Source organism: Callospermophilus lateralis, chromosome X (assembly GCF_048772815.1).
Source record: "Callospermophilus lateralis isolate mCalLat2 chromosome X, mCalLat2.hap1, whole genome shotgun sequence".
In the NCBI taxonomy this organism is placed as follows: Eukaryota; Metazoa; Chordata; class Mammalia; order Rodentia; family Sciuridae; genus Callospermophilus; species Callospermophilus lateralis.
In genome coordinates, this window is record NC_135325.1 from 40,321,538 (window position 1) to 40,393,626 (window position 72,089).

General features: G+C 36.7%; 1 pseudogene; it reads right to left on the reverse strand.

Annotated features, from left to right (window-relative positions):
• Positions 1 to 24,903: 24,903 nt before the first annotated feature.
• On the reverse strand, positions 24,904 to 25,299 carry LOC143638515 (E3 ubiquitin-protein ligase PPP1R11 pseudogene; annotated as a pseudogene).
• Positions 25,300 to 72,089: the final 46,790 nt, after the last annotated feature.

A 72,089-nucleotide genomic window follows, 5' to 3' on the forward strand; every position in this document is an offset into this window, starting at 1 on the left:
ATGACAATAAATATTGCTGTAGTTAATAGCTTTTAGATCACTGTATAGTCAGATTTCTTTTTAAATTTTCAGAACCAGGGAGTTAAAATGTCTGAGCTAGAAGCTTGATTTCTTTTAGTTAGATTGCTGAAGTACTTCCTGAAACTTTGAGCAAGATGAAGGCATTGTATAGCTGTGGGCTTTGATGATATCATCAGTTACTTCATGCTTTGTGATATATTCTGTGGCAGGAAACATTGTCTTATAGAAGCAGTTCTCTCATTGGTAAAGAAAAGGATGACCAAGGTTATGCATGCTTCAGTTTTCCACTCCATACACTCTATCTACCTCCAGTTATGCTTTCTTTAGCAGAGCTCTCAGGCACTTGAATTTGAAATCCCTGAATCTGGTCTTAATTTCTTATCCAGTGAAGTAAGTGGGTGACTTATTCAGCTTTGTCACCACTGTGACTAAAAGACCCGACAAGATCAATTTTAGAGAAGGAAAAGTTTATTTGGCTCACATTTTCAGAGCTCTCAGTTCATAGACAGCCTACTTTGTTGCTCTGGGCCTAAGGTGAGGTAGAACATCATGGCAGAAGGGAAATCAGCTCAGAACATGACAATTAGGATGGAGAAAGAGAGAAGGAGAGAGAGAGAAAGAGTGAGAGAAGAGACTGACTCCTCACCAGGGACAAAGTATGTACCACAAAGGCATACCCCCAGTGACCTACCTCCTCTAGCCACACACTACCTGCCTATAGTTAATCCCTATCAGTGGCTTAACACAGTGATTATTTTAAGGATCTCATAACCCAATCATTTCATACATGAGTTTTGAAGTACACCTTATATCTAAACCATAACAGTGGGATATAAATTTTAGTGGACCAAGTTGCTAAGAGCTACCTAGATGTCCAAATATGTAAAAGATAGTGATGTTTATCTAAAGTAGCATAGTATAGAAGTAAAAATAATGAACACACATCAGGTTTACACTCTTTAGCTAACTTATCTTGAATGTCTCTTAAGCTCTCCCAGTCTCAATTTCCCCAGCAATAAGTGTTAAGAATGCCACCACACCAGGTTTGCAAGGTTATATGAAGAATGAGATGAAGTGAGATAATCTCTCTGACAATGCCAAGCAGTATTTGATATTCAACAATGGTAGATCATAATAATAGCAACAATAAAAAGTTCACCCAATTTTAGATCTGTGGTGGGATGTAGCTAGAATATCTAATTCAGGGTGATATAAAGGGGGTGATGCCTTAATTGACTCTCCAGAAACTGAAACTCTGGAAGGATTATATATATATATATCACCAACTTTAAAAAACAATAAATAAATAGAAGGAAGATCAGTAGAATACAGGAAGAGAGCAGGGGGAGAGAGAAGGGTAGGGAAAGAGAAGTACTAAAGACTAAAATGAAGCAAATATTATTCCATGCATGTATGATTATGTCAAAACAAATCTCACTATTATGTATAACTATAATGCACTAATAAAAACAAAAAACACAAACATTAAAAAGAGTCCCTGTAATATAATGGTACTCAAATATTAGTCATTGAATAATTTAATTATATTGTAAGTAATTGTAATGGGACTTATTTTTCATTTACTATTAAAACTATTAACTCATATTAATTATACAAATTAATAGGTTTCACTGTGACAATTCTATAAATGCATATATTGAGTTTTAATCACATCCACCCTCCCTACTACTCTCTCTTGCCCTGCCATTTCTCCCCATTTCTCATAGTCCCCTCTCCCTTTCCTAATAGTTCCATTTCTAACTTTATATTACCTTATTTGTCTATTTAAAATTTTTTCTTTGGTTTCCATATGGGAGAGAAAACATGGCTTTCTCTGTCTGGCTAATTTTCTTTAACTTAATGACCTTTCGTTCCATCCATTTTCCTATAAATGACATTATTTCATAATTCTTTGTGACTGAATCATTTACCACTGTGTATATGTACCATATTTTCTTTATTCATTCATCCAATTGATGGCCACCTTGGCTGATTACATAACCTGGCTATTGTGCATAAATGCCACAATAAAGATAAGTAGCAAGTTATCTTTCTCTCTTTTGATAATAGTAATTATAACTACAGTAAGATGAAATGTCAATATAGTTCTGATTTGCATTTCTCTGATAGATAATGACATTGAACATTTTTTCATATAGTTATTTTCATATAGTTATTGCCCATTTTCACTTCTTTACAAAGAAAAGAAGCATTCAGCTCATTTGCCCATTTATTAATTGGATCATTTGATCTTTTTTGTGTTTTTTTTTAGTTTTTTTATGTATATCCTGGATATTAATCCTATATCAAATGAACAGCTGGCAAAGATTTTCTCCCATTCTGTGGGTTTTGTCTTTGTTGAGTGTTTTCTTTGCTGTACAGAGCTTTTTAATTTGATATAGTTCATTTGTTAATTCTTGCTATTCCCAAGCCATTTGAATCTGTGCATATATCCTGAAGTTGTTGTCTGTGCATATATCCTGAAGTGTTTGAGTTGAGTTTTAAAATTCTTCTAGCAGTTTCAAAATTTCAGGTCTTACATTGAAGTTTTTTTACTTATTTAGAGTTGTTTTGTGTACAGGGTGAGAGATAGGGTTTAGATTATTTGATTTGGAATTTAATATAAAGCTCTTAGGTAGTTTAAATCTCCTGGGTAACATAGAAATCACAGATGTCTGTCATTTTTCTTGTTAGCATATGTGGATTTATGTTTGTTTCTATTTAGAGAAAGATATGAAAGAATGCATGTTGATTTGAATTTTGAGATAAACTGATGGTATACAGTAAGGTCAGCAAAGGGTGAGCTGGCTAGGAAAACAAGAAGTTCAAATTTCCTGGATGGCCTTCCCTACAGAGCACATAAAGCCCAGAATTAAGCAAACAAGAGAATTATTAACCTAAGGAAGGGTCTTCATAGATTTACAGTCTGTTTCTCAGGAGAAAAACTATGTAATATACTTAGAATAGTGCCTAGCAAATTAAATAGCTATAAATTGGTAGCATTTGTGATATTGATGATGATTTTTATATTGATATTGATGATGATGATTTCCTATTCTAATGATATTTGTCTGGTTCTTGCTTTGAGTTTTATCATTGCGACTTATGTTGTGATGTTCTCTGCCTTTATTACTATCTGCTCTCCATTGTTTAGTTTGGAAATATTGAATATTTAGTTTTGGGTATTTTATAACCAAAATCTCTTAGTTTTTATATTTGCATTTCAGGGATCCCAGTTTGAGTTTAAACTGTGAGTAACACTTCAGCATTTAGAAATAGCAGAAAGAGTGGCTCCTTCAGGGACTATTTACATATGGAAATTCATCTGATAAAGAACTCACTCTAAGAAATAGAGAATCTACATGAACAGATTTGATTCAAGTACCTCTGTTAGAGAGCAAAGATAAGTACATTGTGTTCACTCACATTTTCTTCCAACCCAACACTAAGAGACTGTAGCTAAGTTACCTAAAGTAACTGGGTTGAAGCAACAGAGAAAAACAATTAAAGAACTAGTTTAATGAAGGTGTTAAGTAGAGTGTTAAAAAGAGGTGTTATATCTTTAAGTCTTTAGTCCAATAGTTTATTGAGAAAATTTGAGTACTATATACTTGTTCCATTGCATAGAATCATAATTGCTTAGAATTATCAGAATCACAAGAGAACTCAAGATCATAGTATGGCTCCTATTATAGTCTCACATACACAAGGGATATGGTGGCATAAGAAGAATACAGGCTTAAAAAAAAAACAGTCCCCCCAAACTATACATTACTCATGTAACATGACTAACTTTGTTATGATCCACTCCACTATTCCAGAATTGAATCTGAACTGACTAAGGGAAGGAAGGAGTATATAATAAAACCTCAAAGTAGATTTGGAAGTGTTATTATACTTTTAAGAATCCCCTAAAATAGGAATCACCACTTGCGTAACAGAGCTAATCAAAATGACTGGAGCTTTAGGGAAAACATTTATTTAAGGAAACTATTAACTCTTTTGAATTTCTAATAGATGATATGTACTGAGGATCAAAGAATAATTAGACATGGTATAGGAGAAGGGGAGAAACTAAACTGAATTTCATGCAACTCTTTCATAGTATTTCCTACAAAAGTTCTAGAATTGGCTTTCATTGGCCAGCTGGTACCATATATCCATTTCTATATGAATCACTGAGGCCACAGGAACAAATGTGAACTTGATCTCTTCAGCTGGGAGGCAAGTGTTAGGGTCAGCAGAATGACTGGAAAGAGGGGCAATTCCTTAGACTAAAATCATGATACTGTTATCAGTGGAAGGTGAAAGAGATGCTGGGCAGAAAAATAATGCCAGCTATCCACTAGAAAAGCTTAACTTGAAAAAGAATGGGAGCTACTAGAATAGGAATGGGAAGGTTTACTAAAACATAGAAGAACTTTAGCCCCAAGGAATAAACTAATAACTGCAAATTAAGCCTGAAGTAAGTGCAGGGAACTCATCCACACCCTGACTTAGCCTCAAGTATGCAAAGACAAATTTATTTAAAGAAGATTGGGGTAAGAATAAGCACAGAGGTGTGGAAACAGAAAAAGGCCCATTATAAGCTGGACTATTTTAGAGATTTTAGGAAAACAAGTTGAAGGAGGAGAGGGTACTCAGTCTCTTGGAAATGATAACTCACTGGCAGAAACCACAAGACTCCATTTTGTAGGGCTAAGTCTCTTGAAGAAGGCAGAAAAACCAAACTAATTAAATAGACTAAATATTGAAGTACAACTCAAATTTAGAAAGGAGGCAGAAGCATTTTTTTTTCTCTATAATAAAGTTTTAAAGTTATACCTGCACAGGGAATAACAATCTTTTAATTTTGTATGTAATGTGTGGGCTACTGGCCCCATGTTCATATATGGAAGATGAGTTTAATATAAAGTACAGAGTTACTTCACTGTGTATTCAAGGGGTAAAACTGTGTTCAGTTTCTTCCTACATCATCAACTGTGTGACTTCAGATAAATTTGTTCGCCTTTCTATTCTCGGTTTCCTTTGCTTTAAGACAGGATAATTAAGAGTAGTTGCCTCATGAGGTTATCCTGAGTTAACATATTAATAGTTATAAAATGTACAGAATAGCTCTTGACATGTAGTATATACTCAAAAAAAGTAACACAATGCTTAATTTTCCACTCAACCTATATGTTTTGGATACTTTTACTGGGAGCATGAAAGAAAACTGATGGAAATTTCTGTTTTGTTGTTGTTGTTTCTGTGTGTTCACTCAAGTGGTTGGATAGTAGATCTGCTATGTGTACTAAAGTCAACGAACAGGCATCTGACATGCCTTCAGTGAAGAATATGTGGGTAAGAAGCTATCAAGGTGATTTCCAAGCCAAACCAAATAGTAAGCCTGATTCTCCTGATTGTTTTCTGCCTCTGCCAAGAACCATTCTGATACTCCCAGCCAACCAAAGGTGAAGTACCTGATACCTGGGTTACATATGCAATAAGTTGTGTCACAGGGGGTGGTGTTATTATGTCTGATGTAGTAAGGGTATAAAGAAGGGTTTTTAATTTATTTTATTTTATTTATTTATTATGTGGTGCTGAGGATCAAACTCAGTGCCTCACACATGTGAGGCAAGTGTTCTACCACTGAGCTACAATCCCAGCCCTAAAGAAGGTTTTAATGTGGGAAAACATATGTACATGTACAGTTGGGAAGAAATTCATAGAGGATATGATTCTTTTTTTATTGGTTGCTCAAAACATTACAAAGCTCATGATATATCATCTTTCATACATTTGACTCAAGTGGGTTATGAACCCCCATTTTTACCCCAAATACAAATTGCAGAATCACATCGGTTACACACTCACATTTTTACATAATGGCATATTAGTGACTGTTGTATTCTGCTACCTTTCCTATCCCCTACTATTCCCCCTCCCCTACCCTCCCATCTTCCCTCTCTACCTCATCTGCTGTTGTTCAATTCTCTCCCTTGTCCCCCCCCCCTTCCCCTCACAACCTCTTATATGTAATTTTGGGAAACATTGAGGGTCTCCTACCATTTCCATATGATTTCCCTTCTCTCTCCCTTTCTCTCCCCCCACTCATCTCTGTTTAATGTTAATCTTTTCCTCATGCTCTTCCTCCCTGTTCTGTTCTTAGTTGCTCTCTTTATATCAAAGAAGACATCTGGCATTTGTTTTTTAAGGATTGGCTAGCTTCGCTTAGCATAATCTGCTCTAATGCCATCCATTTCCCTGCAAATTCCATGATTTTGTCATTTTTTAGTGCTGCGTAATACTCCATTGTGTATAAATGCCACATTTTTTTTATACATTCATCTATTGAAGGGCATCTAGGTTGGTTCCACAGTCTAGCTATTGTGAATTGTGCCACTATGATCATTGATGTGGCAGTATCCCTATAGTATGCTCTTTTAAGATCCTCAGGGAATAGTCCAAGAAGGGCGATAGCTGGGTCAAATGGTGGATCCATTCCCAGATTTCCCAGGAATCTCCATACTGCTTTCCAAATTGGCCTCACCAATTTGCAGTCCCACCAGCAATGTACAAGTGTACCCTTTTCCCCACATCCTCGCCAACACTTATTGTTGTTTGACTTCATAATAGCTGCCAATCTTACTGGAGTGAGATGGTATCTTAGGGTGGTTTTGATTTGCATTTCTCTGACTGCTAGAGATGGTAAGCATTTTTTCATGTACTTGTTGATTGATTGTATGTCCTCCTCTGAGAAGTGTCTGTTCAGGTCCTTGGCCCATTTGGGTTATTTGTTATCTTATTGTTTAATTTTTTGAGTTCTTTGTATATTCTGGATATTAGGGCTCTATCTGAAGTGTGAGGGGTAAAAATTTGTTCCCAGGATGTAGGCTTTCTATTTAGCTCTCTTATTGTTTCTCTTACTGAGAAAAAACTTTTTAGTTTAAGTAAGTCCCATTTGTTTATTCTTGTTATTAACTCTTGGGCTATGGGCGTCCTATTAAGGAATTTGGAGCCCGACCCCACAGTATGTAGATCGTAGCCAACTTTTTCTTCTATTAGATGCCATGTCTCTGATTTGATATCTAGCTCCTTGATCCATTTTGAGTTAAATTTGTGCATGGTGAGAGAAAGGGATTTAGTTTCATTTTGTTGCATATGTATATCCAGTTTTCCCAGCATCATTTGTTGAAGATGCTATCCTTCCTCCATTGCATGCTTTTAGTCCCTTTATCAAATATAAGAAAGTTGTAATTTTGTGGATTGGTCTCTGTGTCCTCTATTCTGTACCATTGGTCCACCTGCCTGTTTTGGTACCAGTACCATGCTGTTTTTGTTACTATTGCTCTGTAGTACAGTTTGAAATCTGGTATCGCTATACCTCCAGATTCACACTTCCTGCTTAGAATTGCTTTTGCTATTCTGGGTCTTTTGTTTTTCCATATGAATTTCATGATTGCTTGATCTATTTCTACAAGAAATGCCATTGGGATTTTGATTGGCATCGCATTAAACCTGTAGAGAACTTTGGGTAATATCGCCATTTTGATGATGTTAGTTCTGCCTATCAATGAACAGGGTACATTTTTCCATCTTCTAAGATCTTCTTCTATCTCTCTCTTTAGGGTTCTGTAGTTTTCGTTGTATAAATCTTTCACCTCTTTTATTAGGTTGATTCCCAAGCATCTTATTTTCTTTGAGGTTATTGTGAATGGGATGGTTTTCCTCATTTCCATTTCAGAAGTTTTGTTGCTGATATACAGGAATGCCTTTGATTTATGCGTGTTGATTTTATATCCTGCCACTTTGCTGAATTCATTTATTAACTCTAGCAGTTTCTTTGTAGACCCTTTTGGGTCTGTTAAATATATTATCATGTCATCCGCAAATAGCGATAATTTAAGTTCTTCTTTTCCTATTTTTATGCCTTTAATTTCTTTTGTCTGTCGAATTGCTCTGGCTAGTATTTCAAGAACTAAATTGAATAGAAGTGGTGAGAGAGGGCATCCATGTCTTGTTCCAGATTTTAGAGGGAATGTCTTCAGTTTTTATCCATTTAGGATGATGCCAGCCTGAGGTTTAGCATATATAGCTTTTACAATGTTGAGGTAAGTTCCTGTTATCCCTAGTTTTTCTAGTGTTTTGAACATAAAGGTATGCTGTACTTTGTCGAATGCTTTTTCTGCATCTATCGAGATGATCATATGGTTCTTATCTTTAAGTCTATTGATGTGGTGAATAGCATTTATTGATTTCCGTATATTGAACCAGCCTTGCATCCCAGGGATGAATCCTACTTGATCATGGTGCACAATTTTTTTTGATATGCTTTTGTATCCAATTCGCCAGGATTTTATTGAGAATTTTTGCATCTAAGTTCATTAGAGATATTGGTCTGTAGTTTTCTTTCTTTGAAGTGTCTTTGTCTGGTTTAGGAATCAGGGTGATGTTGGCCTCATAGAATGAATTTGGAAGAGCTCCTTCTTTTTCTATTTCTTGAAATAGCTTGAAAAGTATTGGTATTAATTCTTCTTTGAAGGTTTTGTAAAACTCCGCTGTATACCCATCCGGTCCAGGGCTTTTCTTGGTTGGTAGTCTTTTGATGGCTTCTTCTATTTCTTCCTTTGTTATTGGTCTGTTTAAATTGTGTGTGTCTTCCTGACTCAATCTGGGCAGATCGTATGACTTAAGAAATTTATCGATACCTTCACTATCTTCTATTTTATTGGAACATAGGGTTTCAAAATACTTTCTAATTATCTTCTGTATTTCTGTAGTGTCTGTTGTGATATTGCCTTTTTCATCCCGTATGTTCTCTCTTCTTCTCTTCGTTAGCATGGCTAAGGGCCTGTCGATCTTATTTATTTTTTCAAAGAACCAACTTTTAGTTTTATCAATTTTTTCAATGGTTTTTTTGTTTCAATTTCGTTGATTTCTGCTCTGATTTTAATTATTCTTTTCTTCTACTACTTTTGCTGTGGTTTTGCTCTTCCTTTTCTAGGTTTTTGAGGTGTAGTGTGAGTTTATTTATTTGTTGGTTTTTTCTTTTTTTGAGGAAAGAACTCCAGGAAATGAATTTCCCTCTTAAAACTGCTTTCATTGTGTCCCATAGATTCCGGTATGTTGTGTCTGTATTGTCATTTTTCTCTAAGAATTTTTTTATCTCCTCCTTTATGTCTTCTGTAACCCATTGATCATTCAGTAATATATTGTTCATTTTCCATGTGATGTAGGATTTTTCCTTCCTTCTTTTATCATTGATTTCCACTTTCATTCCATTATGATCGGATATGGTGCATGGTATTATCTCCACACCTTTATATTTACTAAGAGTTGCCCTATGGCATAATATATGGTCTATCTTTGAGTAGGATCCATGTGCTGCTGAGAAGAAAGTGTATCCACTTGATGATGGTTGATATTCTATATATGTCAGTTAAGTCTAGGCTATTGATTGTGCTATTGAGTTCTATAGTTTCTTTATTCAGCTTTGGTCTAGAGGATCTGTCTAATGGCGAGAGCGTTGAAGTCACCCATAATTATTGTGTTGTAGTCTATTTGACTCTTGAACTTGAGGAGAGTTTGTTTTATGAACGTTGCAGCACCATTGTTTGGTGCATACAAATTGATAATTGTTATGTCTTGTTGGTGGATGGTTCCTTTTAACAGTATATAGTGTCCTTCTTTATCCGTTTTGATTAGCTTAGGTTTGAAGTTGATTTTATTCGATATGAGTATGGCCACTCCTGCTTGCTTCCGAAGGCCATGTGAGGGGTATGATTTTTCCCAACCTTTTACCTTCAGCCTGTGTATGTCTTTTCCTATCATATGAGTTTCCTGGAGGCAGCATATTGTTGGATTTGGTTTTTTTTTTTTTTTTTTTTTTTTTTTTTATTGATCCAGGTTACTAGCCTATGTCTCTTGATTGGTGAATTTAGGCCATTAACATTTAAGGTTACAATTGAAATATGGTTTGTACTTCCAGTCATGTTTATTTATTTATTTATTTTAGTTTGGCTGATTTTTACTTTTTGATTATTTTCCTCCCCCTTTACTGAGATACCTCCCACTGTTAGTTTTGGGCACTATTTTTCAATTCCTCTTCTTGTAGTATTTTGCTCAAAATGCTTTGCAGTGCTGGTTTTCTGGCTGAAAATTCTTTTAGCTTTTGTTTATCGTGAAAGATTTTAATTTCATTGTCAAATCTGAAGCTTAATTTTGCTGGATACAGTATTCTTGGTTGGAATCCATTATTTTTCAGCATTTGAAATACATTGTTCCAGGATCTTCTCGCTTTCAAAGTCTGTGATGAAAAATCAGTCGTTAACCTAATTGATTTACCCTTGAATGTAATCTGCCTCCTTTCTCTCATAGCTTTTAATATTCTCTCCTTGTTCTGTCTGTTGGCTCTCTTCATAGTTATATGTCTTGGAGTTGGTCTATTACGGTTTTGAATGTTTGGGGTCCTATAGGCTTCCAGGATTTGGCAATCCATTCCATCTTTCATCTCTGGGAAGTTTTCTAGAATTATTTCATTTAATAGGTTGTCCATTCCTTTGGTTTGAATCTCTATGCCTTCTTCTATCCTGATGACTCTCAAATTTGGTTTTTTTATGACATCCCATATCTCTTGAATAGATTGCTCATGAGATTTAAGCATCTTTTCTGTGTTGACTATATTCTTTTCAAGTTGATAAACTTTGTCTTCATTATCTGATGTTCTGACTTCTACTTGATCTAGTCTATTTGTAATATTCTCGTTTGAGTTTTTAATTTGGTTTATAGTTTCCTGCATTTCTAGGATTACTGTTTGATTTTTTTTTAAATCTCTATCTCCTGGTAAAGCTCGTTCTTTGCCAATTGAATTTGTTTAATTCGTTTTCAAAATATACTTTCATTGCTTGGACTTGCTGTCTCATGTCTTCTCTAATATTCCTTTCCATCTGAGTTAGGTATGCCTTGAGTTCTTTCCCTATCCATGTTTCTGATGCTTCTAGGTCCTCCTGAAGAATTAAGTTATCCTGCATTGTTTGTAATCCTTTTTTCCCTTGTTTTTTCATGTTGTTCACGTTACTTTCCAGCTCTATTTGATTGCTGTGTTTCTGCTCTCTCCTATAGATTTGTTTTGGTTTTGTATATCTCTGTTGTCTCTCCTTTGTGATGGTAGACTATGCCTGTTAAAGTGGATTCCGCTGGGATGGAATTCTGAAGGCCGAGCTCCAGTGACATCACCTCTCTGCTATGGTGGGCCCCAGGCTCCTTGCCAGGGTGTCCAAAGGGGGGGGTGGGACTGGACTGTCTCTGGTTGGTTTCAGCTCCCGGTTGGCTACTTCATGAAGGCCCGGCTATAGACCTCTTCCTAGAGTCTCTGTGCCGTTCCTGCTTGGCCGCACCTCGGGGCCTAGCCGCGCGGTCGCCGGCGGGTGGGCGGGCTCCAGCTGCCCAGTCGTGCAGGCAGCGGGTGGGCTGTCGCCGGTGGGCGGGCAATCTCTAGCCGCCCAGTCTCGTGGTTGGTCGCCGGCGGGCGGGCGTTCTCCAGCCGCCCAGTTGCGCGGGCAGCGGGTGGGCTGTCACTGGCGGGCCTGCGGTCTCCAGCCGCCCAGTCGCGAGGGCCTGGCCTCTAGTCCCCTGGTTTCTCCTGCTAGTCCTGGCTTCTCCTGCTAGCCCAGTTTTACCCTGTGTGATGCCTCTCGGCAGTTCAAACTGTACTCTGGGCCTGCAGTTTGCTGGGTGTGGAGGGTGGCTATTGGGAACCCTGGCACTCTATTGTTTTGATTTTTTCCGCTTACCCCTCCCCGAGCGCTGGCCAGACAGGTTTCGTTTTCGCTGCTGATGGGAGGGGGAGTTGAAGGTCAGGTGTCCCTACCTTTCTCCGCGTCTCTATGCAGGCTCGTTCTGATAATCCCTCCCCTGGAAAGCCTAGGAGAGATTTTATGCGAATTCCCTGCTGTATGGGAGATGGGCTGAGTAACACACACCTATTTTATTGTTGCAATCTGTCGGAGACTGGCGGTGGTTACGTCAGCTCTCCAAGATGGTGGCCGCTGGCTTCCTTGGTGGAGTTTCTGTTGTGGGGGATAGAACTGGACCGCTTCCTTCCCCGTCTGAAGTCCCGAACTCAGCCCGAAGCTCAGTGAGGGCACAGCCGGCAGGATTCCACAGAATCCGTAGCACTGTTTCTCTCTGCTTGCTGGTTGCTTCTCGGCTGCGCCCCGCCATCTGTAGCCGCGGGGCGGGCTGCGTGGATCAGTCAGCCTGGGTCTCCAGTTGCACAGTTGGCTCGTGTTTGAGACTCAATTACCAGACCTCGGTGCTGGAAATCCTTCCTCTAGGTTTCGGTGTACCCCAATTTTGCTGTAAATTCCTAACAAGATAGTTTTTTGTCATTCTAACTCGTTATTCACCTGTGCAGTGACGCGGTACACGGGGTGTGATGCACTCTATTCGCGGCCATCTTGGAGTCTCCGAGGATATGATTCTTAAGCCAAATCCAAGCAGAGACTTACAAGCCCTCCGAAAAGTGTATGTAAATCTGTGTGTGAGTATATTTTTATTAAGAGAGTTCCTTTATCTTTAGCTAAAATCTCACAGAAATCTGTGTTCCATAAAGAACCACCATTCCAGGGCATTTATGCTAAAATTCTCAAACAGCAGCCTGATTCCTGTGGCCCTGATTCTCTTCTGGCCCCAGAGACATCATTTTACTCATTTAATTTTTTTCATAGTAGTTAGAGAGATAAGAGAAAGGGAGGAAGGATTGGAGGGGGGAAGAGAGAGAGAGAGAGAGAGAGAGAGAGAGAGAGAGAGAGAGCATACAAGTGAGCACTGTTTCATCACTAAAAATCAGGGAATTTCATAAAAGATAGATTTTTATTGTTAACTTTTCTTAAAACTTAAAAGTGAGTCATATTGGAGCCACTCATCTGCATGACAGCCATTGCTAGAGTTGAAAAGCAATAGTTCCCCTTCAGAAAGAGCACTTAATCTGCAGTTTGACACAATCCCCATTCAGCCCTTTTCACACATATGATATTTATCTGGCCTCTGTAGACCCTTGCATTGTGACTTCTGAATTTATGTCATTGATGGAGTTCAGGAATTTCCCTGAATCCTTGGAGTTGTCATCCTAGAACTCCCCAAGGGTTTTACTTTCAGGTTTTCTTATGCCCTAACAGGTTAGTTTAGGGTCTTCCTTGGGTAGTTTTACAGGGAATAGAGTCAGGCTGAGTAGGTTTGTCTGCATCTAGTTCAAGACACTCTTGTTATGACAGGGTTTCGACAAAGTGTTTCCATAATATGTTTCTATTTTTATTTCTCATCAGGGGAAATCAGCTGAGAAAATCAAGCAGTTTGCTTCTTCTGGTTTTCCTCATCTTATTTGTAAGCCAAGAATATGGCAGAAGCCAAGGAATAACTGATTGCTCACTGACAGACTGATAGGGTACTTTGGGCTTCCAATAAAGTTATCTCAAGGTGCCTGGCAGAGGCCTGCATGAGATCTTTCCAAACTCAAAGCAAATGTTATTTCCTACTTATCAACTTAATAATCCCAAGGATTCTTCTCCTCCTCTTCTAACCTACTGCCAGTAGAATAAGGGGAGTCTTGATTACCACTAGGCCCTGAATGTCCCTTGTTATAGTCTGGATATGAGTATCCTCCAAAAGTTCACATAAAAGACAACAGAAGAATGTTAAGAGGTGAAATGATTAAATTATCAGACCTGTGTGTGCCTAGAGGAAGTAGATCACTAGAGGTGTGACTTTGGGGTTTATATTTCGTCCCTGGCACCTCACTCTCTCTGCTTCCTAGTTGTCATGAAATGAGCAGATTTCCTCCATCACACCCTTCTGCCATAACGTTCTACCTCATCTTGGGCCCAAAGCTATGGAGTCAGCTGACCAGGATCTGAAACTCTGAAACCACGAGCCAAAATAAACTTTTTCTTCTCTAGTTTGCCCTTGTTGGGTATGCCGGTCTCAGCAACACATATCTGACTGAAACACCCACTCATACAAGGTTTTTTAGAGACATGACAACTTATTAGCACCTCTTTCTAGCACAGTAGAAGCAACAATTTTCAAAGTTTGTAGGAATAAGTGAGAACCTAAACTGAACTGTTACAAAAATTTTAATACTCTGCGTGTTTGAAATGCCATCCTCCAAATGCCAAGACAGAGTTGGAAAAGCCAAAATTGTGTTTATTCTTCCTTTTATCTTTCCCTTATCCATTTGGCAAAAGGGGGATTTATTGTGTATTGCAGCTGTGAAGTATACCACAGAATTCCTCTTTGTCCTTCTTTTCATACAACAAACAGGAGGTGCTAATATAATGTATAATTCTGGTGAAGGTGTGTATATTGTTATTTTTAGATGCATAGTAGTAATGTACTCACAGAATAAATGAACATTACACTTTCCTTAGTCCTAGGGAAAGTTCTGGTTACTATGCTACCACCTCTTAAGAGATAGCCATCTGCTCTGTCTTCCAACATTGGTAGTGGGACACAGGGCAAAGTGAGAAAGAAAGCATTCTCTTCCTAATATGAGGACATGTTTTATTCTAGGCATGTGGACACTACAATGAACAAGACAGTCAAGGTTCCTTGATCTCATACATTATGACATTTTAGTGGAGAAGACAACAATGAACACATGAACAACAACAAAATATAATAAAACATCATAGTGAACTGTAGTTTTAGGTGGTGGTCAGTATTAGAGGACCCTGATAAACTTGTTTGTTGTGTGAGACTACATTTGTCAGCCCTTGCCCTCAAGGTTCTGGCCCATTTTAACTTTGAAGTATGAGGTGCAATACTTTATTTCAAAGACGTTTAACCAGGAACTGAAATGCCTATCTATTTATTTTTTTGTAGATGGATAGCATGCCTTTTTCTTATTTGTTTATTTTTATGTGGTGCAGAAGATTGAACCCAGTGCCTAACAGGCTAGGCAAGTGCTCTGCCACTGAGTTATAGCCACAGCCCTAGTCTCCTATTTATTAATTTTTTTCATTTTTAAAATTTTAATTTATTATATGTGACAGAATGCATTACAATTCATATTACATATATAGAGCACAAATTTTCATATCTCTGGTTGTACATAAAGTTGAGTTACACCATTTGTGTCTTCATATATGTACTTAGGGTAATGATGTTCATCTCATTTCACTGTATTTCCTACCCTCATGCCTTCCCCTCCCTCCCCTTCTCCCCTTTGCCCTATCTAGAGTTCCTCTAATCCTCCCATGCCCCCCCACCACATTATGAATCAGTATTCTTAAATCAAAGAAGACATTTGCCATTTAGTTTTGGGGGATTGGCTAACTTTACTTAGCATTATATTCTCAAACTCCATCCATGTAACCTGCAAATACCATGATTTTATTCTCTTTTAATGCTGAATAATATTCCATTGTGTATATATGCCACATTTTTTATCCATTCATCTATTGAAGGGTATCTAGGTTGGTTCCACAGTTTAGCTATTGTGAATTGTGCTGCTATAAACATTGATGTGGCTGTGTCCCTGTAGTATGCTGTTTTTAAGTCCTTTGGCTATAGACGGAGGAATGGGTTAGCTGGGTCAAATCTATTTATTAATATTGATGAAAAAAGTAAAGTGAGGGGCTGGGGATATAGCTCAGTTGGTAGAGTGCTTGCCTTGCATGCACAAGGCCCTGGGTTAATTCCCATCACCACACACAAAAAAAGAGTAAAGTGAAAAATGATCCAGGTTAACAGTATAGACTGTAGAGTGTACCAGTTAGGGATATGTGCACAGAAGACAAACAAAATTAGTAAATTGGCTACTCCATTTACTAATCCTGTAATGTTAAGCAAGTTACTTTATCTTTCTGTGCTTCAGTTTCTTCTTTTCTCAAATGGAAACAATGAATCCAGTTTTATAGGACTGTTGCAAGAATTATTTGGGGTCCAGTCCCTGGCATGTAGAAAGTGCTAAGTGTGAGTTACTATTTGCTGGTCAAAATGTCTTCTCTTCCAAGTGGAATTAAATAATAATTAGAAGATTATTTAGTGATCAAGACCCTGGAACAAGGGGAACTGGTTGAATTGTCTTAATAATTCAAAACACTAGGATATTCTGAAGTACTCATCTACTTTATAAAATATCTGCCAACAGGGAAGATAGTCATATTTGTAGGTAAGGATATCCTTCCCTGGGCACTGTATGGAGCCAAAAGATGTATCTCAACTTTTGTGCTTCCCTTCCTAGATCCCATGAAAACCACCCTTCTATCTGCATTTAACTTAGTTTCATTTGTTAGCACCTGGAGTAACATTACAGCTATTTCAATAATGATATGTTGTCAACTTTTCTTTATGAGATAAAAATAATAGTATTAGGTAGGAATACTAGTAAGGAATGAGCAGTGAAATTTATGGCAAGGTCACAAGTGTTCTTTAAATTACTTTTAGAGTCTTATACTACATTCGAAGTGGATGAGAAAGCAAATGGTGGCAGTTAATTTGTTGAACATAAACAAAAGCAAGTCTTTAAAATACTTTTAAAGTGGATGAGAAAGCAAATGGTGGCAGTTTATTTGTAGAAAATAAACAAAAGCAAAAGGAGCTAATTGGGGAAATAATACATCAAAAGAAAAAGGTTAATGGGACAAACTTTTGACATGGCTCCTTGAAGTTGGTGTGAAGTTAGGATTTATGGCTATAGATGTCTCCTTATGTCTGGGAAGGAAAGTTCCTTTAGTTGGGCAAGTATAGTAAGGTAACTTCTGACCCTCCACTGACCCAATGCCCACATTAATATGGAATTTACTTGTAGATGAAGCCTTCCTGTGTAGGATGGCCACCATGACAGTTCCAGAAAGGATCAATTATGGTAAAAAAACTACCACCCAACATAAAGGAAGAGTTGAAAACCTTATCGATAAAGAGTGCAGAAGGTGGCCCACAGCTCTCAAGTCAAACATCAAACAGTAATAAATCTGGACACAGCATTGTTTCCTTTATCATTCTTTGCCTAGAGGCATCTCTCTCTCTCTCTCTCTCAATCTTTGCTTGAGCATCACATTACTTTCACTTATAACAAAATTCTCTTGCATGGCTTTTGGTGTCTAACTTTGAGTTTTCTTTCATCACAACACAAGAACTGAGGTTTGGCGTTTCAGTGCCCCACTCTCCTATGACAATAGCAATTAATAGCATATTTGCCATAGTAGAATATTGTAGTAGTAGAATTGTCATCACTCACCTGTGAGGCCTGATGTAAGTTCCTGGGAGGCAAGTTTGGAGATATAATGATCTGAAGTCTATTGGAATGAAGGCTGCAGAGAGAGAGACAGGACAAGAGGAGCTGGCTTCCAACAAGGAATAGACCAAAGCACCAAGTCACCAAGCACAAAGGGAATGCTATGAGTCCAGCAATAATCATTGATCAAAGGCCCAAGTGTGTGTAAAATACCTTCCAATTGTTCTTGACAAGTTTCAAAGTTATGGTTTAGGGTTAGTCAAAGTAGAGTTCAAGTCAGTCCTCCAAGCTAATTGGGTTGTTATTCATGGACCAGACTCTCTCCAGCCTTGGTGGGAAGCTATACTGGGGACTAGGAATCAATGAGATAAAATAATTGAAATAACCCACCTATACTCAACAAGAGGGAGGGAGGAACTGAAGGAGGGTATATCTCCAATGTCATTCAGTCACCCACCAGGCCAAATTTTCCCAGGTATGCCACTGACAGAGGGATGGCAAGCCTCATGAAGGGATCCATGCCTCATCCTACCCACTGGCCAGGTACTTGCAAGAGTTACTATGTTTAAAATATTTTTGTTTCCCACATGATATATTTATTGAGAAACATATTAAAATTATAGCTAGTGTTTATTTAGGATTATGGTGTGCTTTGACCTAAGTCAAATCCTCACAACAACATTGTAAGGCTTGTACTGTCATTATACTCATTTTGGTAGGTGAAAAGTTTGAAGAATGAAAAGGTTCAGTAACTGGTCTATAGTTACATTGCTAATAAGTAAAAGAGATGAGGTTCAAATATATTTGTCTAGTTCCAGAGCCCATGATGCTCTTTTATAATACTATAATTGAGAATGCTGGCACTTTGGTTGGATCCATTATGCTTGACTGACACAATGTTTTAAATGATGATTGTTTCAAAATGTCGATGCCTTTAGGTAAGGTATGACTCTGCACTTTGCCACAGAACTCACAGATTTAGAGGTGTGGTACTGGGGATTGAACCCAGGGGCATTTAACCACTGAGCCATATCCTAGCCCTTTTTTTATTTTGAAACAGGATCTCACTAAGTTGCTCAGGGTCTTGTTAAGTTGCTGCAGCTGGTCTTGAATTTGAGATCCTCTTGCCTCAGCATCCTGAGCCATTGGGATTACAGGTGTGCACCACTGCACCCAGCTCCCTGTAATCTTATTCATAACCACTTCACACATTTTTTTTATTACCTGTTTATCCTGGGAAAGCATTCAATTGGAAAGCTCTGCAGACTGCCTTCTACATTTCTCATAATCCTAAGCATTTATGCTTATTAAGTTGGCAATCACATTGGCCCCATGGTTAAAAATATATATTATATTAGTACTAGATTCATTCTATATACTTCTGTAGTTTATGATTGTATCATCATTATAAATGACTTTGATAAGGATTTTTAAATTAGTTCTATGTGTTTATCCTGTAGAAAAAGCCCCTGGAGAAGCAACTGCCCCAGTCATACTTTTCTACAGATGAAATTACTGCCAGTTTTGGTATCTGTATGGCAAATAGATAGGCAGATGCTATAAAGTTCTGAAACTACTATCTGGGGAAATCAGTAAATACTTTAATATAAGAGAGGTTATATATTCTAAAGGGAGAGGACCATTTCATAGAACTGGTAGCTCAAAAGCTGCCTCTATTTTATTAATAATATTTGTGAGGCTAGCCTTCCCATATCAGTACAGAAACTTTTATAAGAAGGCTGAGGAAAATATCTGTAATTTAGACCATTAATAAGTACCTACTACCTGTCCAACTCTATATGCTATCCATCTACCATCTATCAATCATGCATACATCTCTCCATTCACACATATATAGTCTTTTAACAAATTTCTACAACAATTCTATGCATTGATGTTTTCAACATTTTATAGACAAGAAAAATAAAACTCAAAGAATTTATTTAAGTCACTTGTCCAATGTTATCCATATATGAAATGATGCAACAAAAATGAATTTCTCCAAAGAGAGCATCACATTTGCCACATCTTTATTTTCTATTACTGATGAAAATTCATTATGATCCCCACCTACTCTACCTCCTAGAGATGATAGATAGGGAGGCAAGGGAGGCTTTAAATGTGATATTACAGTGGCCCACCTCATGCTTTTAATATAGCTCTTGCTGTTCTGCTACTGAGGCTTATTTTTTAATGGACATGTTATATTTCTTTTCCTCTTCTCCCTCTCTCCCTTCCCCTCCCTAACTTCAGCAGGAACGGGGGAAGGGATTAGGAACAGGATCACCTTTTTCCAAACCTAGGCTAAGTTGTCTGTCTTTGAGCACACACCCACTACTGGAACCAAGTAATTTAGACTTCAGAGGATGGCGGCAGAAGATCTAAGGAATGGCTATCTCCCAAATTAACAAGTGAATCACAGCCTCCCACAGGGAATACCTGAAATGAATTACTTCTTTAAAAACCCCGTGTTCTTTTAAAAATTTTAATTAGAGCTTTATAGTTACACATGGTAGTTAGGTTCACCTCACAGAACATTTCCACTACATTTATGCCACCAAATATACTAAAGAGGAAGACACTTGTTGCTCTTAAAGATGTAAAAATCCACACCTGAAATAACAGCCTCATTCATCTAGTAAATTCCACAGTAGACATAAGGTTCAGAAACAAGTTTTCTATTACAGGTAAAGGAAAAAAACCCTCTGTTCTTCCTGATGGGCAGAATCACAGTCTGGGACAGGACTCCCCTGGTGCTTCTTCTTTGATAGCAAAGTAATAAAACTTCATTTTCCTTTTTCTCAAAATTGTATTCTCATTATTGAATTGGCTTCAGGGACAAGGACTCAGCTTTCCGTAACAGTAAAACTTTTGAATCAGTGTTTCATCAGTCACCAGCTGGTTTAAGTAATCTCTTTGAGGAAATTCAGTTTCTTTTTGGTGAAGGCTCAGTTCTTTAAATTCTGGTTATTACTCCCCACCACCTCACCTGTTTCCAGATGCCACCTAAATATAGTGGGGGTAGAAAAGGATCTTACTGCCATCGGAACCTTCCTAAACTGAAGGAGCTGGGGCGAATGTTTGGGACTGCTGTGAAGAGCCATAATTTGAATCTGGATGTGTCTGTCTCCTGAACTTGAAAATACCTGTGTCTATAATACATATATCTTCTATTTCTACCTTTCATCTGACATGCAGATCTGAGTGTGGGGAGAATATCTACCCATGTGTCCTATAGGTATCTTATAAGCACTATGCCCAAATCTGGATTCAGTTCCCGCCTGTAAAGACACAAGTTACTCCTCTTAAGTTAGTGTCTTCATCTCTTTCATTCTTCATAAATTGAATTATAGTAATGAGCTGGTAAACTAGTTTTCTGGGTGAAAAAGCCCTGTTTTGTAGCACCTGCTCATTTCAATTATGTAAATGTTACCATGGTTGATTTCAAGGTGCTGAGGGTTTTACAGGTGGTCCTAAAAAACCTTCCTGAAAATTTAACACTTAGGTCTCATGAGCTACTACTATTGAGACAGAAAGATAGACCACCCATACAAGCCAGGAAAAGGGTCTTAGGGAAGAAAAGGAGGAAAAGAGAATTGGGAAGTCAAGCTTCTGACTATAGCTACTCCAAGGTACAAGAATAGTTCCTGAACAGCCCCTAGACAAGATTGACCACAAAAGGTACTTCGTCTTCCACCACCAGACCCTCACCCCAACTCTTGTGCTGATTAAGGCTTAAAAATTACTTTTATCCAGATTTGCTAAAGAAAGCAAATTACAGAAAGTTGATTGGCTCCCTTTCTGGATCCTATATCCCACCAATCATCTATAGGGACAGATAAAGCCCATTAAAATGCCTAGACAACAGACACCTGTGGGCATCCCTCTCTTGGGACCCCCTCCCTCTTTGGGAGCTCTGCTTCCTTTCTATTACTCTAATAAATCATGTTACTTTGCTCTCACCCTCATTTCCATGGATTTCAACATCAAATTCATGAGACAACTCACCTGACATCTACACTCCACACCATGTTACATCATGACAAGATTTCAGCATGAAGTAGTCTCTGTCTCACTCTCCATACAATCAACTTTCATGCCTTATCATTCTATTGTCTAAATACTCTCTACTTTCTCCCATCTTCTCCATTTTACTTGCCAACACTTTAAGCTAGACCTTTTTAAAAATTATTTTTTACTTTCATTATCTCCTATCTCCAGTTTGTTCTTCACAAAGAGCAAAGGTAATTTCTAGTACACAAAGATGAACATGACACTTCTATGAATAAAACCCTCCAATGATTCATCATTGCATTCAGGATAAAATTCAAACTCCTCTTCTAGGCCTTAATAAAACATGCACTCTCATATTATACTGTGGTCCCATTGATTTATTATTCCCAAATGGCATCTCTTCCAGAAAGCTTTCCTGACTACCCTAATATTCAAATGTTATTTATCACAGTTTGCCTTGTAGCAGGGCCTTTTATAAAAAACAAAATTTATTGCAATAAGTTGGTAAATAAATTAAAATACCATAAGGATAAGAAGCAATCATAGTGGTTCCATTGTCCTCTGCATTTGTAGAAACAAACTTTGGAGTACTTGATTCTGGATTGTGTGTCACATACACAGAAATAAAATGGAATTACATAGGGAATGGTGTTTACCTGTACATTGAGGAAGTATGAGATATTGTCTTCAATACGGTCAGGATGTTATTCATGGGAACAAGATTTATCTTACTTGGTTTAAACATGCTCTGTATTATCTGAAAAGGCAAAATGAGGACCAAAGGGAAAAGGGCACAAAGAAGCACAATCTCACATCCTAATAGTCACAGATTTGTAAACAAATTGTTGCAGGACAGGTAATAATAAATGTGTAGCATCACATTCTATAAAACATACACAAAATTGGGATTTAACAGTCAAAAATTAGAACTATAATAACTTTCTAACCACATCTCCACTGATCACCTTGTGTACTAAGAGCTTATATACTCTACTTGGGAGACCACTGAGACCAGAGTTTTTGATTAATACCCAGAACTTCTTAGGTAAACAGAGAACTCTGAGTTAAGGCTAAATGTTAAATGGATGGGTAGTACTAAGAAAGACTGGATCAGAGGGTTCCATTGTCAAAAGCTCAGTCCTTGTCCATGATGCCAATCCAATAATGAGGACACAGTTTTGAGAAAAAGGAAAAAGAAGGTGTATTGGTGGGGAGGAGACAGGAAGATGCTTATATTTATGGTTTGGGAAAATGGCAGGTATATATAGATATTTGGAGTTCAGGAAGAACATGTTTTTCCAAAAGATATATATTTAGGAATAAAGAACATAGAGAGATGATTAATTGAAACCTGTAGTTGAGTGAGATCATCAAAAGCAAAAGTATTTAAGAACCAACACTCTTAAAAGGCAAATGAAGCAGTTATTAGTCAAATCTGACACACAGGCCATTTTTACCTATGTGATTTGGAGCAAGTTATTAACCTTTCTGAGTCTCAGTTTTCATATGTTTAAAGTGGAGGTAATAAGATTTTCCTACTTTGTTCAAAGAGTGGATGCATTACTAAAGATATTGCAAATTTGCACAATTTGAGCTTAATTTTATTGGGGGAATTATATAAATTAGAGGCAATGTATCATTGGTTCCATAAATCTGTGAACATGCAGAATATTTCAGCTTTAATGCTACTTAGATTTTTCTCAATATTGGTTCTAACACTTAACAGAATACTCCATTGTTGATTAAGATTGCAGCCTATCAAGATGATTATAGCTTCTTCATAGCTTTTATTTTCTAATCACTTCTGGCTTCCACTGTAAAGTTAATGGTTTTATGGTACAGTTTTCATTATCATTAACACTTGATGAGCATTTGGATAACATTGTTTAAAATATTTAAAATAGTTTCAATAATAATCACCAAGATCATTCCTAGAAGTTTCAGGGCACACAAATTATAGAATACTGACAAAGTATGAGAAGTATTCATATAGAAAGATAGCAGATTAGAGGAATTCAGCACTCTCCTACTTTCCTGTGAGACTGAATCAAAACAACAGGTGTGTAGCCACATGTTGAAGTAGGAGGGTCTTAGGAGAGCACTGGAGTGCAAAAGTAAGAGATTCAGTGACCAGGTGAAAATCAGAACTAGGGCTGGGGATATAGCTCAGTTGGTAGAGTGCTTGCCTTGCATGCACAGGCCTTGGCTTCAATCCCCAGCACCACAAAAAAAAAAAAAAAAAAGAAAGAAAGAAAAGAAAGAAAGAAAGAAAGAAAAGAAAATCAGAACTACCAGTTATGAAAATAGTAATATAAACAGAGTACCCAAACACCAATCACCCAATGGTTCAGGAGGGGGAGGAGAAATGCCCCTTCAGTGGGGCTATAGATGAAACAGTCCTAGTGATCTTCACAAGTCCAGAATCTGGCATCTGGCAAACATACAGGAGACCTGGATCTGTGAAATGTTCTGGCACTACAGAAGAGGTGCTCTGTACTTCCCAGAATATTCATATGTTGCCATAATGAGAAGCCATCTTAAGAAGGGTCCCACTGCCTGAGCTTACTGCTTGGGGAATCAAAAGCCCCTGAATTTTTATTTTATTTTTTTTGTGATGTTGGGTTATTTATTTTATGCATCTGTGGCAATAAATGAAATCTCAGTGGTGATATGGATTTGACTGATCTCTGCAACTGTGCATGGCAAGACACCTGGAAAATGATAACCAAGTCCCAGTGAAGGGTGAGGAGGGCTGAGAGAGCTGGATATCTGGGTTGGCAGATGCATCAAAGCCTAGAAAGGAAGGGGTAGGAGTATAGTACAGGGTACATACCCCCATCTGTTTGTTCTCTCTCTTTTCCTTCCTCTCTCAGGGTCCTAGGCCCCTGGGATATATTGGATGCCTCTGAAGCTAAAGGATGAAAGGCTGAAAAGATAGTTGGCTCTAAGTGACCAATATCAAATTATCTCTGTCAAAAATCCTATATTAAATGAAAAGGGTGGGGACAGAGGACATGCCTTTCTTGTTCCACTTTCCCTTAGAAGTGAGAATGGCAGAGACCTCTTTCTCTAACTCCTTTTGAGGGCATGAAGTGGTAGGAAGGAGGGGAAAATTTGGGAGCCCTGCAGTGACCTCATATCCTATAGGCAAGGACTAAGATTAGGGATTATACAAATGCATAAGTGAAAAAGCTCTAAGCCAAGATTAACAAGCACAGCTCGGGTGAGATTGCCTGGAATCTGACTGGGACCCTGGCAGTGAAAGCTGGAACTACTGAAAACCCAGTTTAAGTGTTTGGGACTCAAATTGAGGGTGCAAGGGGCCAAGATAACTGGATCCCAGGACAGGCAGTTCGGCAGTAAGAACAAAGGAAAGAGACTGGGACCAAGATGCCTAGATCCCTGGTAAGGATAGGACTGGAAGGAGAAATGAGGGCTGGGAGAACCCAGAAGACTGGGTTCTGGAATAGCAGCAAGTCAGAATTCCAGGATCTCTGTCCACCCTCCTCTACTTCTTCCCTCTATGAGGCAAAGAAGAGGGAAGGAGGGGGCTAAAGAAGAAATCAAACCATGGATTTAGCCCCCAGGTAGCCACATGGATACTTTCAGGGCCAGACAGACACAGGAATGATGGGGGAAAGAGGAATTTAGCGCTGCATTGGCCCTGGAGGGGGCTGGGAGGGGTCTGGAGGCTGAGGAGGGGTAGTCGGGGTCGGTCGTGGGGTTGCATGACTCTGTCCTTTGCAGTGGCCCCGTACACAGAGGAAGGCACAGCCTTCCTTGTCCTCTTCCTCACTCTCAGTGGAGCTCTCACCAAAGGCCCGAGTTTTCTCATAAATACAGCAGCATTTTGATGAACGGTGTCCCATGTGTTCATTGTCTATTGTGTCACTTGTCCATTCCACTTTTTTTTTTTTTTTTTTCTGGCTTCGTTTTCCGAAGTTTGATAGTTAGGCTCTGGTTCTCGGTTCTCGAGCTCAGTTGTCACGGTAACCGTTGTCTCAGTGCCAGGTCTCGCTCAGCCCGGCCCCTACCTTGGCCATAGCTAAGGCTGAGGAAAAGGAGGAGGGGAGGAAGGGGAATGATACATCCTTCCCTTTTTCTGTGTCTCTGGGTTCGAAGAGAATCGGTATCCGATTCAGGGTAGTAGCAAGGATCCTCAGCCTCCGTTTTTCCCCCTTCTCCCTGAATTTTTAAATATCCAAGACCAATGGCCTCTTCTCTTCACTGGCTCAATAAGCTCCTGTCCAAAGAGACAGATTGGGCCTAGGGAAATGGAACTACTGAAAACCCAGTTTAAGTGTTTGGGACTCAAATTGACTCTGCTGAGGAGGGACTGGGAGTGTAGCTCAGTAGTAGAGCGCTTGCCTAGCACGTGGGAGGCACTGGGTTTGATCCTCAGCACCGTGGAAAGATTTTAAAAAAAAAAAAGGTATGAAAAATCCGCTGAGGACTCTATTCAGTAGAAAGTGTGGTCTGTGAGGTAGAGAGAAGCAGAAAGCACTGTCATTTAAAATTGGCAGTTTCACCATTGTGGTGGTGCATGCTTATAATTCCATTGGCTCAGGGTCCTGAGGCAGGAATATTGCAAATTCCAAACCAGCCTCAGCAATTTAGGGAGATTCTGTCTCAAGATTTAAAAAAAAAAAGGATTTGGATGTGACTCAGTGGTTAAGTGCCCCTGGATACAATGCCTGGTACCAAAACAAAACACCCTTAAAATTGGCTATTTGTCCTCCTGTGGTGAGGAGTGAGACCAGCTATTTATGGAGTGTGGATTTGCATGGGGGCTGAGTCCAGGAAGGCCAAGGCTGGGACTGGCAGATCAATTGGTTCCTGTGGCTCCCTACTACCAGTGGAACTTGCATTGGTTCAGTCAATTCCTTCATACAAGAAGGTATTCAGAGAATATGCTGCCAAGTCTCAGATATTTGCCATACCTCACAATGACTTAGGGTTTAGGAGTGAAGGAGTGTTAAACTCATTGGTCCAAAGGCTCAGCAGGCAAGAGAGGGTTTGGCAGTCAGATCCTACTTTCATTGTTTCCCCATCCCTGAGAGGGTGTACAGAAACCTCAAGTGAAAATATCACTGCCGTGAACAACTTTGCCTTAGCCTCTGTTATTGGAAAAGACAGTGAAAAGGCTCAACCTGCATACTATCCCATGTGGTTTGGCCTGTTTGGCTCGAGCTAAGAAGAAACACTCCTCTGGCAGCTGCAACATACTACTACCATGATACCTGAATGATTAAAAAATTGAGATCCTAGAAAGAAGTGTCTTCATTTTAAATACTTTGGCAAGAGAAATTATTGACATTTTTGTTTTTGTTTTGTTTCATTTTCCCTCAATTTTTTCATACTTTTATCTAGTTTTATGCATTTTATATTCTTTAATTCACTTTCTTTCAGTTTTATTTTTCTCAATTGTTTTTGCTTTTATTGGTGCATTATAGTTACTGTACATAATAGTTTAGTTCATTTTGACATAATCATACATGCATAAAATTTAATTTACTCCATTTCAGTCCCTGCTGCCACCCCCATCCCTCTCCTCCTCTCTCCACTATTCCCCTTACTCGACTCCTTTGTGTATATATATACTACATTTTCTTTATCCATTCATCTATTTATGGATGCTTGAACTGGTTACATATCTTGACATTGATGTAGCTATATCCCTAAGGTGTGCTGATTTAAGTTCTTTTGAATATATACCAAGGAGTGGGATAGCTGGGTGCGTGACATGGTGGTTCCTTTCCTAGTTTGTTGAGGAATCTCCATACTGCTTTCCAGAGTGGTTGTATTTATTTGCAGTCCCACCAACAATATAAGAGTGTACTTTTCCCCCCACATCCTCAGCAGCATTTATTATTATTTGTATTCTTGATTATTGTCATTCTGACTAGAATGGGATGAAATCTCAGTATAGTTTTGATTTGCATTTCCCTGATTTCTAGCAGTGTTAAACATTTCTTCATATATTTTTTTGCCATTTGTTCTTCTTTTGAGAAATGTCTCTGTAGATCTTTTGCCCATTTATTAGTGTTGTTTTTGTCTTTCTGTTTTTATTTCTTCATCTTTTCCCTTATCCCCTTTTTAAAAATTTATTTTATTATTAATTTTACACTCATTAATGTTTTAGTCTAGTCTACATTATCTCTGCCCCTTTCTTCTCTACAGTTAGTGGTGTTGTAGATGTTGTTTTTAATAGGTTTAATCAGAAATCTACATCTGGTTTACTTTTAAGATTGGATTAAAAATAAGACCTAACTGTTGTCTTCAAGAAACTCATCTCACCAACAAAGACATACAAAGATCAAAAGTGAAATGATGAAGAATGATATTCCAATCAAATGTAATCCAAAAGAAAGCAAGAATATCTATGCTTATACCTGAGAAAATAGACTCCAAGTCAAAATCAGTCATAAGAAACAAAGAGGGCCACTACATATGAATAAAAAGAACACTCCATCAAAATGATATGACAATTATAAATATATATGAATGAAACATCAGGGCACCCAATTTTATAAAACAAACCCTACAGTACATCAAGAGATAAATAGGGCCCTCTATAGTAACTGGATGACTTCAATACCCTGCAATCATCAGTAGATAGATCTTCTAAGCCAGGCTCAATGGTATATGTCTATAATCCCAGCAGCTCTGGAGGCTGAGGCAGGAGGATCATGAGTTCAAAGCCAGTCTCAGCAACAGTGAGACACTAGGCAACTCAGTGAGATCCTGTCTCTAAAATACAAAATAGAGCTGGGGATGTGGCTTAGTGGTTGAGTGTCCCTGAGTTCAGTCCCCAGTACCAAAAGGAAAGAAAGAAAGAAATTAACAAAGAAGCATTTTCACTATAAATCAAATGAACTTTACAAACATCTACAGAATATTTCATCCAACAGCATCAGAGTACACCATCTTTCATAAGCACACAGAATTTTTTAAAAATAAATCACATTTTAGGACATAAAGCAAATCTTAACAAATACGAAAATACTGAATTTCTTCCATCCTATAAGAACATAGCAGAATAAAACTAGAAATCAAAAGCAAGAGAAATTGCAGGAATTATAGAAATACATGGAGATTGAACAATATACTTTTGAATAATGAGCAGATCATTGATGAAATTGGGGGATAAATTTGAAAAGTTCTAGAATCAAGTGAAAATGGAAACAAAATGCCAGAACCTGTGGGACACAGTGAAAGCAGCTACAAGAGAAAAGTTTATAGCTATAAGTGCCTACATTAGAGAAACAGTGAGATCTCAAATAAATAACCTAAAGAAGCACTTGAAGGCCTTAAAAATCAAGAACAAACCAAACTTCAAATTAGTAGAAAAAATAAAATAACAAAGATCAGAGCAGAAATAAATCAAATAGAAACCAAAAGGACAATATAAAGGATAAATAAAAAAGATTTTGTTTTTTGAAAAGATAAACAAGATTGAAACTTAACTAACTCACCAAAAGAATGAATGAAACCCCAAATATATAAAATTTGAGGTGAAAAGTGGATATTGGAACAGATCCCACTGAAATACAGAAGAATCATTAGGAATATTCTGAAAACATATAATTCCAAAAATTAGAATATCTAAAAGAAATGGAAAAAATTCTAGACACATATAGGCAACCAGAATTCAGACAAAATCATTTCAAAACCCCTAAATAGATCAGTAACAAGCAATGAGATTGAAGCAGTCATAAAAAGACTCCCTGCAATGAAGATTCCAGGACTAGACAAATTCATTGTTGTGTTTTATCAGACTTTTAAAGAATAACTAATACCAATGCTTCTCAAACTATTTCATAAAATAGGAAGTGAAGAAACTCTTCCAAGCTCATTAGAGGAAGACAATACTACCCTGTTATCAAAACCTAATGTGGAAAGAACACAAAAAAAGAAAACTAGGGACTGATATCCTTCATGAACATAAATGTGAAAATCCTCCATACAATGTTGGCAAAATGAATTGAACATCCCATGCAGAAGATCATATACTGTGGATAAGTTGGTGGCATTCCACAGCTCATCAAAGAGGTAAAAGCATTCTAGAATGACAATTATAAAACACTGAATAATGAAATTGAAGAAGACACTAGAAAATGGAAAGAACTCCCATGGTCATGTGCTAAGAAAACTAGTATTGTTAAAATGGCCATATTACTGAAAGTAAGCTACAGATTCAGTAGAATCTCCCTCAAAATACCAATGACATTCTTTACAGAATTAGAAAAAATGTCCAAAATATCATATAGAAACACAAAACCCCTGAATTGACAAAACAATCCCGAGCAAAAAGAACACTGCTCAAAACATTACAATATCCAGTTTCAAAATATACTACTGAGCTACTATAATACAAACAACATGATATTGGCATAAGAATAGATATATAGACAAGTGGAATAGAATAGAGGACCCTGGCATAAACCCACATATCTACATCCACATGATTTTGGAAAAGGGGGCCAACACATATTTATCTTGGAGAAAAGACAGCCTTTTAAATAATGCTGCTGGTAAAACTGGACTTCCACTCAGAGAAGATTGAAACTAGGTCCCTACCTCTTACCCTGTACAGAAATATATTCAAAATATATTAAATACCTAAATGTAAGTCCTGAAATTTTGTAACTACTAGAGCAAACATTAGAGAAACACTTCAAGATATAGATATAGGCAATGATTTACTCAATAGAAATCTAATGGCTCAGGAAATGATAGCAATATAATTGAAAAATGGGACTATGTCAAATTAAAAAGTGTCTTTGCAGCAAAAGGAAAAATCAATGGATTGAAGAGACAGTCTACAGTTGAGAGAAAACATCTGCTAGCAATTCATCTGACAAAGGATTAATATTCAGAACACATAAAGACTCAAAATTTAATGCTTTAAGAACAAGGAAAGTTGAGGCTGGGATTGTGGCTCAGTGGTAGAGTGCTTGCCTAGCACATGTGAGGCACTGGGTTCGATCCTCAGCACCACATAAAAATAAATAAATAAATAAAGGCATTGTGTCCATTTGCAACTAAAAAAAAGGACAAGGAAAGCAATAAAAAATGGGAAATGATCTGAACAAATATTTCTCAAAAAAAGTCAAATGGCCAGTAAATAAATGAAAAAAATGCCCAATATGTTTAGGCATCAGGGAAATGGAAATCAAAACTACATTGAAACTCCATCTCACTCCATTCAAAATTGCTATCAACAAGAAAACAAAAAATAACAAATGATGGTGAGGATGTGGGGAAAAATTAACACTTATATATTGTTGATTGAAATGTAAATTACTATAGCCAGTATGGAAAACAGTGCAGAGATTCCTAACAAACAACAAAACCTATCGTATGTTCAACTATACCATTCCTGGTATATATTCAAAGCAATTAAAGCCAGAATACAAATAGATTTACCTGCCTAACAGTGTTTATCATGGTACAATTCACAATAGCCAGGTTATACAATCAGACTAGGTGCGCCCATCAGACTAGGATGCATGAATAAAGAAAATATGGTATATATACACAATGGAGTATGTTCACCTAATAGGTTGTTGATGGTAGAGATTCAGTAAAAGAATGTAAAAGTGCCTGACTCAGTATACAGCATATAGTATATGTTTAGCAAATATTTTACTTTCTCTTCTATCAAGCATAGCAGAAACTTGTAGTTACTTAGGTATTAAAAAGCCAGATGGAAATATATAATACTTTTCATAAATTTTAAGTGATCTGGTATGTAAAAAATTATCTTTGGCCTCATTCATGAATGCTTTATTATTATTTTTTCCCTTTATTTGTACTTTTCCTTCAATTTAGAGATAGATCTCATTCTAGAAGCTATATCTCCACCTGGTGGCCCACATAGGCAACGGCCGGTATTTTACTTTTATCCTGATTATAAAAAACTTGGAAAACAGAAAAAAGTGTAAGGAGCTTTTTTTTTTTTTTTTTTTTTTTTTAAAAAAAAAAAAAGAGAGAGAGAGAGAGAAAGAATCTTTTTGGTAGATGGACACAACACAATGCGCACTCTACCACTGAGCCACAATCCCAGCCCAGGAGTTTTTAAAAAATAATAAATAATCTTACCATACAGAGGGAATTAATAAAAAGTATTGAACTTTTTTTCCTTATATTTTCTATATTTTTTTACATTGGAGAACTGAACTCAGACTAGATACATACTTTTGTAACTGGACTCGGTTTATTATATCTGCAAAGATTGATGTAATGAAAACAACATTTTAAGCATCATTTAAAAATCTGAATAATATTTCAATCTTTGTTAAATTGACTTCTCAAATTTTTACCATACTCTCTATATCATCTTTGTCCATATTTCACCTACTCTTTGAATTTGAATTTTGGAAGAGATATGAGTCAAAGTGAGTTTGTTTTTAAACAGAATTGACGTTTTTATTGATTTTTCAATAATGCATGTGCATTATAAACCTTTTAAAAATATTACATCTGAGCCAGGTGTAGTGGTGCACACCTGTAATCCTTAATGAGGCGCCAAGGAACTCGGGGAGACTCTGTCTCTAAATTTAAAATATATATATATTTGAAAAATGAAAAAGTAGATGGGCATCATCATGTTAAGAACAACTTGGCCAGTGGCTTGGGAGGCTGAGGCAAGAAGATACAAGTTCAAGGCCAGCCTCAGTAACTTCGTGAGGCCATAAGCAACTTACTGATATCCTGTCTCAAATATACACACACACACACACACACACACACACACACACACATATATATGTATGTGTGTTTGTGTATGTATACACACACACACACACAGACACACACACAGACACACACACACACATATATGCTGGGCACAATGACTCACCTGTAATTCCAGAGGCTCAGGAGACTGAGGCAGGAGGATCACAAATTCAAAGCCAGCTTCAGCAACTTATCAAGACTCTATCTTCAAAAAAAAGAAAAAAAAAATTATAAAAAAAGACTTGGATGTGGGCTGGGGTTGTGCCTCAGTGGTAGAGTGCTTTCCTAGCAAGCATGAGGCACTAGATTCAATTCCCTAGCACCATACACACAAAAACTAAATAAACAAAATAAAGGTACTGTGTCTATCTACAACTAAAAATATTTTTTTAAAAAAAAGTTCTTGGGATGTAGCTCAGTAGTTGAATACCTCTGGGTTCAATTTCTGGTACCAAAAGAAAGAAAAAGCAGCATAACCCCACCAAATATAATTGTTGATAAATTTTGATGTTTTCCTTTTAAGTTTTTTAAAATATTTTTTAGTTGTAGATGAACACAATATCTTTATTTTATTTATTTATTTTTATGTGGTGCTGAGGATTGAACCCAGAGCTTCATGCATGGGAGGCAAGTGCTCTATCACTTAGCCACAACCCCTGCCCCCTTTTATTTTTTTAAAAAAGTTTTAATTGTTTACAATATAATGATCCAGATGCTTTCCAAAAGTCTTCCCCAAACCTATCATCACCTGCAAATTGTGGACAAAATGCAAATGTCTCCTTCAAAGCATAGCTGAAATTGCAATAATTTCTTCCGAGAGAAATCCATAGTAAATGAAAAGCGAACAGCTGAAAATGAAGTTATTAAGAAGTGTTGAAGTTACAGGACTCTCTGAGGGCATCTGCTAATATCAGGGACCAAAAGTATGTTTGTAAATGGTCCTGTGAGTAATAAGAATCCATTAAAAATGTCAGAGTAGAACGACACAAGTTGAGTTGTGTTTAGGAATGACTTATTTGGGGGAAAAAACTAGATGTAGGAAACTTGGTAAAAAATTGTCATGCCTGTCGTGAAAAGACTTGGAAAAAATATAGGCTGGAAATCTGTTGGGTAAGTAATCAGTGTCAGTGTATGATCAAGGATATGGCTTTATTCAAGATTTGGAAAATGAAAAAATAGATGGGCATCATAGTCATGTTAAGAATAACCTGGCCAGTGGCTTGGGAGGCTGAGGCAGGAGGGTGGATTTTCAACACCTGCGTCAGCAACTTAGTGAGGCCATAAGCAACTTAATGAGATTCTGTCGTAAAATAAAAAATAAAAGTGGGATGAGGACATGGCCCAGTGTTAAGTGCCCCTGGGTTGAATCCCTGGTACCAAACAACAACAACAACAACAACTTGGGTTGTCTACTAAAGCTCCACAAATATTGGCCCTGAGGCAAGGCTGATAGGAAATCCAATCAGTAGCAAGGTATCAAAGATGAGAACAGGAGTTCATGTAATGGTTGTTGCCTCTGAGAAATTTTACCAGTTATTTATTAATTTTTTTTTTGTATCAGGGTTTGAACCCAGGAGACATAACCACTGAGCCACATTCCCATCCATTTTTTATATTTTATTTACTCAGGGTTTCACTAAGTTGCTGAGGCTGACTTTGAACTCATGATCCTCCTTCCTCAGCCTCTTGAGCCACTGGGATTATAGGCATGTGCCATTGCGCCTGCCTTTACCAGTTATTTTAACTGGCATTTCTATTAAAGCAATCCAGGTGCAATACGTATTTGGAAAAGAAAATCTAATGCTTCCTGGCCCTTTAATCTTGGCTTCTAGCTCTTCAGTGAGGGTGAAGTCTCAGGATGATTTTATTTCTCATGTCAATAGACAATTGCAGGATCATTCCATCAGTTTTATTGATAGATCTAAATTCCAGCTATGTTATAACCCCAGATATCTTAGATAGCATGAGTGGTAAATAATATGTGTAAGATATTTGGCTATTATGGAAGCACCAAAAAGGAAGCACTTGGGGCTGGGGTTGTGGCTCAGTGGTAGAGTGCTCACCTAGCATGAATGAGGCACTGGGTTCGATCCTCAGCACCACATAAATGTAAAATAAAGATATTGTGTCCACCTATAACTAAAAAATAAATATTAAAAAAAACACTTAAGATTTAGAAATAAAGGAAGGCCTCATGAAAGATTAGGCAGTAAAGTGTAAGTATAGCTATTCCTGTCCTCTTTTGGTTTTAATTTGCATGGAATATTTTTTCAATCCCTTTGCTTTCAATATATTAGTGTCCTTATTAGTGAAGTAAGTCTCTTCTGGTACTAGATAGTTGAGTATTATTTTTAATCAATTTAATCATTTTTTTGTCATTTAGTTGAACAATTTGGTCCACTTAAACTTCAGGTAATTATTGATAAGTGTGGACTTTCTATTGCTCTTTTGTTAAATATTTTCTAGTTGTTTTGTAATTCTTTTGTTCCTGCCTCTCGTCATCTTTTTTTCTCGTGTATTTTTCTTAGATTTTTTTATTTGTTTCTTTTAGTTATACATGACAGTAGAATGTATTTTGACATATTATACATACATGGAATGTAACTTCCCATTCTTGTGGTTATACATGGTGTGGAGTTACACTGGTTGTGTATTCATATATGAACATAGGAAAGTTATGTCCAATTCATTCTACTATCTTTCCTATTCCTATCCACCCCTTTCCTTCCTTTCCTTTGTCTAATCCAATGGACTTCTATTTTCCCCCCTCACCATTGTGTGTTAGCATCTTCATATCAGAGAGAACTTTTGGTCTTTGTTTTTTTGGGATTTGCTTAATTTCACTTAGTATGATAGTCTCCAGTTCCATCCATTTATTGGCAAATACCATAATTTAATTCTTCTTTGTGGCTCAGCAATATTCCATTGTGTATATATACCACATTCTCTTTATTCATTCATCTGTTATAGGGCACTCAGGTTGGTTCCAGAGTTTAGCTATTGTGAACTGAGCTGTTATAAATATTGATGTGGCAGTGTCACTATAGTATGCTGATTTTAAGTACTTTGGGTATAGACCAAGGAGTGTATAACTGGGTCAAATGGTGGTTCCACTCCAAGTTTATGGAGAAACCTCCATACTGCTCCATACTGCTTTCCAGAGTGGCTGGACCAATTTGCAGTTCCACCAGCAATCTATGAGTGCACCTTTTTCCCCACATCCTCACCAACATGCATTGTTACTTATATTCTTGTTAATTGCCATTCTGACTGGAATGAGATGGAATCTCAGTATAGTTTTAATTTGCATTTCTCTAATTGCTTGAGATGTTGAACATTTTTCCATATATTCTTCTGTGAAGTGTCTATTCAGTTCCTTTGCCCTTTTACTGATTGGGTTATTTGTTTTTTGATGTTATTATTATTATTATTTTTGTTCCAGGGAGTGAATCCAGGGGTGATTAACCACTGAGCCACATCCCCAGCCCTTTCTTGTATTTTATTTAGAGACAGGGTCTCACTGAGTTACTTAGGGCCTCACTAAATTTCTGAGGCTGACTTTCAACTTATGATTCTCCTGTCTCAGCCTCCCAAGGGGCAGGGATTACAGACCTGTGCCACCGCTCCCGCCTGGCGTTAAATTTTTTGAGTTCTTTACATATTATGGAGATTAATGCTCTATCTGAGGTGCAGGTGGCAAAGATTTTCTCCTGTTCTGCAGGCTGCCTCTTCACATTCTTGATTGTTTCCTTTGCTGTGAAGAAGCTTTTTAGTTTGATAGTATCCAATTTATTGATTCTTGGTTTTACTTCTTGTGCTTTAGGAGTCTTGTTGAGAAATTCGGTTCCTAAGCTGACATGATAGAGATTTGGGCCTAAGTTTTCTTCTATTAGGCACAGAGACTCTGATTTAACGCCTAGGTCCTTGATCCACCTCCAGTTGAGTTTTGTGCAGGGTGAGGAGTAGGGGTTCAAATTCATTCTACCACATATGGATTTCCAACTTCCCCAGCACCATTTATTGAAGATGCTATCTTTTCTCTATTGTATGTTAATGGCACCTTCCTTTAGCATGAGATAACTGTATTTACATGGACTTGTCGCTGTGTCTTCTCTTCTGTACCATTGGTCTTCATGTCTGACCTCAACAATGATTAATCCATTTGATGGATTAATAATTTGAAAGAACCTACTGGAATGTGATGAAAACCATAGGTTGGTGGGGCATGACCTGGGGCCGGTTGCCCTTTGTGTTTCTGGGCTGCCTGAGCTGAACAGTTTTTCTCCACCATACCCTTCTACCATGTTTCTGCCTTGGAGCTAGCTTACCATGAACTGAACCTCTAAAACTGTGAGCCAAAATAAATCTTTCCTCTTGTAAGTTATTCTTATCAAGTATTTTGGTCATAATGACAAAAAATAACCAACACAGTGAGATTCCTCTATTTGTAGCCCTTAGGTTCTCTGGTCTCTAGGGATTCTTTGATCTGCAGGACTAAAGAAGGATATGCTTGTCTTGTCTAATAATTTCAGGGTGAAGGGAGTCTCAGGACACAGGGCTGTCTTTTGTTGCTAGGTTGGGGGTCAGGAAATGTTGAGCCTGGATCACATTTTTCTCTTTTGGGAGGAACACAGATACCCAGATAGTATAATGTTCTTTCAGTCCTGAAAAGAAAAGAAAATCTCACCCTCCCAGTACCTTCTTACCATGGAGTTTTCCTTTGATTGTTTCTTGCATTATTTCAAAGTTTTATATTTGCATTTAGTGGACCTGAGTAGGGAGAAATGGATCTATGTGATCTGGTCCAGACTAGCAGTTTCCCTGGTATTTAATTTTTAGCAGAATATACATGAAGAGACTTCATGATTTAGAAAGAAATATTGGATTTCTAATGGTGAGAGTTCCAGATACTGGTAGCCACTTTGCAGCTGGGAGTTCTGGAAATATTGTTCTCTCCCATGAATAATAGGCTTCTTTTACCACATGGCAGAGAGAAGAGCAATACTATATAAACTTGGACTCAATGGTTCTTAAAATGAAGGAGAGCAAGGGGGAAGATATTGACTATTTTCCCCATAAATGATTTTTAATGAAATAATAATTAATATAGTTGAATACAATTTGTAATATAGGCCTATTAGTGAAAATAATTAAAATTTTAAAGATAATATTTCATTTTGAGTTCAGTTAGTGTATTCTATTATAAAAAATCAATTGAAAATGTTTATCTGTTAATGCCAATTTATAATGAAATTTTATTGTTTGAAATATCTTTTCACACAGGTGATATCAATCCATATGTATATGATTTTTGTAGTCCATTTTGTAAAAACTTGAGGTAAAATATACACAACAAAAAATTTAACATTTTAACCATTTCCAGACTGCAATCAAGTACATTCATAATTTAGTGTCAACAAAAACACTATCCACTTCCAGAATATTTTCATTTTCCCAAACAGAAGTTTTTTACCCATTAAACAATAACTCCTATTCCTCCCCTTACTTAAGCCCCTGATAACTTTTATTATATGGTTTCCATGAATTTGCCTATTCTAAGTTACTCACATAAGTCAAATAATAAACATATGTCCTTTTGTGCCTTTTAAAGTTTCATCCATCTAATAGCGTGTATTAGAACTTTATCTTTTTAAGGCAGAATAATATTCCATTATAAAATTTCTTTCTGTTTCCTTATTTCATTTCCATATTTCTTTACCATTTCCATTGATCTGTCAGTGGACGATAGGGTGTTTCAGTATTTTCAAAAATTTGTATTTTTATTGGATATATTTCAGGTGAATAATATATATGTACATGTAAATATATATGTATATATATGTATATACATACTTTGATATACATACACCTGATTAAATGATTAGCACAACCAGTTCAATTAATATATCCTATCTCATTTAGTTATCTTTCTTTTGTTGTTGTTGTAGTTATAAAAGTACCTAAAATTTACTCTTAGAAAATTTCTGTTATACAATCACAAATTAGTAACCATGGTCTTCATGCTATATTTTAGCTCTCTCGACTAATTGGTCCTATATAATTTCAACTTTTTACACTTTGATCTATATCTTCCCATTCATTCCCCCAATTTCTGACAATAATCATTCTACTCTGTTTCTATATGTTCAATCTTTTTATAGATGATACATATAAGAGGGACCATGAATATTGTTCTTTGTGTGTCTGGCTTATTTTACCTAGTACTACATTTAACCAAAAGCATTTGCACAACAAAGGAAACTATTAACATGAAATGAAAAGGGAGGCTACATATCAGCCATAAGGGGTTAATATTCAAATTTATAAGAAACAGCTACAGCTCACTAGCTCTAAAATGACTGAAATATGGAGAAAGGAACAGAGTGGGACATTTATGCAAATAAGCCATACAAATAACCAACAGATATATAAAAAGGTACTCAACATTAATCATCAGGGAAATGCAAATCAAAACCTCAATGAGATATCACTACACTCCAGTAAGAATGGCTATTATATATATATAAAGAAAGATAACTTCTGGAGAAGATGTGGAGAAAAGGGAAACATAACACTTTTTAGAAATGTAAATTGGTATAGCCATTAGGCTTAACAGTATGGAGTTTCTAAAAATATAGAACTACCATGTTATCAATATTGACTATTGTGAATAATGTTGTTATGATTTTAATTCTTTTGAGTATATACCTAGTGTTAGAATTTCTAGATCACATAGTAATTCTCTAACTTTTTGAGGAATCATATGCTGCTTTCCATTTTACATTCCCACCATTAATGTATGAGGGTTATGATATTTCCACATCCTCATCAACACTTATTTAAAACTATGCCAGCATAGTTGATATAAAGTGGTATTTTGCTGTGGTTTTCATTTGCATGAAATTACAAGGTTGTGTGTCTTTTTTTAAGTTGTAGGATCCAATACCTTTATTTATTTATGTGTTGCTGAGGATCGAACCCAGTGCTCCATGCATACAAGGCAAGCACACTGCTGCTGAGCCACAGCCCCCAGCCCCAGTTATGTGCAAATTGGTCATTTGTCTTCCTTCTTTGCAGAAGCAACTATTCAAACCTTTGGCCACTTTTTTTTTTATTATTATTATTGGATTGCTCATTGTTGTTGTGTTTTAGGAGCTTTTACACATTCTAGACATTAATCCCCTATTAAACATATGATTTGAAAATAATTTGTCCTGTTATGTGAGTCATCTTTTCACTTTTGTAATAGTGTCCTTCAACAAGTACAAAATTTTTGGCTTCTTTTTAATCTATTTTTCATGGTGTTGGAATTGAACCCAGGCCCTTGAGTATTCTAGGCAAGTGCTCTACCACTGAGCCACAAACTTAGCCCCAAGTTTTAAGTTTTGATGAAGTCCAACCTACCTATTAATTCTTTTATTGCCTACATATTTGGTGTAATACCAAGAAACTCTGAAATTCAATCTCATGAGGCTTTTTTTAATCATGTTTACTTGCAAAATTTTTATAGTTTCAGATCTTAGATTTAGATATTTGATCCATTTTGAGTTAATTTTTACATATGCTGTAAGGCAAGGTCCAATTTCATTCTTTTGCCTGTGAATATTCAGCTTTCTTCACATCATTTGTTGGAAGATAGTTCTTCTCAAATTATTTACTTTCAAAATTTGCATTAAAATGAGTTTAATTTTCATCATGTTGACGGCTACTTTAAAATATTTATAAAAGCACTTTGTATATTAAAGGCATTGACTGTTGCATGGCTGTAAACAATTTCACAGTTTATCTTTGCCTTTTACCTTCACTTATCACATGTTGTAGAATGTTTAAATTTTTATCTGTTAGTGAATCTATCTTTGTAGGTTTTGCCAGTAAGCTCATGTTTTAAAATGGTTTTCCCATTCCAAGATTTTTTGGGAAAAAAAGTATTCTCCTCTGATCCTTTATGTTTATTTTTAAACATTGTTAGTGGGCCTCAGGTATACAGAATTGAATTAAAGATAATCCTTTGTTCTTAACACACTACCATTATTGGTTAATTTATGTCATTTCTTTATTTAATAATATAACAAATATTTGTGAACCCACCACCCAACCCAAAAGTTACTACATTAACCAATAACTCATATCTACTTATGCCTATCTTTTCTATCCTATTTCCCTGGCTTTGTTCCAGAAGTAACCCAAACATTTTGTCATTCTTTTCTTTTAGAATGTTTTATTTTGAACTCCAGTCAGAGAACACATGAAATGTAGCCTTTAAATCACCTCTTCAAAAGCCCCCTGTTCCTGCTGATGGACAGAATCATAGCCTTTGGTACAGGAGTTCCTTGTGTTTCACCTTTGCTAGCAAAGCAATACACCTTTCTCCTTGTTCTAAAAAAAAGAGTTTTATTTTATTTGTGTGAATAAATAAGCAATATAATATTTAGTTCTGCTTGGTTTTGAACTTTATTCACTGTTACTAAACAATGTATTGTCTTCTGGAACTTTCTTTGTTCATTCAACTTTATGTTATTGAGAACTGTCCATTGTCCAGTAAAGAAAGGGTACCAGAAGAAGGGAGAAGGGGAGGGAATGTGGTGGTAATGGGGAATGAAATTGACCAACATATGTTATACGTGTGTATGAATATGTAACAAATCCTACTATTAGGTATAATTATAATGCACCAACAAAATAAGTAAATAAGTAAACAAAAATAACTCTCCATTGTGTTGCATGAAGTATAGTTAATTTTCATTTCAATAATTAATATTAGCAAGCAGATGAACAGTGAGCACAGAAGTACTTCAGGTGAAGAGGAAAGTAGAATAATGGTCATTAGAAACATGAAAGGGTAGTGGGGAGAGGAGGAAATAGTAGGTAATGTGTACCAAAATATAGTAAGATAGGAGGAATTAGTTCTGGCATCCTCTAACACAATAGGAAAACTATAATCTACAACAATTTATGATAGATTTCAAGCAACTAGAAAAGAATCCAAAGGTTTCCAACACATATAAATTATAAATGTTTGAGGATATAAAACTCTGATTACTTTGATTTGGTCATTACATGCTATTTACATGTATTGAATTATCACACTATACCCCATAAATACATACAAATATTATGAGTCAAATTAAAAAGAAAAACAGAGTATAGCAGGTGAAAGAATAGCATGCATGATAGCCCTAGGATGGGAAAAAGCATGACAAACTTGAGCAACTTTAGAAAAGAGAGACCAGTGACTGATATACTGAGGTCTGTGGGAGGAGTAATAGGAGATGAGTTGGGCCAGCAGCTAAGGGGGAGACCATGCAGGGCCTTGTAGGCCATGGTAAAGATCTAAGCTTTCATCATAAATGCAATGGAAGTCGTTAGAGTAATGACATGATCTGGTTCACAATTCTAGATTAATCTGGCTTCTTATGAAGAACAGATTGAGAAGAAAGTGATAAGAATTCAATCTTGAGGTGGTTTCTATTATTGTCCCCATTTTCACAGGAACAACTAAGTGAAGAAGTGAAGTAATTTGCCTAGAACTACAAAGCTACTACATGATAGAGCCAGGATTTACAAGAGGTTATATCATCCCAGAACCTGTTCTTTTAATTGTGATACTATATATGGACTGAGAATTCAGAGAGTTTGGTTTGGAGGTATGGATTTAGGATTTCATTGGCTTATATTCAGAGTCATAAGATTGCATGAAATCACACAGGCAGAGAATGTTGTTAGAAAATTAAAAAGGTTAAAGAGAAATCCCAAAGTACTCTAATATTTAGAGTTTGGTGGAGAAAAGGAGACTGAAATAGAGAAGCTGGTGAGGTAAGAATAAACCATGGGTACTTTTACATAGAAATGAAAAGCAAAATACTCTTCAGGGAAGCATTACTGGTCAACTATGCCAAATGTTGCTGAAATATAAAGTGAGCTAAGGACTAAAAAGTGAGCATTTGAGCTGGGATTGTTGCTCAGTGGCAGAGTGCTGGCTTAGCATGTGTGAGGCACTGGGGTCGAGTCTTAGTACTGCATGTCAATAAATAAAATAAAGGTCCATTGACAACTAAAAAAATATTTTAAAAAATAAAAAGAAAAGTGAGCATTTGATTTAGTAACATGGAGGCCACTGGAGACCTTCAAAGCAGGCATTTAGTAGGCTCATGAAGTAGGAAGGAAGATTGAAATGTATACTTTAATTTTCTGGATTGTCAACTTGATTGGATTGAGAAATGTCCTGGAAACATCTAGGATTAAGACATTTATGGGTGTGTCTGTGAGGGTGTTTCAAGAGATGATTGGCATGTGGGACAGCAAACTGCCCTGAATGTGGGTGGCATGGTTTAATAGATGGTGGGACTAAATGGAACATAAAGTGGAAGAAGGAGAAAATCACAAGAGATGCAAGTTATATTTTTCTTGAATGGGTGAATCTATTGCTGTTGCCATTTCCCATGAACACTGGACTGCAGCTTCTTCATATTTCTATTATAGATGCTCACCAATGAGTCTCCACAGAATTTCCAGATTCTCGGTCTTGGACTGGGGCTGCATCATTGTTTTCTCTTATTCTCTGGCTCCAGCTTCTTGGACTGAGCAGATACTGGTTCCCCCTGATCCCCAGTATGCAGATGGCCATTGTGGAACTCTCCAGCTTCTGACTGTGTAAGGCGATCTATCTAATAAGTCCCCTTTTGTAATCATACATATGCACAACCTGTTGGCTCTGTTCCTCTGGAGAACCCTGATAAATATATCATACCAAGGTGATAACATAAATGAGTGAAATGTTTAGGCAGGAACTGTGTTGAGTAGATGAGATCATGCAACATGTAAAGGTTCAGGCACTGCTGATTTCCAACAGGCTGATGACACTCTGTAAAGCAGTTTTAAGGATGGAAATATAAATTTTCACATAAAATCTCTTAGTTTTTCATTATTGATAATCTATTCAAATTAACAAAACATATGTGTGTATATATGCTGAGCATGTGTGTGTGTGCGTGGACACACACACACACGCACATATACACACACATCACAGGCCAAACAAAATGTCTGTGGACCAAATTTAACCTATGGACTGTTGATTTGTGACCTCTGTTCTGTAGCAATTTCCATACTACTACAATTTCAGCCTAGTCTTAGCTTGCTTGATGCCAGACTACTAAGACCCTCCATCATCTTTACAAATGAAATGGCTATACCATGATTTTTAGAAATATTGTAAATGCTCTGTGATGTCAAGAGTCTCTCATATTCTCTACAAGAAAGGTGACATGTCTAGATAGTGATGATCCTGGAACTGGAGACCATCTCATTTCAAATCCAGTCCTCTTTCTACTACATCACAGTTGTATTTCACATATTGAGGTTTCTTTGGTTTGCTATATAACTGACTGAGGTCCCATGTATAGTGCAGAATTGAATTAAATTTAACATGACTGGAGTGTCTATTATGAACAAAACTCTGTGGTAGTCACTGAAAATGATTTGAAAATGAACAAGACCCAGACCATACTCCCAAGAAGTAATGGAAGCACAGAAAAGTCAGGATTTGGGCTAGTTCTAGAACAATGACTTGGTGAGGGAGACCTTATTTATTTTTTTCATTCATTCCTTCTTTCATCGAACAAGTATTTATTGAACATCTTTTTTTTTTTTTTTTTTTTTTGGCCAGGCACATAGTGAGTATAAAACAGTAAATAAGAAGATGACTCTGGTTAGCATAAGTAATAAAAGTTAAAAGTAAGGGGAAAGGGGACTTTATGGAGAGGACAGTGGAATATGCTACAAAATTAGGGGAAGAGTTGACTCAGGGAAGGAATTATGTTAGCTCTAGGTACAAGAGAAGCATGATTTTATGAAACTTCTCTCCGGCTTTTGTAATATGACTTTCCACCTCAGGAATACGAGTTTCTGTTTTAATCCACAATAGTATGCTCTTGGAAGGGAGAAACTATTTGGCCCAGTTGAGTCAAGAATCCTCCTGTGAGGAGGCTGAGACAGGAGGATCAAGAGTTCAAAGCCAGCCTCAGCAATTTAGTGAGGCCCTAAGCAAATCAATGAGACCCTATCTCTAAATAAAATGAAAAATAGGGTTGGGGATGTGGCTCAGTGGTCAAGTGCTCCTGAGATCAATCTCCAGTACCCCCCCCCCCCCCGCAAAAAAAAGACTCCTCCCCTGGAGCAAGTTGTTACGGAAAATAGAAAAAGTTCATATATCACAGGCAGCGGACATGACCATTACAGGACCATCTTTGGTTTCAAGCCAGTTCCAAAGATGGCAATCCTTGTAATTGGACTACTCTGTTCCATGTGGTGTCTACTAACTGCTAATATCAAGAGGAATCAGATCAAGAGAATATATTCACTTTCCTGAGAAGTTTAATGTCCCAAAGTTTTTCCTGTTATAAGAACTTTCTGATATCAATGAACTAGCCAAAAGAAATAGAATTTCTGAGATAGAGGGAGCCTTTTGCAACAATTAATTCAACCTCTTTCATTGTATAGATGAGGAATATGAGGTACAGTATGCAGTCTTGCATGTACTCACATAGCAAATAAATGTAGTACTGGGTATATAGGAAATTACTGACCTCTGTGGGTCTTTTCTTTGCACCATACTGAGAGAGAGCACAGCCATGGTATCCTTAAAGCTTCTGCAGAGTATCATGTACAGGTATAGATAGAAACTCAGCAAAAACTATGTTGCACTCATGACCAGAAAAACAGAGGCTTAGGTCCAGTAGTCTTTTTATGAATAACAGCTGAAGTACGAACACATGATGCATAAGCAAGAAAGAATATGTCAATGACTGCCCAAGACATCCCTGAAAGAAAGGATTATTATTCTCCTAAGTGTTCTGTTCTTGAGATTAAATAGCTCTTTGTCCTTTCCTAGTGACCTTATGACCTTGTATCAAGAAAGGACCCGATATCCTTCTTCTCATGACCTTGTATCAAGATCATAGTTACAGAATAACTAAAACCATTCTTCTTGCTGTTTGTAATTAATGTCCTTAATTTCAGTCTTTCCTTAATCTTTAACCAATTAACATCCAACAAACTGGTATGTATGCTTTCCCCAATATCATGACTGACTATAAGTTTAACAAATTTATTACAATGGGAAATTAGTTGTCTCTAGAGCCATAATACCTGGGTTCAAATTCAGTATCACCATTTTCTAGGGATATGATTTGGGATGTCATTCCACCTCCACCAGATTCTAGTTTTCTCATCTTAAAACAAGGATGATATAGTATTTAATTCACAGGGAAGTTGTGGAATCAAGTGTGAAAGAGTATATATACATAATCTGATTCCAAAGGGAGAAATACATTTAGAAATATATCTAGAAATACATCTATTAGTTGAGATGATCCAGGCCCCCAAGAACTTCCTGTCACTTATTTGACAAAACCAAGAACACTTAAGTCAGTCACCAGCTATCAACTTCAGATCCTAAAAGACAACCTAAAAGCCCACTGTCATTATGTCACTGCTCCAACCATGTTACCAATTTAGCCCAAGAGCAAGTTATCCAGACAGATGTTCTAAGGAAAAATAAATAGGGCAAGTAGTTTATAGTAGGTATCTCTTTGCTGCCTTCTTTTTGGCTTGTTTAAAAATAGACATTACCAGATAGATCCCTGAAGGCATCGCCATCAATTGTCTTTAAACAAATACTTATTAAGTTCCAACTATATGGCAGCCACTGTTCAGTCTGCTGAGGATACAGCAGTGAGCAAAACAAAAGTCTCTACTCTGAGTTCGAGTCATATTTTATCACAGAAGCAAACACACATATAAAATTGTTTGAAATTATGGTCAGGTTGTGATAAAAAGAAAATGGGATGAGGCCCCATTGTTATTCTGAGTAATAGGAGTTATCTTAATCTGGTTGGTCAGGAAAAGCTTCCTTGAGATCTTTAGGATATTGGAGCCCACCATGGGTAGAGTCTAACAAAAGGAAAAGAAAGTGCAGAGGTCCTGATGAAAAATATCATTATGGTTATGGCAGTGTGAACAAGTCAAAATAAATCAAGTCAAAGAGGTAGGCAGGGGATAGATAGAGTTTGAATTCTAAAGGCGGTGGGAAGTGATTGAATGATTTTAAACAAAGGTATAAACTGGCTGTATTGGTCTTTTAAAGTTGCCTTTTAAAAAGACTGATGATCATATACCTAATTAGAATAAATAAAATAATTAAAAATAAAATAAAAAGACTGATGATCAGAGAATGGATTTTAGGCAGGCAGTGGTAGAAAAAGAGCAGTGACAAGACTCTTTTAGGCATCCAGTTGAGAGATGGAGGTGGTCAGGGCCTGAGGATTAGTGGAAATGGTGTTAAGTGATCAGGTTCTGGACGTATTTTTAAGATAGAGACAAAGGCTTTCCTGAAGAATTGGATGTGACTTGAAAGCAATCAGGTGTTGTCATTAACTGGTATGGAGAATGGCATCAACTGTGATTTCTGATGGGTCATTCTCATATTCCTGTAGGATGGAACCTTGGAACCTTCCTCTGAGTTTGAGCTGCCTATTTATGGAGTGGGGTCATTGGAATGGGGCTGCTATTTAGGGAGAATTAGAAGCATCCAACACATTTCTGAATATCACTTACTCTCTCTTACCCCCATTCAAGTCAGAAACTGAGCATCCTGTGCCATGCAGAATGGAGAAGTCCAGAGGACCAGAGAGCAGTTGTAGCCACTTCAGTGCAGAAACTGCATGGGAGTGGGCAGTGCCAAGGAGGGCGCCCCAGGAACTTTATTGGAGTTCTGGCAGACTAAAGAAGCATTTTTATCAGAAACAAAGTGAAGAAAAGAAGTGGGGTGGGGTGTGGCTGGGCCTGGCTGGCCGGAAGGAGTTTGGGTGGAGCTGAGTTGAAAGCGTCAGGGCGGAGGGGGGAGGGGAGGCCGCCACTAACCACTAACCTCAACTGCTTAAACCCAGCAAAAATGTCCAGGGTATCATCGGAACCGCCAGGACCTCCGAGATTGTCTTTTCCCCCAAAGAGAGAAAAACTAGTTGTGCAATGCAGCTTTAAAAGGGCTGGTGATTGACAGAATGTGTAGCAGTGAATGGGGTGGAGCCGCTGGGTGGGGTCTGGGACAGGCAGCTGGGAGAAACCAAAAGGAAGAAAAAAGAATTTCATTGCCCCTGACATCCTAAAGCTGGGCGAGGGAAGCTAGCTAGAAAGGGTGGGGGAGGGTGTTACAGCTCACCTCCACTCTCACCACTGGCTAACTCTCTCACACCCTCTTCTCTCAAGATAATTAAAATCGAATGTACACCGGCACTAGTCGGTTCCCATTCCCTATAATTCTCCACTGAACTAGGTTTGTAGTCCGAGGGAGTGAGGACCCCGGATCCACCAGCTCAATCCCGGCCCCGCCCCGTCGGCCTTGGCCCGGGGCTGGGAGGAGAGAATGCCTTCGGAGGCGCAGAATCAGAAAGTAAGTCCCTTTCATTTTGACTAACAACACCCCTTCTCTCCCCCCTTCCTTTTGCCACCTTTTCTGGGGTCTCCGCTGGGAGGAGATGTAGCTGCATTTCAGAAAGAGACTCTCAAGGAGGACCCAAAGGGTGGAGCAGGGTGGGGTGGGGTGAAAAGGGGAGGGGAGGGGAGGAGAGGGGAGGGGAGGAGGGGTGGTGCTTTCCAGCCTAGAGGAGCTGCCATCAGGCGGGATAGGCACGTTCAGTTGAATGGCTGTACAGTTTGAGGCTTGATTTCTCCTCCTGAAATCCGAGCCTCACTTCCTCCCTTCTGGCATTTTCTTTTTGTCACACTCTAGCATCCCTCTCAGGTTGCTTGAAGCCTCCCAGCTTGGAGCTGGGAGGGCTCCATCTTGCCTAGCTTCTTAAAGGAACAGTGCACGGTTTCAACTAAGGGAAGTCTGTACTTGGGAAATTAAATTTTAAGAAAGATGGCAGTGTCTCCTCTTGCTGTTACACCACCTGTATGTTAGGAAGAATTTATGTGCTTTTTCTTCCTCAGATCAACTTTAAAAATGATGCCAAAATGCACATTAGTTAACTGCAGGGGCAATGGGCTCTGCAGTTTTAACTGAAAGGGAATTTTCCATTTCCTGAAAGGCACCATGGTAGTATTTTACTTGAACAGATTCATTCATTCTACAAATATTTATTGAATGCCAAGTGCATTACCTGGGGCTATCATGCTGCTGGGTGGCGTGTGGAAAATGTTAAGGCCATGCAGAGTGTTGTTACTGACTCCTTTCTTACCTGATTGGTGACTGAAGTTACTTCTTAGTATATGGAAATAAATGTTGAATTTGAGTCCATCATTTTCCAAACATATCTAACATGAATGGCTCTATGGTTCATGTTTATTGACTTTTCTTCAATGCCAGGCATCCATATGTTCAAATTCAAGAGACTTAGGCTCCAGATAGAAGACATGGGAAATCAAGTCAAAATAACATGCAAAGGGCTGGGGATGTGGCTCAAGCGGTAGCACGGTCGCCTGGCATGCACAGGGCGCTGGATTCCATCCTCAGCACCACATAAAATAAAATAAAGATGTTGTGTCCACCGAAAACTAAAAAATAAATATTAAAAAATTCTCTCTTTCTCTCTCTCTGTCTCTCTCTCTCTCTCAAAAAAAAAATTAACATGCAAAGGAAAAAGGGCAGAATATAAGGAAGGTAAAACCATTTCAGCCCATTCCAATGTCAAGTCAGGGAGTAGGAGCGCCTCACTAGCTCCCTTTTACTGTTAAATAAAGAGCTGGTGTGGCAGAGACTTGTTAAAAAGGGCCTTTTAAGGACCAGTGACATCTGTCCTATATTTGTCTCTCTTGTTTCTTTTTAGGGAGGTGGCAGGACTGTGGATAGAGGGTAATGATATCCCATAGGTGAAAGAGATGAAAACATGTCGTTTGAGGTTTTAGGGCTAATATTTCACTCTGAAAGGTTCTGTTTGGTTAATTGAATGACACAGTTCCCAGTATTCTGCAGTGTACCACTTTAGCTGTCCCTAGTATTAGATGAAAAATGTAGAATCCTTCCCTTCTTTAATATGCTGGGTTTCATTCCATCCCCAGTGCCAGTTCTGGTTAAGAGCATGTGTCAGTTCTAGGTTCCTAGGCAACATTTAGCCAAAGCACCTTCCTCCATTCCCTCTCTCCTCAATAAATTTTCTAAACTTCAAAACAACCTTATTCCATATGGCCCCATCATTGAGACTACTAGATTCAGGTAAAAAAGAAAGCCTTGTTCAATGTTTTTTTCTTCTTAAAATCCCTGATTTATAGGCTCCTAAAAACAAAGGAAAACACAAATACAATTGAAACATTCTGGTTGCTTTGACAGTGGGAGTGAAGTCTTATAGAGCCAAGGGTCACTTGTACTTGTCTTGTCCCCTGAAACTCTGTTGTTTACACCCTTGCCTGGAAAATGGGGAAGGAACTATGTGTTGGTTCCATAGCCAATCCCCTGCATTTAGCATTCATATTATTTGCTAGGGGTATCTGTGTTTCCATTTTAATGTTTGTCTCTTTGTTTTCATTTTGGTTAGTTTTTCTTTGGGGGATTTTCTAGTTGCAGGATATGAGAACTAGGCAAATCTTAGCTGTCATATAACAGCTTATCCTCCTTCTAGGACAATGAAAGACTTGTAAGCCCATTAGAAAGCATTAAAAAGTATTCCAGACAAGCAATAGAAATCTTTTCCCATAGCACTTTGAGTTGTTTTGTGTGAGTCATTCTGCTTCCTGGAATTGTAGGGAATTTTTATCTATGGAAAGGCAAAAGGGTTTTATGAGGAATAATTGCAAAAAACAGACACTTTGAATTTTCTTTTTATTCTTCTGTTTCTGCAATTTACCAGCATCAGTTTTGATCCTGTGTCTCCTTTGGAATGCAAAGAGCTAGGCTGTTCTTTCCTAGACTGGAAAAGCTTAGACAGCTTGTCCCTACCTTTCCTTTTGCTAAATCTCTTCCTAGTTCTTACACAGCCTACAAAGGTAGAAATCTATAATGGAGAAAGGTATCATAACAAAAATAAATTGTGTTATGATGTCATTCATTCATTCAATAAATACATATGAGAATCTACTGTTACATTACTGTACAAGACTCTGGGAAAATAAGTGATTTTTGGAGAGTATATTCAATGAGGAGGCATTGGTAGAAGCTATAGACAATAAAGATATATTTTGAGTAGGGATAAGGTAGGAGAAAGGCTATAGGACACTGGGGTTGGGGAGAGTTATTTGATTTAGTCAAGGAAACCCTCTTTGATGTGGAGATATTTAAGAATATATCTGAGAGAAGTGAAGGGGCCATCCATGAGAATACTCAAGGGAAATGTATTCTAGACAGAGGAAATAGCAAGTGCAAAGGCTCATTGTACTTAAGGAATATCAAGAAGGTCAGTTTCACTGGAGAGTGTCAGGACATGAGGTCAATCAGATAGAGGGGGCTAGATCATATAGGACCTTGTGAAGATTTGGGCTTTTATTCTGAAAAATATATGAAGCCATTTTTGAATAAAATAATCAGTGATCATTTTTATATAAAATTATACTCCACAAAAGAGGATGAATCTTGAATTATCCATCTTAACAAAATCAAGGTGGATTCTATTATGTTTTGCATCCAGTATTCCTTTAAGAATAATTTAGTAACATATTGCTTATTGTTAATGTCAACTAATATAATTTTATTTTGTACTGACTATTGTTTTATAACAATTGGCTGAAGAATGTTTCAAATACATGTGAATAAAAAATACTTAAAATGCAAAAAGTTTCTTCAATGTACTTTAACAAAAAAAATCAAAATAAATTTATTAGCACTGGAAGAATTCTTAACTTTAACAAAATATTGCAAGATTCTATATCACTCTTTATCATGAAATTATGAAAATTATTTGCTTGGATACTTTTTAAAACTCTTAGCCCTGTTGGCACACATGATTTCTCTTAAGCTATTCACTATATTCCTCAAGTTCTTCCCAGAAGGAGCTGCAAGGTTAGACACCTCATTAGCCATACGGAATGCAGAGGGAGGGAAAAGTAAGAGGGAAAAGAGTTGAAAGAAAGAAAAAGGACCAAAGAAGTCCAAAGTGGAAAATGTGACAAGAAAAAGTACTAGTCACACAAATACAAATCCCCTCAGAAGTTCCACCCACTTCAGACCTTGAAAATTTCCTTTGTCATTTTACCTCCCCTGTAGGGATAAGATAGATGTGTGTGTGGAGAAACACTTAGGAGTTATGTTGGGCTTCCTCCAAAATAATTCCCAATGGTGGCCACATATTGGAATCACCTAGGAGTATTTTAAAAATATTGACACCATTGTCCATCCTTAAAATTCTGACAAAATTGACTGGTGGATAACCTGGGAGAAGAAAATTTTTACTTTTTTTTATGGTGCTGGGGATTGAACCCAGGGCGTGGTGCATAGAGGGCAAGTACTCTACCAACTGAGCTATATCCCCAGCTCAGAAGACAATTTTGAAAGAGCTCCCTAGTTGATTCTAATGTTGGAATCAAGGTTGAGAACCACTAGCTTAGAGATGATGTTCTCAAGAGTATGATATCTGGACCAGCAGGAACTTACTTGTGGACCTTTTACAAATGCAAAATTTCAACCTCTCCCTACTAAATGATTCAGAAACCCTTAGGGTTAGACCCAGCAATGTGTATTGTTCTCCAGGTGATTCTGATGTACACTGAAGTTTGAAAATCACTACCTTAGAGGTTATTAATTTTTCCCCAGCCTCAACACACCAGAGGGAAATAATATACCTCTGTCAGTAACAGAGGCTCACTATGACAATCCCCATCCCATGTCAGAATCCTCATTCCTACTCCTTCAACCCATAATTTGTAATATATTTATATGGCTCTTTGTATTTTATGTGTTATTTATTTTCATGCTTATTTCATTTATTTCAGAGTTCTTTTTTTTGTAGATCATTTCATGATAACTTTGTAAGGTAGACACTATTATCATCTCCATTTTACAGATGAAAAAACTGTGGCAGAGGAAAGTAAAATGCCTTACCTAAGAATCATACAACTAGTAAGTGGAAGAGGAACATTTTCTCTTATATCTTGGGAGAAGTTGTTTCATCAGTTGGTTTCCTGCTCTCCTATCTTCTTTGATTTGTTCTTTTTTATTTTCCAACACATCCAACCATCCCCACCTAATTTACCTAACATTTATTGAAGGCCTACTCTATACCAGGATCTCTATTGAGCTTTTTATATGTATCAATTTAACAATGCTCAGAAAAATCCTATGAAGTATTATTATTATTTTTATTATTACATTATATATGTATTTTATACTATTATTTTTATATTTTTTCCTATTGTTCAGTTAAGGAAATTGAGGCACAGACAAATTAAGCAACTTGCCCAATCTCACACAGCTAGTAAGTAGCAGCTGATATCTGAAGCCAAGTCTATTAAAAACACAGTTCATTTAGAGAAAAGAAAATGGGGTAGGAAGGTGAAAGAAAAGTTAAAATATTCAAAAGGTGAAAGGACAGAAAACAGAAGAGAGATAATATATGAAGGTCACAAAGAAGGAAGAAGAAGGAAAAGAGAAAGAGAAAAAATGAGAATTTGACTATTAGAGAAGAAAGGAGAAAAGAAAAAAAAACACTTATCGAAAACCCAACCAAACCAAACAAACAAACAAACAAAACCCAAATCAAAACAACAACCACTACCCCTTAAAAATAAAAATGAAAAGAAAAAAAAGAAAAAGAGAAAAAAGAAACTAATATGTATATATATAAACCAATTAGGAGACAAAGAAAAACAAAAAATTCTTAATGAAAAATGAAAAAATTCTCTCCACTGAGGTGGTTGAAATTGTGGACAAGGCTGGATATCACCACTTATGCCAGACTATTCTTTCTGTTTCTTCTTGGGCTATGCACCCCTTAGAACAAGGGATAGGGCTTACTAAACTCTTCCTCCTATTTGTGGGACTCACCAGGCTGGTGGCTGGAGTGATATCTGCACCAGCAGGGACTTACTTGTGGACCTTTTACAAATGCAAAAAATGCCTGGTTGAGATGACTCTCAGCTTCCCTGTTCACCAGGACAAGGTAGAATGAAATGGGAAGTACCGTATGTTGGAGTTTTGCCCTGATGCCTAGGTCAATGTACTTTCAGGGCAGGGCTGATTCAGACTTCTTTGTGAGAATTTCCAGTCAGTAGCTGGGGTCTAGCTCTAATTGGAACTTTGGAACTTTGTCTGATGGTGTTTACTCCAGAGAGATTAGATCAACACACCCTAGGGCCAAGCAGATGCCAATCTCTGCAGGGTGTCTGGGTCTTGGGCAACTCCCCAAAATTCTATTTGCAAGGTCAGGTAACAAACCACCCTGGGTGAAAAGGGCACAGCAGGTCTCAAGCACACCACTGCAGCTGAATATGACATTCCAAGGCTCAGTCTCTGAATGTAATCATGCTTGCCTGTTTAGAGTCCTGACCCTCTTTAGTTGGTGCTACAAGCAGAGTCAAAGGCAAAGTGGACCTCCCCTCCTTATGTCTGTCCTGAATCCCTCTGAATACAATCTTTTTCGTGCTTATTTCAAACACTTTCCACCAGATGCACCCGAGGTCCCATGTTAAGTGCTAGCATGGACAGTGAAGCAATATTTGCTAGAATTTCCCAGGTTTCTATGGCAGTAAGCTCTAGCCTGATCCCCACAAGATGGGTTTTCATATCTCTCTCTCTCTCTCTCTCTCTCTCTCTCTCTCTCTCTCTCTCTCTCTCTCTCCTTAGAAGTTTGGAAACCTGGAGCATTTTTCAAATACCTCTTCAAATTTGTCTGCTATGTTTCTCTCTTTGCCTTTGTGTTGCCTCTTCCCTCTGCAGTGACCTAGCATAACTGCCGCCATTGGCTTAGCTCTGATATACTCTTTCTTATCCTTTGCTCAAAATACCAGAATCTCCGGGTCTCTCTGAGATGCTTACTGCCCAATATTGAATTACAATGAAATCCCTCAGTCACTCACTTCATTGAGAAGCAGCATTCTCATTGTTTCTGTTCTAAGCTGTGGAGAATCTGGAAAGTGTAGCCATCTTTGTTCCCTCCAGTATGGACATTTTAACAATATTGATTCTTCTAACCCATGAACATGGATGTCTTTCCATTTTTTTGGTCTTCTTCAATTTCTTATAGCAATTTTGTACAATTTTCACTGTAGAGAGCTTTCACCTCTTTGGTTAAATTTGTTCCTAAGTTTTTTTTTTTTTTTTTTTTTTTTTTGTAATTTTTGTAAATGTGAAAGCTGAACTTTCTAATAGCTTCTTGAGATGGGCATGTATTTTCTGGTCAATGACAATATGATAAATATGTAATGAATTAGAATAGATTTAAAGAGGTTTACAATGTATTTTGGTACACCTTAAACCTTGTCATATATATTAATCATTTCCACATAAGTAAGGCAGATGATTTTGAAGGAGGGTACAACTTTTAGTCCTTTATCTCATTTATTCAACATATATATCCTGAGAACTCTCTATGGTAGCCAGATGTTTGCTACAGCCTGGCAATAAAAAAAATACAAAACCTAAAAATCTTAACCTGGAGCTCAGCTTAGAGACATACAAAATGCTAGCTAATATCTAGCAATTCTTGATTATTTTCTATACACTAGAGACCATGATAAGCTCTTTGCCTGCTGTTCAATTAAATTTACAATAGTTAAACCTATTTTTTAGACAAGGACACTGATGGTTAGAGAAAAGTTCTATCAACTTAAGGAGTGGGGTACTGGCAAACTTGCCAAGTGATCATAATAGGAACAGATAAGATGCAGGTGTTATTAGAAATGGGGGCAGTGAGAGAGTACTTGCTTCAGGAGATGATACTTGAGACATGGAAACAGAGGATCCAAAGTAACAGACCCATATGCACTTAAACTGATTTCATCAGAGAAGAAAGTGAAAGCAAACCAAAATTTGCCCAGATCTCAAATGCTCCAAGTGAAATTCTTCTTTCTAACAAGTTGCTTAATTTTGGCTCTCGGTTCTCCTCATTACACTTTGAATGTAGACTCTCCCCTTGCCAATAAGCAACTCGTAGCTAGAGGAAGTCAGGATAATTCTATTCTATTTATGAAAAGCCAAAACAAATCACAGAAGTGGCATCAGGACTTAGGGAAATTGGATCCTTTTTGAAGAAATTTATTCTAGGATCTTGAGAGAGGACAGTTTCAGCCAAAGCAGCTTATTTTGTTACTTTGGTGGGTAGGGGAGATTCATTCCACTGTCCTCTTGAATCCTAGGAACTTTCCAAGTGTGTGTGTTCTAGTTGAGACTTTAGACACTTCTTATTTCAGTGATTATTTTTCCCAAGGACTTTAAATTTTCCATCCTGACACTCCTTACTGGAACTGTAGTTGATATTTGAAGGATTCTTTTAAGGTGTTGTCAGAGCTTGGGGTGCAGGAATTTCTAGCTAGTCATAAAGGTTGTTAGTTGGCAGTTTAAGACAGTATTTATTATAAATAGCAATGACAGTTAGAATGTTTTGAGCTCCCAGCAGCTCAGGAGGCTGAGGCAGAAGGATCACAAGAGTTCAAAGTCAGCCTCAGCGACTTAGCAAGGCTCTAAGCAACTTATTGAGACTCTCTCAAAATTTAAAAAAAGGGGGTGAGGTGGGGATGTGGCTTAGTGGTTGAGTGCCTCTGGGTTTAATCCCTGCTATCACCCCCCCAAAAAAAGTATTGAGCAATTGCTATGTGAAAGAAATTATTCTAAATTCTTGACAATACCAATCTGATAAAAATTGTATGATTATATAACAAATAAGAGTACCCCTATAGTTTGAATCTCCCCTCCAAAACCATATTTGAAATTTAATTGCCACTGTAATGGTATTGTAATGTTGGCCCTTTAAGAGGTGATGGAGTCATGAGGGCTTTATTCTCATGGATGGATTAAGTCCATTATCCCCAGAGTGAGTGGATATAAAAGCAAGGTTAGCTGTTCAGCTTTCTTTTGCTTCTCTCTCTCTCTCTCTCTCCCCCCCTCCAGCTCCCTCTCCTTTTCCCTCTCCTCTTGCACCAGATGTCAGTACCTTGATCTTGGACTTCCCAGCACCCAGAACTGTGAAAAATACACTTATTTTGTTTATGTATTACCCAATCTGTGTTATTCTGTTATAGCACCAGAAAACAGACTAAGACATGTACCTAGTATATAATGTTCAGTCAATGAATAGTAGTATTTGTATATTCTCTATCTCTTCTATTCTTTCTTCCTTAAAACATACTTTGATTGAAGACTGGGCCTACTAAAAGCACATGCTTTTCAATCTTAGAGGGGTCATTTTGGCTGCTTCACCATCCTTTCATCAAGTCCTGTAATAACAATTCCATGACCTTTCTATATCTAACAAGTCCTGTTCATACCTTCTTCCAATTTTGTTCCCTGATTTGTTAATGAAATTATACATATTCTCTCATTATTCCTTTACTTGACCCAGGTTATTACTACTCAACCTTTAGTTCTGCTTATAATCCAGATTGAATCAGGAGGTGTGGGGTGGAACCTGAGGAGATTCTAATTTCTAATGTTTTTGGGTGATATCAGTAGTGTTCGATGGATTACACATTTAGGTAGTAAAGATCTAAAGTGGCTCAAAGTTTATCAAATCTGTTATTTAAGCAGATGAGGTGATTAATACTTAAAAATGTTAAATGATTTTTCTTAAGGTTGCAGAGCTAGTCAGTGATAGAGTCTAGACTTGAACCCAGCTCCTGATTGTCATGCTGTACTTAAACCCTACACTTCTGCAATTACTTCTTGAAGTCAAATTGCCTGTTCTGCTTCATCTCAGCCTGTGGAAGTGAGGTAGAGGAGTCTTCTTGTGTCTGACCTAAATGTAATTTTGCTTTGCTGAATTATTACTATAATTATTTTTAAAGGTCACTTGTGAATTTTTCAAGTTATTTTGGCTTAAAATGTCATGAGCATGAAAGCTTGTGCATGGAAGCTTCAAAGGACTCTAAGATACAAACTCCACTGTTCATACAGTTTTTATTAGTCCAAAAGAATAAGTGAGGCTGATTAAGATATTTGGGGATAGGTTTATTTGTTGGAGAGGGAGGGGTAAAGAAGTTTAAATAGGCTCTCACTTCTGGGTTTGCAGCATGCCAACTCTACCTGAATATGATTGAGGTCCTCTTTTCCCAATGTGGGAGAGAATAATTGTCAGTTTATTGGCGAGGTAAAGTAGGGCACTTAAGGATTTCCACAGAGAACTCTTTTAAAATAGTTCTTGCCAAATCCTGCAACTCAAGGTGCATGCAGGTTGTTGAGCTTACTTGAGATAATTTGATAACTTGGGACTCTATGACAGTTGAGAACTTGCAGAAGGCTCTTAAGCATTGTTGGAATCTAGTTAATTGAGTTCTTCCTTTGCAGGTGTGCTACGGATGTATCAGTAACCATGTTAGTAAATGTCTTCATGGTACCTTTAACTTTCTTCAAAGTTTCATCTGGCTATATTGATTTTGTATGTGGATATGGGATAGTGTGTTTGTCATTTTTTTCTTTTTTATTTGTTCTTTTTAGATATACATGACAGTAGAATGTATTTTGACATATTATACATTCATGGAGCATAAAAAATCAGGATCCAATTCTTGTGGTTGTACATGATGTGGAGTTTTGCTGGTCATATATTTATATATGAACATAGGAAGTTATATCCAACTCATTCAACTGTCGTTCCTATTCCCAACCTCCTACCTTCCCTTCATTCCCCTTTGTCTAATCCAGTGAACTTCTATTCTCGCCCCCCCCTTATTGTGTTAACATGTGTTTGTCATGTTTTGATTAAAAATAAAGTCCAGGAACATCATCTTTGTAAACTGGGTAGTTTTAACTATCCAGTTATGGATAGTTAGAGGGACTTGAGAGTCTCAAATTCATATTTCAGATTATCTGGGCACATTAGCAGAAACAGTACACCCATCTAGTGGAAAAAGTCCTCAAACAAAACATCCTCCTCTTGCGTATTCAAGGGGAAGAACTGAGCTGAATGCTGAGTGCCCAGAACTATATTTTCCCTGTGTTTATATTATTTTGTTAAATCCACTTAATACAACCCTATGCAATATTATTGTCCCCTCTTTTTTAAAAAGGAAATACTGAATCAGAGAAGTTAACTAAAAGAACTTCTTACTGTCACAGAGCTAGCATTTGGTATCTGGGATTTGAATGCAAATCTAACCACCAGAGCCCTTGCCCTTAAGTAATATCAAGCTGATTTCATTCACCTACGTTATAAAGGTGTCAGATTCAAATGTCAAAGCCCTCTTTGATAAATATTCTCCCGTTATTTACTCATTCACCTTCTTACTGTCTCACATGACATCTCACATGAGATCATAGAAATAACAGGGCCCTGGAATGTATATTAAGGAGGTTGCTCCTACTTGTACCATATAGTACCCAATAGTCTAAGAATATTTTTGTTATGTCTGTTCCAGTGCCTATAACATAGGAGGATCTCAGTGAATATTTATGGAATGAATGAATGAGTAAAAGAGTAAATCAACAAGTTTTAAAGAATTATATACCTAGTTTAACTCTTCCTGGCAGATTATATGTCCTTGTGCATGTTCCTAGTCAAGGATATATAAATTATGTATGTATGTACCCAAAGATACACATACTTATTCAGAAATTGCCATCTTGATATACACAGACTCATAAAAATACATCTCCACATAAAAGAATATTTGTTGTATTAGTTTCCTGCTGCTATAAGAAAGTACCATAAAGTGGGTGGCTTTAAATGGCAGAAATTTATTTTTTCACAAATCAAAACTAAGATCCCACTAAAAACTCTAGAGTAGTATCCTTCCTGGTATCTTTCAACTTCTAGAAGCATCACATATTCCTTTGCTTGTGGCAGTATAACTCTAATTTCTGCCTCTATTCACATGGTGGTCTCCTATTGTAATGTGTCTCTCTCTTGACATGGTTTCTTCCCCTTCTTTATAAGGACACCAGTCATATTGAAATAAATCCTACTCTAACAATTTCATCTAATCAAGATGAATCTTGTATCTCACAAGATGATATGTTCAGTTCCTAATCAAAGTTATTGTTTTCAAATAAGTACATTCACAAGTACTGATGGTTAGGAACTGAACATATCATCTTGTGAGATACAATACAACCTATAACAGTCTGTCCTTTGGCTCTCCAAAATTCATGTCCTTCCTGCGGGCAAAATATATTCATCCTACCCCAACATTTCCAAAGGTTTTAGTTAATTCCAGCATCAATTCTAAGTCCAAAGTGTCAGCTAAATATAATGAATTTAAAAATTCCTAATCTTATCTTCTAATTCATTTAAATAAGATATGGTTGAGACTCAGTGAAATTCTTCTCCATCTACATATCTGTAAAACCTAAAAAAATAATATTTTCCAAAATACAATGGGTGGACAGGAATAGGAAAAGCTTTTTCATTCTAAACGGAAAATATTAGAAGGATAAAAAGGTATCATGGGTCCTAAGCATGTCTGAAACTTACCAAAGAACATTCTATTAGATTTCAAGGTCTGAAAATAATCCTGTGAAGTATGATGTTGTGTTATCTGGGCCTGATTGGCCTTGCCCTCTAGTTCAATCAAGATAATAGCTCATTTTTTTCTGCCTGAGGAGATTACATTTTTGGCCCGGACTCTGTATATCTGTGACTTTACTCTTGGAGTCATTAGTCCTTTGTTTCATCCCATCTTTATCTCTTTTAGTCCAGACTAGTAGTATTTCTGTTGGTATAAAATTTCCATAAACCTAATGATCACCTCATTTACAAATGCCAGGGGTTAGTATTTTCATGTATCTTGCGGAGGATGCAGTTCAACCTGTAACACTTGGGTATGCCTTCACACATATACATACACACATAGAACTTGTGTGTGTGTGTGTGTGTGTGTGTGTACAAAATAGAACATCCATGTGGTGTAGTGTGGAGATGGGTTAGGGCTCAGCAAACATTTATAATCTGATATATAAAGCACATATTGGCTTGCTGGTACTTAATCATGCTAAACATCTCTGCCTAACACTCTTCCACTTCCCTCAGATATTTGCATGGCTTATTCTTGTTTTTCATTTAGATCTGTTTTTAAAGATCATCATGTCAGAGAAGCTTTCTTGACTGGGGTATCCAAGATAATCCAACCCCATCTACTCCCAACATTTTTAATCTTCTTTGCCTGCTTTGTTTTTATTCATAACAATTTATACCATTTGGTCATTTGTTCAACCCTAAGACTGCAAAAGCCCCAGTGTACTGTTTACCAATGTCAAAGAAAAAAACTTGGAAGACTCAACAGAGAGTTTGGACATCTACTCCTCAGTGGTACAGGACATTTTATTAATTGTGCATTCCTCAGGCCAGGACAAAATTTAGGGCACATTGCACTTATGAGCAGGGACAATATAAAGGATATGTTGTATGCCCATTGTGCAGATAAGCACATTTTATGAGTACATTCTTTTACTTCACAACCAGGATTGCTCTGCTTTGATTCCCCTCCTAAAGATTTAAGACAATAGAAGTGGTCAGTTTCCCTTCTCCTTATCTTTGTTATTACATTCTTTGGAGTCCTTCTTATTTCACTGACAGGAACAACAAACTTAAGCACTGAGTTGTGTTTGCCCTAATACCATTATCTATTTATTTTATTATCTGTCTTCCCTTACTAGAATGCAAGTTTCATGAGGCACGAGGGCTAAGACTTTTGTTTGTTATTGTTCCATACTGTTTTCCCCAAAGCCCAAGATGAATGCACAGAGAAAAAGAATTTTTATGGAGCATCTGCTTGATGCCAAGTATTTTCATATTCTACTTCATTTAATACTCAGATGTCTGAAAATTTATAAGGTGAGAATCATGTGAAAAGACATAAAAAGCAGTGCCTGCAAATTCTCTGTTGGAACAAAATGACTCTGGTCTCTCCTATTATGTGAGCAATTGGTGTCCCATTTGGTTTAGCAACTTTTGTACTCTATGGATTCTATTATAAATAAAACATGGGCTCTGCCTGAAAGGAGCTAAAAGTTTAGTTCAGGAAGAACTTTTTGTTTTTAAAAAGGTGTGAGTATTAACTAGACAAAAGGGTGAGGGGACCATATGTGTGTGTGTGTGTGTGTGTGTGTGTGTGTATTATGTGCAGGGACAATATAAAGGATATGTTGCATGTCCATTGTGCAGATGAGCACATTTTATGAGTACATTCTTTTACTTCACAACAAGGGTTGCTCTGCTTTGATTCCCCACCTAAAGATTTAAGATAATGGAAGTGGTCAGTTTCCCTTCTCCTGACACACACAAATGCATGAAAAGCAATGGCATTTCTATCACTGTATGCCCTCCCACACACTACATACTATACCATCTTAATCAGCAGTAATAGCAGCAACAATACCATCTGTTGCATTTACTACATGCCAGGCACTGTGCCAGGCCTAGGGTAAAGGATGACTATGGCTTAATCTGTACTGTAAAGATATTTATAGTCCTTTTGGGTGGGTGAGGCACATAAGAAAATAGTTATCCAAGGCAGTGCAGAATGCCCAACATGAAGGGAACAAACAGCTGATGCTCCAGGAATCCACATGTTCCACATGATAGGGAATATGATGATTGGAAAAATACTTCAAGGAGGTCAAAAGCTTGAGCTAAACTTCAAAGATGAAATTTTATCAAATATATATATATATATATATATATATATATATATAAAGAAAGAAATTTTTGTGGGGACCAGGCATAGTCCAAATTCAACTTACTAGACTTGAGTTCCATGAGGGTAGGAAGCATGACTGCTTTTTTAGCACTATATTCCTGCTGTTGAATACATGGCTTGACACTTAGTACAGAGTTATAATATTTGTGATCACAGTGTGTAACCTCTGAACAGACTCTGCATGGGTGAACAGAAATAAGGATAGGTTCTATGAAATATTTTGTATAAAGGTCATGTTGACACCCTTTAAGCTGTCCCCTATCCAAATCTTAGGAGTCCGAGGAAAATTTAGAGGGAATAGGTACTAGGTTGCTGAGCCAAGATTGTCTTTGTAAATCCACAGTGTTTCCCAATCTGCCCATGCTTCCTCCAATCTATGTATTTACTTATACAGTGAATTTTTCTACTTGCCATTCACCCATTTACATGTTTATTTACATGTTTGCTAAAATATGAAAATTTCCTTTGCATATGAAGGCTGATAGTTGGTCTCATGGCCTGGGTTTTAAGCAAAAGTACACCAAAAATATCTTTTAAAAAATACTCCCAGTCTAGGGCTGGGGATGTGGCTCAAGCGGTAGCACGCTCGCTTGGCATGCTGCGGCCCGGGTTCGATCCTCAACACCACATGCAAACAAAGATGTTGTGTCCGCCGAAAAAACTAAAAAATAAATATTAAAAATTCTCTCTCTCTTAAAAAACATACTCCCAGTCTAGATGGTGTGGTGGCACACACCTGTAATCCCAGCACCTCAGAAGTAAAGCAAGAAGATTGCAAGTTAATGAGGCTCTGAGCAACCTAGAAAGACTCTATCTCAAAAAATTAAAAAGGACTGTGGATGTGGGGATGTGGCTCAGTGGTTAAGCACTGGGTTCAATCCCTGGTACCAAATAAACCAAAACAAAAACAAAAACCAAACCCTAGTCTACTATTAGCATAATCAAGAATACTACTAAAATTGATATTAAATAAATATAGCATTTTTACAACTTTAGAAACAGAATGTCCTTTAGAATTAAATGGTCCAATTTGATTTCCTTTTTATGATTCGAGGACCCAAAAGACTAGATATTAAATTAACCAAATTTAAGTTTTAATTCACTTAAAGCTTCAAAAGTTAGATTAAATGCTCAGACGTACAGATAAACAAACCTAAGATTATGAATTTCAGGAAGTGGAGCAAAAATTGATGCACCAAAAGGAGCTATAGGTTTATAAAAGTACCAGTGCAAATATTAAGAATAAACTGATGTACAAAGTAGATACTAGCTCAAATAAAGTTTAAGTACAAATTATGGGCTCTAACCAATACTCCTTGAATATGTAAGTGATCAGGAAGAGGAAGTAGAATCTTGTGGAAATATTTTCTCAGGTTAGAAAACAATTATAACTATACTCTTCTGATAGCCCAAAGTTTCTCTATTTGACACTATTAATATTTTGACTAGAAAACTTTTCCTATGGAGGGCTATCCTATACATTGTACTACGTTTTGCAAATTCTGGCCTCTATACACTATGTGCGCCAGTTGTGACAATGAAAAATCTCAAACTTTCTGTCTCTTTGTCTCCTATCATGATGTCATAGTGCTTCAACAAGCATCTTAAACATGTCTCCTTCTTATGCACATGTGTGAGAATTTCTTTAGCATAAACATCTAAAAGCAATCTTGGGTCAGAGTGTATACAGTGCATACTTTCAAATTTACCAGAAATGGCTCACCAGAGTATATGTACCAATTTATAGCTCAACATTCTATTCTCCTACCTCAGTTATCAGTAATATACATGTTCCTGTTTTTCCTGTATCTTCTGATATTTAGAGTTATCAGACTTCAGACATATTAATTTTCCAATCTAGTTGATATGAAATGATAATGCATGGCCTTAATTCATATTTCCTCAAAAAACTTTGTTCATATTTTCAAGTATTTATTGGACATTCAGATTTCCATTTTTTGTAAAAGGCCAGTTCATTTTCTTGCTTTTTTTTCTTTAGTCATTCTTTCTTTTAATCATTAATTTGAAGTCATCTTTTATATATTTTTCATAAAATATTTGTTGATTATATGTGTTGTAAATATTTTCCCTAATCTGTATATTGTCTTTTTAAAAGAAAAGTTGCAGGCTGAGGTTGTGGCTCAGCGGTAGAGCGCTTGCCTAACACGTGCAGAGCCCTGGGTTTGATCCTCAGCACCACATATAAATAAATAAATAAAAGTATTAAAACAAAAGAAAAGTTGCAAAGATAGTACAAAAGTTTCTGTATGTGCTTTATTCAGCTTGCCTAACTATAGTACATTTGTGAAAACTAAACAATTAACACTGAAGCTATTAACTAAACTGCAGATTTTAATTCGATTTCCCCACTAGTACCCCTTATCTTTTCCAGTACACATCTGCATTTACTTTTTATATCTCTATCTCTACGGACACAGGTTTTATGATTCCAACACTTCTGAATGGTAATAGCCTGTTATTTTGTAGAATGTCACTTAGTTTGGCATTATCTGATGTTTTCTTATGATTACATTGAGGGTTGTGGAGAAGAATAATACAGAAGTGATATGCCCTTAACATCATGTCATATTAGGGAGTACATGAGATTCATATGATTTATGGAAATGTTAACCTTGATCACTTGGTTAAGGTTGTCTGCCAGGTTTATCCACAGTAGAGTCACCATTTTTCCCTTTCCAAGAGTCAGGCACTAAGTCTAGCCCACATTCAAAGGAAAAGGAATTAGCTTTACTTCTTGGAGGAAGAGATAACAAAGAATATGAGTCCATATTATAAAACTACAATAATTAATAAATAGTTATAAGAGATGCTTTGTGAGTCTACAAACATTCTATTCTTAAAGTTGAACCCACTCATTTTAACATCCATTCATGGATTTTGCCTGCAGAAATTTTTATTGTGGCATAATGATAGTGATTTTCTATTTTCCTCATTTTTCACAATATATTAGTTAAAATTATTCTGTAAGGAACATTTTTCCCTTTGTCCTCATATATTTATTTTTTGAATAATTTACTGTATACCAGTGTGGACTCATGTGGACTTTATTCTTTGGGTTTTAACTCAATACTATCATCATTTATTTTGTTGCTCAAATTGTTCTCACTTTGTCTATTGGGAGGTCTTTCAGGTTGGCCCCTATGTCTTTTTGGCATATGTCATATTTTCTATAGTAAATTGTTTCTTAGTTATGCTTATTGTATTTTAAAGTTTAAAGATTTTAATTTCAATTTAGTCAAGTGGATAAATCTTTTCCTATGGATTGTGTATTTTCATGTCTTATTCAAAAAATATTTCCCTGCTCTGACATCTTACTGTAATGAAATCTCTTGTTTTCTTCTAAACGTTTTACAGTTTTGCTTTCATGTTTAATCATTAATATGTCTACTGTTTATATGTGTAGTTTTAGGGTAGGAGTCTAATTTTACTTTTTTTCCATATGGCTATATGATCAGCCAATCACCATTTAAGAGAAATAGTCCCTTATTGACCGTTACACTCAACCAATACAATTCAGTCTTTTCAGAACAAATAGTATATAATCCAAGGTGATTTGTCAAATCTACCTAGACAGAAAAGTGGTTGTCAATATTATAAAAGATTCCCTTGTTGAAATAGAACTCTGCTTTCTATGACAAGAATAGAGAAAATGGCAAACAAGGAGAATGTCCATATTTTGTTACTAAAAATATTGGTTAACTGGTTTAAGAGGAGGTAATATAACTGCCATGATCTACTCACCTCCTAAATCTTAAGAAAATATTTTGAATTGCAGTTATCCCTCCAGAAATTCTCAGTTCTTGGGAATTCTGTTGAAAATTTCAAATTTCTAAGTAATTGTTTTTATAGAACACACCTTTCTGTTTTCACTAATGACTATATATGTGTGTGTAGCATTTTGATTTTCCACAGTTTACTCTGTTTTAGGAGGAAAAAAGAGAGACTTGATGACCATTATTTGCTTATGCCTTCCAACCTGGAATTAGCTTCTTTTTTCTATTTACCAAAATATGACTTGTTCTTAAGATTCCAGTTCAAATCATACCAGATAATTTCTACCCATGAAGAATGCTAATATCATTTTCTATATTGCTTTACTTTGAAGATATTCTCAATTGTAAATTGTAATATAAATTGATAATAGCTTTTTGAGCTATTAAAGGGAAAAGCTTTTTAAGCTATTTATGGGAAAATGTGCCACAACGTAAGTTTATATCAATTATAAGATAAATTTTGATTTCATAGTTGTTAAAAGCGAAAAAAAAGTGTCCTAGAATCAAGGTAACATGGTATTGCTTAATTCATTAATTTAGAAATTAAGCACTTTAAAAAATCCTTTATCAATCAGTTTAACTGAATTGGCTTAGCTAATTTGTATGTAGCTTTTGCCTTAATATGAATTCTTTGAGAGGAAAAACCATTCTCACATATGTATTTCTATTCTTAGCAGTCATGATATATAAAACGTTAATGAAATTACATGTACTGGCTCAGGAGGCTTAGGCAGAAGATTTGCAATTTCAAAGGTAGCCTCAGAAACTTAGCAAGGCCCTAAAGACCCTGTGTCAATGAAAAATAATGATAAAAAGGCTGGGGATGTAGTTCAGTGGTTAAGTACTCCTGGGTTCAATCCGTGGTATCAAGAAAAAAAAAGTACAGATACTTCTTCTCAAAAAGGTGCTCAAAAGGGCTTTTGAATGGAATTCAGCTGAATTCTCTGTCTCCTTATCCTGGTACCCAGTAGAGCTGGATAAAAGGGCAGCCCATACTTATCAATAATAAAAGCATCAGGCAAATGGGGAATGGCTTAAAAAAGTTAAAGATCTCAAGAATTTACAACATTCCATCAAAAGTAAGCAAAGATTTAATGGTCAGAACCAGAACGTACAATGTCTGAAAGGCACACCCCTATTTTAGCTATCTCTTTTGAATCCTAGCTCTAGATTTTGAATGACCAAAAATTATTCCTTTTGGTGGTGGCATTCACTTCTCTTCCTTCTGCCCATGATGGTATTTAGTTCTCAGTTCAATTAGCACCCCTCCCTAATCTCTGCTTCCTTGATTTGAAATTTTCGGTCAATATGCTTCTAGATTCTGCTTTAACAAATTCTGCCTTCAGAAATCACAATATTATAAGAGTTGGGAATAATCCTATCAAAAAAAGTAAAGTGTATAAACTGTACCCATTGTGTGGTCCAGAGCCCTATTCAATTCTCCCCTTGGTGGGGCATGATTAAGTTCCTGGGATCACTGGATTCAACCTGGGAGAAGCATAGGAAAGGGGGGTATCTGGCTTTGTTGGAATTAGAGTTGGATCCCAGTCTTCTGGTGGCTATATATTTGGTAGTTGAAGGGGAGCCAGGTATGCATTCAGGAGAATAGACTGGAGTCGATAGTAGAAAAAATTAGTCTCATAATACTAAAGTGCTGGTGAAGATATAGAAGACTATGAACTCTCTCATATTGTTGGTGTGACTTAGATTTGTACAAAGATTTTGAAAATAGTTTGGCATTACTAGTACAGTAGAAGTTCAGCATTGCTTACAATCTAGTAATTTTACTTTTGGGTAGAGAATCTTTAAGGCCTTACTTCTCCAAGTATGGTCATTAGACAAATTACATCACCTAGAAATTTGTTAGAAATGCATAATCCTAGGCCCTGCTCCAAACCTACAGAATTGGAACCTGAATATTAACAAGATCCTGGATGATTTGTATGCAAATTAAAGTTTTAGAAGCATCTAGAGGAACTCTCACACATGTGCACAAAGAGACCTGATCAAAAATATTTGTAGCATCATTGCAACAGGAAAAGAAAACAGAAACAACCCAAATATCAGTTAATAGGAGGATGTATAATTCTGGTATTTTGTTAGCAGTGATAGCAGTACTAAATAATAAACTAGAATCACATGGATAAGTCTCAGAAATATATTGGGGAGGAAGAGCAAATTGCGGGATGATTCATATTATTTGATATAATGCTTAAAATGTTAGTTATACTGATTTACACATATACTAAAGTATAAAAATGTTCATGGGAATAAAAACACCAAATTCAGGATAGTAGTTTTTTCTAGGGAGACAAATGAGGTTGTGGAGGGTCACTCTTTGGCTTGAAGTATCTGTATAAGGCTCTAATTTTTCAAAAAAGAGCGTAAGCAAAAAGAGTATCATGATATAATTTGAAAAATTGGAGAAGTAGGTACATGGGTTTTCATTTTTTATTTTTAATATATTTTTTTATTTTTAATATTTTTTAATACAAGAAAGTGACCAACCAGAGAAAAATGAATCTAAAACTATCATGACCACATTAGCACATGTACCTGAAACATACTAATACCTTTTTTCAGTTTATTTCCTTCAGTTAATTAATTAATTAATTTTTTATTTATATATGATTTACAGTTGGTGACCAACCTCCCCTCTTCAGTATCACTACCAGTTTCATGGATCTCTATTCTCTAAAGTCATATATCATTCATAGCTATCAACTGAACTTTTAATAGGGTTACTACATCTAACTCTCACCAAAGGTCTGACACTGAAGGTCCCAATGGACTAGATTCCATAACCAGTCCACATCAGGGAGCTAGTTAGAAAAATAAATAGTGAAGTAAGAAATGAATTTATTTATGATTTGGCTAATACTGGCAGAGCATGAGGGTTTTATATGTGGGAGAACAAAGCTGAATATAGGCATATGTGTATCTGGTCAGGCCAGTCAGGCCTTGGGCCTGCAAGTTGAGAAGTATGTTGTTATTCTGGTTTTGCTAGTTTTTTCAGTATTAAGACCAGGGGGCGGTAAGGCAGTTTTTGCTCTTACCATGAGATGGAGCAAGCAAGGAAAAGCAACTTCTATATAAGTAGAGGCCCCTTAGTCAAAGTTATGAGCTCCATCTGGTGGAAAGATTTTTGCTTTTAGACAATCATGGGTAAGAACCCCTTTTTCTGTAACCTCTTGGCTCTGCTTACTTTTGGCAGGGTTAACATAACTGACTCCATTTTCTTCTTCATTTGTTTTTGCCCTGCTGGGGATTGAACCAGGACCTTGACACATGCCAGGCTCTACCACTGAGCCATATCCCCAGCCCACAGCTTACTACATTTTGATTTTGACAGTTATCCCACCTTGTTCCTGAATGATTGTTTTACCTTCTTTGAAGGCATTGCTGGTTAACCACCCTGTGGTTTGCTTTTGATTGTGTCTCATTGCCAGAATGGACCTGTCTGGGTAATTGGTTCCATGTCAGAGGGGAAGTAGTAACATAATTAAGAGTTAGTGTTTAAACTATTTTGTCCAGATTTGAGCAAAAAGAGGTTTAGAGAGAGAGGTTTGGGGGCTCAGTTTATGTGAAGTTCATTGCTAAGTTTAATCTTGTCTGTTCCAAGTTAAATTTAAAAGGGAAATACAAAACAAATTAATAAGGGCAAATCAAATCTAGTTTATATAGCAGATTTGAACTGAAAAACAATCTATTTTATTTCTATCAATTTCACCACGATAAACAAGAAAACCAATTTACTTTTAAAACAACTTTAGTTTTGTCAAAAAGGTTCATTTAGGAGTACTTAGGAGTACTTTTTAGAATCATTTTTATGCAGACTAAGATGAACTACCATTTAGGCAAAAAGCACATTACTTTACACTTAAAATATAATCATTTCTGTTAAAATTGTAAAAGTAAATAATACAATATGTTAGAAATCATCTCATGAGTTCCAAGTTAAATTTTCTTTGCTTTTAGAATTTAATCCTCTGGGATTCTAATCATACAGAATTTCAGGAATTACATTTTATTTACAATAAATGCTAGTGAGAATGTAGGTAAAAAGGAACTTTTATATACTGTTGATGCGAATGTAAATTGGTACTGCCTCTATGGAAATCAGTATGGATGTTTCTCAAAAAGCTAAAAATAGAACTACAATGTGATCCAGCTATACCTCTCCTTGATTTTGTCCGAAGAATTAAAGTCAGCATACTTTAAATATACATGCATATCAGTGTTTATTGAAGCAAAATTTACAATATTCAAGTATGGAATCAGCCAAGGTATCAACAGAGGACTAGAAAAGGTGGTGTACAAGGTATCAACAGACGACTAGAAAAGGTGGTGTACACAGTGAATTATCATTCAACCATAAAGAAGAGCAGTTATATAATTTGCAAGAAAACGGATGGAACTGGGGATCATAATGTTGAGGAAAATAAGTCACACTCAGAAAAGTGTCATGTTTTCTCTCATATATGGAAGCTAGAGAGAAATAGGAAAACAAAGGGGTGCCATGAAAGTAGAAGGGAGGTCAGCAGGGTAGAGAAAGATGATCAGGGGGAGCATGTGGGAAGTACTGGGGTATGAAATTGATCATATTATATTTTTAAGGCTTCATTTAAAAAATATTTTAGTTGTAGATTGACACAATACCTTTAATTTATTTATTTATATTTATGTGGTGCTGAAGATCAAACCCAGTGCCTCACATGTGCTAGGTAAGTGCTCTTCCTTTGAGCTACCACCCCAGGCCCTCAAAATATGCTTTTATCTATGTGCAAATATGCTCCAAAGAAACCCACCAGTCTGTATAATCAATATGCACAAATAAAAAAGAATTGCATTTTAAAAATTAAGCTGCATTTGTCTTTTCTTTTTTATAGTGACAATACCTTTAGAATTTTTTAAGAGATATGCCATAGAAAAATAAAGTGCTGTAAACTTTCAGATATAGTTTATAGGAATTAATGCTTATTTATCAATTAAGAATATTTATTTTTTCTTTTTATTAGTGCCTTGTATTTATTCATAATTGTGGGGTTCATTTTGACATTCATATTTGCAGATAATATATTTGTTCTATTTCAATCCCCAGTGCCCCCCATTCCCTATCCTCCTCTCTGATCCCATTCTTCTACTTTGTCTTCCATTTATTTATTTATTTATTTTTAAATGTTATATATAAAACTGGAATGCATTGTATTATGTTCATACATGCACCTAGTAAAATTATCCAATTATGTTCATCAGTTCTTTCCCTTTCTCTTTCTTCCTCTTTCCTGCTTCATCCCCACTTCTATTCTACTGCTTCTACTCTACTGTTTTCCCTTCTACTTCAATGAGATCCCTTTTTATTTCTTTTTTCTCTTAAGTATCCACATATGAGAGAAAACATTTGACCCATGAGTTTCTGAGTCTAGCTTATTTTACCTAGCATGATGAAGAACATATATATAATATATATTACAATTATATACATATATAATATGTATGTAATATATACAGTACAATATATTATATATTATATATTATAAATATTATATCACAACTATGTATATTTTTGGTACTGGGGATTGAACCTAGGGGCTTAACCACTGAGTCACATGCCTAACCCTTTTTTATAATTTTTTAAAATTTTGAGACACGGTCTTGCTAAATTGCTTAGGGCCTCACTAAGTTGCTGAGGATGGCTTTGAACTTGAAATCCTCCTGCCTCAGCCTCCCAAGTTGCTGGGATTACAGGTGTGCACCACTGTGCCTGGCTTCACTTCTTAATGTATTTTGACAGTGTAATTTAAATTTTAGATTGATTTTATCAGCTAATTTGGATTATATGCAGTAATGCAGTCACGAGAGAAGTTTATTAATTGTAATGTGAGCTGGAGGGAAAATGATTTTTAAAAACTACAATTCTAAGAATCTGATCTAGACAAGGATGAGATATTAAAATAGCAGCAGCTCACCTACTACAGAGGAGCAAGCAAGTATTTCTAGTTTCTTTTCCAACTATTAGTATCAGGTTACATAAGTAAACACATTTCATTAAAGGCTAAGTCTCAGCTATTAACTCTACTTGGAATAGGTTTCTTTAATGCATCTTCACAGCAAAACAAAAGGTGTTCCCCTAAGCTGATGCCACCTAAAATAGATGATGGGTACTGTTTTTACAACTTAAGTATTGAATGAATTGCCTTTATAAAAATCATTGACTTAAGGGTATTTTTAAATGATTAACAAATATAACCTGTAAAAATCTTAAAAATTTATTGCTTAAATTCCATTTCTCCTCAAGTATTGGTCTATATTAGATGAAAATGCACTTTAAATAAAGTCTTTATTTCTAGATACTTATTGTTTCTCTAGAATAGTTGTTTTCAAACTTATTAAAATATCAGATATCTTTTTGGTATATCACAAAGCATGTTTATATTTCAACAATTTATGAAACAGATTTAATAGACCCAAATTTATTATATTTTATATAGATTTTAATAAGTTAAAAGTACTTGAATTTACATTTAGCA